Here is a 72,089-nt window from a genome sequence, read left to right on the forward strand (position 1 = left end):
AAACCAATCTACTAAGGTCAAATATCCACTGATCCTACTTTATGTTAAAATTTTTAAATTAAATATATCAAATGACCCTTCTGCTGTGAATTGCTAAATAGGGTTCTTTGGTTCACTATACTATTTGTTTGGATCGTTTCGTTTCCAGCTCAGACTGACCAAATCACTCCTCTCTAAGTATAGGAAAATATTAAAAGGTGATGGACTAGAGCGGAGATTTTTTATTAATGTAAAAAAAAATTTTTTTTTTGTTTAAATTTATGCCATGTATATGGACCATACAATTATATAATAAATATGACACAATGGACTGTGGAATAATTAAGCTCTTGCTGTGCTGACATATGAGTCTATGTTCCTCTAGCAATGCTTTCATCTCATTTTGCCTTTAACACAATGGAACATCTGTTTTCCTTTCCAATTAATTTTAAGCTATTCTATATATACTCAACTGCTTTACATTTGTTTGTTTAGTAGTTTCTTTTTTCATGTATTAAACCAAGTATGTTACGTGTGAGGCAAGACCATAATGTCGTACTGAGGAGACTATTTCAGAAATCGTTTTTACATTTAGAAGTATAATACCAAGTGATCAGCAGTGAGGAGTTAATGGTTTTGTTAATTTTTGCAAATGGAAGTCTATGAATTGCACAGAAACGGGGTGGGGAGCTTGAGCCTACTTGATCTATACGTGTTACAAAGAATTATTCAACTTGGCTGCTATGCTCAGAGAAAGTCTATAATTAAACTGTTTTTCTATTTATCCAACATTTTTTCAAGTATTTTCAAGTATTCTTTTTTAAAAGGGAAATTGCACAGGTCAGTTCTATTCTAGTTAGAAGTTTGTGTTTTGAAATTGTTTCATAAATTTATATATATATATATATATATATATATATATATATACATACATATACATTATATTTCCAAAAGTAGTGGGACGCCTACCTTTACACGCACATGAACTTTAACTGCCTCCTGTCCGCCTTCTGGGAGCATGTCATATGACTTCTCCCACTCTAGCTGTGCATGCACACTCACAGGGGCATGCAAAACGATGTTCAGCGATGTGCTGTGTCCCTTGGACACAGCGCATCACCGATCGCAGTAAAGAGCCGATGACACAGGCTCTATCATGTGATCAATTGTGTCCAATCATAGCTGGTCACATGTAAATAGGTTTTCAGCAGTCCTCTCCTCACGCTGACAGCCCCTGAGGAAAGGAGAGCCAGTAAGCGGCATTCCTCAGAGGGGACATCTACACTGATCATCAGGGCACTGATTATCAGTGTAGCCCCAACATTGCCACCTGTCAGTGCACATCAATGCCACCTGTCAGTGCACATCAATGCCACATATCAGTGCCCATCAGAGCTTCCTTTCAGAGCCAACTATCAGAGCCAGTCAGTGCCCACCAGTGATGCCTGTCAATGCCCATTAGTGCTGCCTGTCAGTACCCATCACTGTAGCCTCATTAGCACACATCAGTGAAAGAGAAAAATTACTTATTTACAAAATATTATAAAAGAAACTAAGAAAAAAATTTTTCTTTTCAAGATTTTCAGGCTTTTTTTGTTTGTTTAGCAAAAAAAATAATAAACCCAGAGGTGATTAAATACCACCAAAAGAAAGCTCTATCTGTCTAAAAAAAATGCTAAAAATGTTGTTTGGGTACAGCGTTGCATGACTGTGTAATTGTCATTCAAACAGCACTGAAAGCTGAAAATCGGCCTGGGCAGGAAGGGGATAAACGTGCCCAGTAGGAAAGTGGTTAATGGCATCCCAGTCTTAGTCTGTAGGGTTCAATATTGAGTTGGCCAACCCTTTGCAGCTATAACAGCTTCAACTCTTCTGGGAAGGTTTAGGGATGTGTCTATGGGAATGTTTGACCATTCTTCCAGAAGCGCGTTTGTGAGGTCAGGCACTGATGTTGAATGAGAGGGCCTGGCCTAATTCATCCCAAAGGTGTTCTGTCGGGTTGAGGTCAGGACTCTGTGCAGGCCAGCCAAGTTCCTCCACCCCAAACTTACTCATCCATGTCTTTATGGACCTTGCTTTGTTCACTGGTACGCGGTCATGTTGGAAGAGCAAGGGGCCATCTGCAAACTGTTCTCACAAAGTTGGGAACATGAAATTGTCCAAAATGTCTTGGTATGCTGACACCTTAAGAGTTCCCTTCACTGGAACTAAGGGGCCAAGCCCAACCCCTGAAAAACAACCCCACACCATAATCCTCCCTCCACCAAACTTTACACTTGGCACAATGCAGTCAGGAAACTACCATTCTCCTGGCAACCGCCAAACCCAGATATGTCCATTGGATTGCCAGACAGAGAAGTGTGATTTATCACTCCAGAGAACACGTCTCCACTGCTCTAGAGTCCAGTGACAGCATGCTTTACACCACTGCATCTGACTCTTTGCATTGCACTTGGTGATGTAAGGCTTGGATACAGCTGCTCAGCCACGGAAACCAATTCCATGAAGCTCTCTATGCACTGCTGTGTTGTGCTAATCTGAAGACCACACGAAGATTGGAGGTCTTTAGCTATTGACTCTGCAGACAGTTGGTGACTTCTGTACACTGTGCGCTTCAGTATGCGCTGACGCCATTTTACGTGGCCTACCACTTCGTAGCTGAGTTGTTGTTCCCAGTTGTTTCCACTTTATTATAATACCACTAACAGTTGACCGTGGAATGTTTAGTAGCAAGGAAACTTCATGGATGGACTTATTGCACAGGTGACAACTAGAGATGAGCGAATCGAACCAGGCGAAGTGGAATTCGATTCGAATTTCAGGAAAAATTCGATTCGCGTCGAATCCGAATATTAGCCTACTTCGGGTGCGCGAATCGATTTTTCCCGATCAGCCGGCAAAAGTGTCCCTGCAGAGAGCTCCGCTATTTCTGACAGTTCTCTGACAGTTCCTTCACATGTACAGCGGTTGAAACATTGTATCTATTTGTTTCCATTTAGGATACAGATGTTTTTATTCGGAAACAGATACAATGTTTCAACCGCTGTAAATGTGAAAGTCAGAGAACTGTCAGAAATAGAGGAGCTCTGCAGATACACTTTTTGCCGGTTTGGAATTATTCTTATTTTCATCCTACTTCTCCTTCTTCTTCTTCTTCATCCTCATCCTCAGAAGAAGAAGAAGAGGATGAGGATGAAGAAGAAGAAGAAGAAGTAGGATGAAAATAAGAAGAATTCCAAGCCGGCAAAAAGTGTATCTGCAGAGCTCCTCTAAGTGTATCTGCAGAATAGAGGAGCTCTGCAGATACACTTTTTGCCGGCTTGGAATTCTTCTTATTTTCATCCTACTTCTTCTTCTTCTTCCTCTTCATCCTCATCCTCTTCTTCTTCTTCTGAGGATGAGGATGAAGAAGAAGAAGAAGAAGAAGAAGAAGAAGTAGGATGAAAATAAGAATAATTCCAAGCCGGCAAAAAGTGTATCTGCAGAGCTCCTCTAAGTGTATCTGCAGAATAGAGGAGCTCTGCAGATACACTTTTTGCCGGCTTGGAATTCTTCTTATTTTCATCCTTCTTCTTCTTCTTCTTCCTCTTCATCCTCATCCTCTTCTTCTTCTTCTGAGGATGAGGATGAAGAAGAAGAAGAAGAAGAAGTAGGATGAAAATAAGAAGAATTCCAAGCCGGCAAAAAGTGTATCTGCAGAGCTCCTCTAAGTGTATCTGCAGAATAGAGGAGCTCTGCAGATACACTTTTTGCCGGCTTGGAATTCTTCTTATTTTCATCCTACTTCTTCTTCTTCTTCTTCTTCTTCCTCTTCATCCTCATCCTCATCTTCTTCTTCTTCTGAGGATGAAGAAGAAGAAGAAGAAGAAGAAGAAGAAGTAGGATGAAAATAAGAAGAATTCCAAGCCGGCAAAAAGTGTATCTGCAGAGCTCCTCTATTCTGCAGATACACTTAGAGGAGCTCTGCAGATACACTTTTTGCCGGCTTGGAATTCTTCTTATTTTCATCCTACTTCTTCTTCTTCTTCCTCTTCATCCTCATCCTCTTCTTCTTCTTCTGAGGATGAGGATGAAGAAGAAGAAGAAGTAGGATGAAAATAAGAAGAATTCCAAGCCGGCAAAAAGTGTATCTGCAGAGCTCCTCTATTCTGCAGATACACTTAGAGGAGCTCTGCAGATACACTTTTTGCCGGCTTGGAATTCTTCTTATTTTCATCCTACTACTTCTTCTTCTTCTTCATCCTCATCCTCAGAAGAAGAAGAAGAGGATGAGGATGAAGAAGAAGAAGAAGTAGGATGAAAATAAGAAGAATTCCAAACCGGCAAAAAGTGTATCTGCAGAGCTCCGCTAAGTGTATCTGCAGAGCTCCGCTATTTCTGACAGTTCTGTGACATTCCCTCCATACAGAGGTTGAAACATTGTATCTATTTGTTTCCATTTATGGAAACAAATAGATACAATGTTTCAACCACTGTATGGAGGGAATGTCACAGAACTGTCAGAAATAGCCTATTTCTGACAGTTCTGTGACATTCACTCCATACAGCGGTTTCAACCGAAATAGGCTATTTCTGACAGGCGGTTTCAACCGAAATAGGCGGTTTCAACCGAAATAGGCTATTTCTGACAGTTCTGTGACATTCCCTCCATACAGCGGTTGAAACATTGTATCTATTTGTTTCCATAAATGGAAACAAATAGATACAATGTTTCAACCGCTGTATGGAGGGAATGTCACAGAACTGTCAGAAATAGCGGAGCTCTGCAGATACACTTAGCGGAGCTCTGCAGATAGATACAGCGGTTGAAACATAGGCTATGTTTCAACCGCTGTATGGAGTGAATGTCAGAGAACTGTCAGAAATAGCCTATTTCTGACAGTTCTCTGACATTCACTCCATACAGCGGTTGAAACATAGCCTATGTTTCAACCGCTGTATCTATCTGCAGAGCTCCGCTATTTCTGACAGTTCTGTGACATTCCCTCCATACAGCGGTTGAAACATTGTATCTATTTGTTTCCTTCTCCTTCTTCTCATCCTTCTCCTTCTTCTCATCCTTCTCCTTCTCCTTCTTCTCATCCTTCTTCTCATCCTTCTCCTTCTTCTCATCCTTCTCCTTCTCCTTCTTCTCATCCTTCTCCTTCTTCTCATCCTTCTCCTTCTCCTTCTTCTCATCCTTCTCCTTCTCCTTCTTCTCATCCTTCTCCTTCTCCTTCTTCTCATCCTTCTCCATCTTCTCATCCTTCTCCTTCTCCTTCTTCTCATCCTTCTCCTTCTCCTTCTTCTCATCCTTCTCCTTCTCCTTCTTCTCATCCTTCTCCATCTTCTCATCCTTCTCCTTCTCCTTCTTCTCATCCTTCTCCTTCTCCTTCTTCTCATCCTTCTCCTTCTTCTCATCCTTCTCCTTCTTCTCATCCTTCTCCTTCTCCTTCTTCTCATCCTTCTCCTTCTCCTTCTTCTCATCCTTCTCCTTCTCCATCTTCTCATCCTTCTCCTTCTCCATCTTCTCATCCTTCTCCTTCTCCTTCTTCTCATCCTTCTCCTTCTTCTCATCCTTCTCCTTCTCCTTCTTCTCATCCTTCTCCTTCTCCTTCTCATCCTTCTCCTTCTCCTTGTCCTTCCTCATCTCCAAGGGCATTTAAATTAAAGGTACAGTGTTCTGCACTAATTTAAAGGCTCTCTGAAGCCTAGAAACCCTTTTAATAAGTTAAATTCGTAGCGAATTAATTCGCATCGAATCGAATTTCTTCCTCAAATTCGGCGAATCAGCCGAATCGAATTTTTGAATAATTCGCTCATCTCTAGTGACAACCTATCACGTTGCCACGCTTGAATTCACTGAGCTCACTGAGAGAGATTCATCCTTTGATAAATGTTTGTAGAAGCAGTCTGCATGCCTAGGTACTTGATTTTATACACCTGTGGCCATGGAGGTGATTGGAACACCTGAATCTAATGACTTGGAGGGGTGTCCCAATACTTTTGGCAATACAGTTTATCTACATCTCATACAGAATAAAGATTGTTTTAGCAACGTGGCTTCTTTCTATTACATACAAATTTAGACGCTTCCAGCTTTTTAATTTAAATTTTGGAGTTTTTAGGAAATAGCGTTTGATTCAACAACTTAGAATGTAAACGTTATTGTAGGCAAAGCTTGGATCTTCAATGGTTTAGCTAAATAAAGTCCTTCCAGATTAAAGTATAACCCTGATGATGATAACATCTATCTTCCCTTCTTTTATTCTTAAGTTGGTAAAGAGTGAATATAAATGTATTTTATATTTACTTTTATAAACTAATTTCAATACTGTGGATTTAGTATGCCTTTTATCATTTGTTAACCAAGAATACCCACAGAACATCTGCCTATGTGACACATTCATAAAGCTGTTTTGTTTTAAAGATGCCTTACAAAATGTTGGCTTTGCTTTGTTTGCTCTCTGTCATATGTATGTCATAGGAATTAGAACACAGACACACAGCTGCACTAATGGGACTTGTGACTCCTGAAAAAAAGAAAAGCCTCAGTAATAATATATGTGAATTTCAGTCCGTGACCACCTGCATGCGTCATGGAGACGGGAAGAAGCCCTTAAATGTTTAATAAACTTGTTCTTTGTCTCCCTTTTGTATGGGATGCTATTAATAACTAAACTGGCAGGACCGTATCGCTTCCTCGTTACTATAGCATCAACTAGTGTAGCATCTCTCCCAATATCAGGGACACATGACAACCAAATGGGATCATTGTCACTTCTCAGAATTCTAGGGCACTGACTGGGCACGTGTACAATATTAGATGGGTCTTTTCTTCTTTCAGTTTCCCTAGAAAATCATTTGTAAACAGTGTACCTTTGTTTTATTTTAGAAATGGGAAGTTTAGCACAGTCAGTCCTATAGTGTTGCTGCATAAGACTTAGTCGTTTTGAGCTTCACATGTGAAAATAGGTTGCTTGGGTTTACTGCTATCCTGCACAGCTGTCAGCTTCCCCTCCAGATAGAAGATCACTGATGTGAGATCCACTGCTCCATCTACTACTGGGATAATTACACTTGTCATAACCTGTGCTCTATTCAAACATCTCATTTGAAAGTCACAGAGAAGTCACTTTTTAATTCAATAAGTGGAAGCTTGGAAGTGTTGGGGACGTAGATCTGGCTTTTGTTGACATGAGCTGGTGAAACTTTGAACCATTTTTCCAACGGAACGGGCAAAGCTGGTTCTGGATGAGAGAAAGTAAGGATGAGTGGTCTGCAGTAGAGTTGACGCCATAACCATATACAATGCCTTTCCAAGCACTCAGTTCATTCAAGGAAAAAATCCTGAATCCTGGAAAGGAGGAGGCAAAGAATAACATCAGTGACTCACTGGGGCACCTGCAAAGGTAAGGAAAACTTTTTTACATCTTTTATTTTCTCTCTATTTTCCAGATTGGTGCTTCTCAGCCCTAGTCCTTGATGGTTTCCATCAGGTTCTGCTTTCCTGGTCTCCTTATAGGTTTCCAATCTAAATATTGGGGAAGGTTCTTTAAAAAGCTATTAATTCATTTAGCTGGGTAACTACCTGAAAGCTTAGATCCCAGGACTTACTGGTGTCCACTGAGAAGTTAAATGGAGAAACACTTTTCTGGAAAAGCAGTGCATTCCAGCCTGATGCAGATCCTGTTGTCCAGACATACAGGTATAAGAACAATTGTATTCATTAGAATGATTATTTAGGTATATACTGAATTTAATATTTGATTACCTTTATGTCAAACTGTATTATACATGAATCTTTTGCACATTATTTTTATTATAGGTAGTTATGAATTCAGTGGTTATTTTCTAAATTAATTATTGAATGAATGCCCAAATGAAATAATGGATACCCCAAATGCCTTTTGTATAAGTGAATGTGTATACACAAGTACACACAGCAGTTATACTGAAAACAATAATAAAAAAGCAGGAAAAAGACAAGAAAAAAATTAGTAATAATTTTGTTTTAAGGATTAGAATTTCAGCAGTTTGTCAAATGAAAGGGTCAGTCCATCCAAAAGTGACTTTTCAATACAAAGAGAATAGTGGCCTCTCACCCGGTAGCTATTTGGGACTTTGGTAGTAAGATCTCTCTACCATAGTCCTCATTTCTTTTCCTGCCCACTTTGGACTCTCACTGTTCCTGCTGAACCATGGGTATTCCTAGTATTTCTGTTGCTTTTCTTCTTAATACAAAACATACCCAACAGAAAGAGCTGGACCACCTTAAAATGGGATCAGATTTAGAAACTCAATAATAAGGATTTTACCTCTGGGGTCCATGAACCCTGAGACATAAGAAACCACTAGATGTGTTAATTCATCCCAGCATCTACCTAAAACTGAAATATCAATTATGGATAGACTGCCCCATTAACGGTTTATGGTTTATTTCATCTTGCATATTAAAAGCCTGTATCAGTGTACTTCTTAAACAGGTTTATTGAAGAGTTTTAATTCTTCTCACATGTTCTATTTTTTCCATTTTATATTAAATAGAGTAAGCATTTTATATACACATTCACTAACAGGTTATTGTTTTACATTATAAAAGAGCAGTACAATTACTACATTTACCCTTTCTATGGAGGGAAAGAAAAGAACATATGTTTATTGTGTTTCAAACAAAAACACATAAAATAATATTTTTCAGCACCAAGCAAATAATACTGTTAGCTTCAACATGGGATTTAATACTGTCAGTTAAATGTCCAAGTATATTAAAAACAAAAAGATTCACAAACAATTGTTTTAGGTTACTTTGATCACAAAGGAGCCTTTTTTTTTAATTAAAACTTTATGGTTTATTGTGTATTAAACTATAAGTTTTACCCTGTGTGTACTTCTTTTTTTTGAGAGTTCTAGTAATAAAGATTTTGTTGTGTGTTATACAGACCATTTGATCAGTGAAGACCCATACACAAGGAATATATACTCACTGTATACACCATGCTTTTGACTGTGTTTATTGTCACATCCACATTACTTGCATGATAAGAGCTGAAACATATTTAAGATATAACAAAATTTGATATGCGACTCTGTTTTTAACATTTGTGTGCTATATGCTGTAAAAACATTAGTATGTCTCCATTAACAACTCGATTAAAAATAAATGACTCTTTTTTTTGGATCTGTATGACAGCTGAGATATGTGAATACTGTGTGCTGTAAGTGGGGAAATATTGTACACTATTGTATTGCTTTTTAGTTCTTTATTGTACATCCAGCATTTATATACGTAGTGCACTGGGTGTACGTTATATGACACAGCATAGAGTAACTTCTCTAAAATACAAGATATAAAGGTATTGTCAATGGCAGGGATCCTCAAATGTTCAGTATGAGGGGCACATTGTATGTTTTGCAAATAATTGCAGGCTTAAAAAAATCAATTATGTAAATGAATGAATAAAATTTAAATAAATAAATACATTTTATTTGAAGCTTTTTTCCACATGATATTCAGAGCAACAGAGAAAGAATTTTAGTAAAACAAAGCAACAAAATTCCAAATTAACTTGAGCCATTAATAAAGGTTGATGTATATATTTTGAATTATAAAAATATAAATTTAGTCTGCTCCTTACTCATCAGACTCCCTTTAAATCAGGGTCTCTGTCAGATTTCCCCCTCACGATCAGGGGCGGACTGACCATTTGGAAACTCGGGCACTGCCCGAGGGCCCGGGGTCAGTAGGGGGCCCCATGAGATGCCCCTGGTACCTTTTTCATAGGCTTTTTTGAGTTTGGCCAAGGACACAGGGGCCCCATGATCCCCTATTGCCCGGGGCCCCATGAGTTGTCAGTCCGCCCCTGCTCACGATAAATCCCTATAACTGCCCCCTCTACATCAAGGTCCCCATCAGAGTCTTACATTGCTTCAGAGTATGTCTTACTTCAGAGTTCCCCTTTCATCAAAGCCCCCTTATATTGATGTTCAGATCTCAGTTCTCCCTTGCGTCAGGCTCCCCAGCAGAGTCCCCATTTTAAATCATGGTCCCCATTAGATTCCCTCTTTACATCACAGTTTTTCTAACATCAGAGTTACCCTTTCATCAGAGTCTCCCTTTACATCAGGGTCCCCTTCAGAGTCCTACTTACACCAGGGTCACCATGAGAGTCCCCCTTACATCAGTGTCCCCATCAGAGCCCCTCATACATTAGTGTCCCCATCAGAGTTCCCCCTTACATCAGTATGTCCATCAGAGTCCCCCTTATCTCTGTTTACAAAGCAGTGTAGCAGCAGGGTGGGAGCCAGAAGGTGGAGCAAGTGTGAACAGAGGAAATTCTGTCCTCCCGTGAATGCTGGGGCAAGCACATCATTGGTTTCTAAGATGCTGGTGGTCCTTGGACCGACACAGTGCAGAGGGTAGAGGTAACCCGTGCTCTTGCACTAGACACTTAGTGGGGGTCCATGGTGCTGTTGGGGGGGGGAGTAGAGACTGTAAACATTAGCTAATGGGGTGGGAGGGGGGCTGTGCACAATAGCTACAGGCTGGATAAAATCTTGGAGCGGGTAAAAAAAAAATATTGGATGGAGCCGTAGTTTGGAGACCCCTGGTCTATGGCATATCACCTTAGATTTATTGAAATACATGCAAACTCTTTTAAAGTGGTATTAAACCCCAAATACAAAATTTAATATATTGCACCTTACCAAGTAGTAGATGTTGTGGCTGCGTTTGGTTTCTTTTTTAAGCTTTTTTCCCTTCCATTTTCACCTGGTGATCTGGCTAGTAACACATTTCCTGTATTATCAGGATGAATGAGCATGGGGGCAACATTATCAGTCTGGGAGCAGGGTTATGTTAAATGTATTAGCAGATTTCAATACACTAACAAACTGAAGACAAACTCCTGCTAATACTTTATAATCAGTTATAGGAAACAGATTTTTTCTTTTTGGGGTAAAAAGAGGAAGAGAGCTTGTTCTTTTTAAAAACAACAGACTTACTGGCCAGGCCACCAAGTGAAAATAGAAGAAAGCAAGCCTAAAAAAGGAAAATTAATGCAGCCATCACATCTATGAATTGGTAAACTGCAATATATTAAATGTTGACTTTCGTGTTTAATACTGCTTTAAAGGATCCTTTTATCAATGTTTTCACTCAAGATTCACACAACTTTTATTCAAGAGCCACACATATTTCTAGTTAAATTCTATGAGATTTGAATTAAAAGTGTGAATGAACCTTGGTTAAAAACGTTGATAACTAGACAGTGTAGAGCACGCATCTATATTTGGTAGTACAGACTACTCTACATATACCTTAAAGTGGTTGAAAAGGCTCAGCATTTTTTTTTCTTAAAGTATAAACATGGTATACTTATCTGCTCTGTATAATGGTTTTGCAAAGAGCAACTCTGAACCTCCTCTTCTGGGGACCCCCACTGGTGCTCTTGGCTCCTCCTCCTCTGTGTCTACCACCATAGCAAGCCACTTTCTATGGGGGCAGACATGCGGGCTCGCTTCTGAGCTTTGTGTGGCTCAGCCCCACCTCCCACTCCCGCCTCATAGGAGTTGATTGACAGCAGCAGGAGCCAATAGCTTCCTCTTCTGCCTCTGTGCTTGTGAGGAGACAGAGAGAAAGCAGCGATGATGTTCTTGGGCACAGCACTGGATTGAAAGAGGAGCCAAGTAAGTATTTAGGATGGGGGGGGGAAGCCGAAACTGGAATGTTTTTACCTTAATGCATAACCCATATGCCTATAGAACCACTTTAAAGTGCATCTATTGCCAAAACCTTGACAGCGATTCTAGTTCTTTCCAACTCTATTCAAAACTTAAAAGAAAAAAACCACAAAAACATTTTGGCTATACATAGAGCAGTCACTAAAATGATTATATGACTTTTCATTCTGATTCTCATGTGTATCTGTTGTCTTCAGCTCATTTGAACTGAGTAATAATAATAGTAGGATTTAATACTGGGCTTATAATATGTATTAATGTCTAGATTCATCACATGATGTATACATTTTAATAATATTTTTAATAATTTAAATATTTTTTAATGTAATAATAAACACTTTGGAACGATACTAAAATTATAAAAAGGGAAAGTGCACCGTCCCCATGTACCAGCTGCAGGGGCGTGCTCTTTTCTCAAGCTTGCCATACACTCACACTCACTGCATTTTCAGCTAATTTACAATAAAGTGTTTTACAGTCTACACTCAGTGGCGCCTACTCTACCTTTCTCTCACTTTAATGTCACCCCACCATCTGCTCACGTGTACCTTCCATTTATCCCCCTCTCCACTTCATTTACCCTAAAAAAAGGTTGCCTGTTCAAGTTCTATGTTGCACCTTGAACTCACACGTGATACTTTCCCTGCCTGAGTGGCGCCTTCTCTACCTCTCTCTCTACATGTCAATTTGGAGGTCTGCTTCTGCTCCACTCTGTAAGGCCAGCCTTGAAGTGTGCACTGTTCTGGAGCCCCTGAGGATCCTCTGCCAGACTCAGCAGTGGGTTTCTCCTCTAGCCACCTCACCCTTCTCTCTTTCCCCTCAGGTGGGACTATGGACTAACCAGAGGACATTCTTTTGTGCCAACAAAATTCCATGTATGACATTAAAGTGAACCTGTGCTTTACCCTGCATGGTATTAGAATAGTAGTTCTGACAATCATGATTCCCATTCCTCAGTGTTCAAAATTGCCATTCTTTTAATTTCACTGGTAAAATTAATGACAATATACTGTTTAAATCACAAGTGTCCAACCTACGGCCCAAGACGGCTATGAATGCGGCCCAACACAAAATCGTAAACATACTTTAAAATGTTGATTTTTTTGGATAATCTTTTTTGTAAAAATTCATTTACACTTTGCAAACACATGCAGCTGAAGAAAAACTTGTCAGTGTTTCTTTACTAGAATTTTATAAGTTTTATCTTCCCAAAGAAAAATATCTCACTATTCACAATCACGCATTACTCATGTCATCAGTTTTTGGCAGCACTGATATTTATGAGAAACTATTTTCAAGGATGAAGCACACAAAGAGCAAAATTAGAACCAAAATATCTGATGAGCACCTTGAGAATTCATTGGGAATTGCTACTTCATACATTAAACTAAATATTGATGAGTTAGTTTATCAAAAACAGTGTCAAATATTGCACTAGTTTTATGTTGCCCTCTTTTGCTTTTATAAAACAAAATACAAAAAAAATACATTTTAATACTCAGGTACATTATCTCTATATCAATGATTGTTAAATTGTGATCTGCCAGACTTTTTCTACTCATCAGCTATCCTTATTGTTAGTATATTTTATGTGTGGCCCAAGAAAATTCCTCTTCTTCCAATGTGGCCCAGGAAAGTCAAAAGGTTGGACACCCCTGGTTTAAAATCTGACCTATTCAATGTAAAATGTATCCTGTTGACTGATGCAGATTAAAACAGTTTGGACAAATGATTGTAGCTTATTTTAACCACTTTTTTTTTTCTTAAGGAAAATTGATGGGAGAAATTTTGAGGAAGATAATATAGAACTGAATGAAGATGGACAGCCTGTCCAAGCCCCTACTTATACACTCCCAAGATTTGACTGTCATTGCTGTGGTTTGCCCAAGCGTTATATAATTGCCGTTATGACTGGCTTGGGTTTCTGTATCTCCTTTGGAATTAGGTGTAATCTTGGTGTAGCTATTGTCGAAATGGTAAATAACAATACTGTTTATGTTGATGGAAAGCCAGAAATTCAGGTAAGTGACAATTTCATCATTTTAAGGGACAAAATCCTTTTTTAAAATATCCATCTTGCCTAAACTCCCTGATCGAAACTGCTCAAATCTCTCCTTCCTTGCTTACCTGAGTAATCTTCCTCACCACCAGTTGCATCTGCTCAGTGGGTCCTCATAGACTTCTATGGGGCCTTCTTCTGAGACTGGAGACCAGGTAGAGAGATGTACATTCTCTGAAAGTGTACGTCACTTAAGTTATATCTGTTGCTTTAAATATGAGCTGGGCAGGCTGTAGGAATAACATGGGTTGAGGAATTAATTTGATTATGAGGATGGAAGAATTGCAGTAACTGCCAGCCACCACGACAGGTTCCCCACATTTTTGACATTCTGGTACTCATGGATTGACTTTTCTACTTCATTCAAAATTCAAACCTTTTTATGACAAGCCATAGAACATCAGCTGTGCTGGCAGCTCTGGCCATCTCCAGTCAGGAGTCTCCCTTCTTTCCTATCTTCTTCAGTCTCCTCTCCATTTGCTCTGTTCAATGCACTGGTCTCAAGCGCACTTAGGTCTTAGCACCATTAGTAAATCGACTTGACCAATTGTGATGTTATATCTTGTGCCCATTAATCTATGATGCAAGAACTGTCATTGCAAGCTCTCACTTGCTCATGGTGTGCTACAGTAATTATGCTGTACATGACTCACTCTGTGGATTTATTTTTATATACCAAAGTGTCTTCTTTTTCTGGTATTTCTTGTTGACTTTTGAGCTGTGTCTGTATTTGTGCAAAATCTAATAAAACTTTATTCTTTAAAAAAATGTGGAGACCCAGAGCTGCTAGCACATACCTTCAGATGTCTCAGTGAGAGCCCCAATTACCACATATCCCACTATGTTCTAACACACAAAGGCCTTCTCCTTACATTTCCCCCACTTGGTCTGTTCTTTCTCTGTCCAGCATCACTGGCTAGTAAGGAGGTGACAGTAGGAGTAGGGTCAGCATCCATTGTTACCATGTTGCGTCATCCCTTTTTAAATCCTGCAAAAAAACACTGAAGAACAGAAGCAGTAACTGTAATTTAGTTAGAACTTTTCCAGCCCATAAGAAAAGCTATTTTCATGGCCCAATAGAAATGTCAGTTTTAAGGGTATTGGCGATATTTTTTTCTTCTTACACTATTTAGCGGATGGAACACTTTTTGCAGTGTGCAGATGAATGGCCTTAATTAGCTGGTCTTAACACTCACATGTGCCCATACACATTATAAACTGGTCTGGAGATCCAGCAGCTGAATTATCATTCCTTATGCACAGTTAAATCTTCACTCCAACTTTTTTATGGGATTAAAAAAAGGATAAAATGGGAAAAGATTAGGAACTCTTTTAGGTTTCAAATGCTGTCAATGTCCTTGTTGAGGATTTTTTTTGTCTTTGACACTTTAAATGCTGTCTACTGTATGTCCCTATAGGGAAGATTGTACTTGTTGTTCTGTACTTTCTGGCATGTTTCAGCTGGATAGCAAGTGAGCTGACAAAGACAGAATAGCATCTCAACAGACGTTCTAAACCTCCCTCATTTTCATAGAAAATACTGATGCTTGTGTCACTATTGGGGTGGAGTTTTCATGTAAGGAACTCTAAATTGTAATACCAGTTTATCTCTGCACTGAGACAATAGCACAGGATATGAAGGAATTGAATGCTAAAGTTTTCCAATACTATAAATTGTGAAAAAGTGGAATTTAAGCCTAACACTAACTCATCTTGCAAATGCCCCCCCCCCCTTCCTCCTACCTCTCCTGCCTACCCTATGTAAACTGTGTACTTACCTTTTTAGTTTCATTCTAGTCTGGTCATGTGACCCTGCAGTTCTGGTTTCCCTGTGCCTTGGAGCACTCAGCAACAGCTGGAAATTGCGGGAGCCATGACGTCACCACGCCATTGTTAATGCTTCCTCTTCTCCCTAGCTGCTGCTCTCTGCCACAGAGCCAACTAATAAAGTATACAGATCTTTTTTTCACAGGGTGGGCAGGATGGGTAGGAGGAGGGGAGAGGGAATAGGAATAGTTAGTGTTGGGCTTCAATTACACTTCAATTGTTGTTCAGACCTATTGACATCACATTTTGCAGATTACCTTCACCTAAGTATTTTACAAATGTTACTTGTGAAACTCTGAGCCATTCACACCGGCCCTGTCCATTGTGCCGCACGTTAAAAAAAGCCCATTCATTTGTTTGGGCTGCTTAAGGCCCCACAATGGACTAAAAATTGTGTATGCACCATTTTATGAACAGATCCTTCAGATAAATTCCATACTTTTTTGACAGAAAGCTCAGTTCAGCTGGGATCCAGAAACTGTTGGCCTGATCCATGGATCATTTTTCTGGGGATACATTGTGACCCAGATTCCTGGAGGATTCATAGCAAATAAGCTTGCTGCCAATAGGTAACTATATTCAAAAACGTATTAAGACCCTTTATAGCACTTTTGTATTATAGTTGTTTTGTTAAAGCATAACATACCTATCAGTGACATAGCAAAGTTTTTTTTATGAAGCCTTGTGCCCCTTACCTTTTCAGATAAGTAATTAAAATATATAATTAAGACTGTCTTACATTTTTTCTTCTATTGGTGTGGTGTGCCAATGAAATGCGCTGAATACCTTTTTTTTGATTCTTATAGGGTATTTGGTGCTGCTATTTTTTTAACCTCAGTCCTAAATATGCTAATTCCATCAGCAGCAAACGTACATTTTGGGTGCGTTATATCAGTTCGTATTCTCCAAGGTCTAGTTGAGGTAGGTATGCTAACATATTGAGATTCTAACCCTTATCTCTCTTTTTTATGTCTACAAAATCTCTGTTTAATGTGTATTATGTCGGGTACTGTATATGTTTTCTACTATGAAAATATGATGTCCTTACCAGCATTTTAGAATTACTAACTCCTCTTATTTATTCCATTTTGGTCTTTTAAATATACTGTTACAAGAGTTTTGATATATCAGTTCAACAAGTACATTATATAAATATTGGCATCCAATAACTTCCTGTGTTCTCTGCCTATGCTGCGCGATTGTCCGTTACATTATTCCCGGCTATCTCTGTGGACTACAAAATACTTTCTCACTATGTTATGGATGTGACAAGAGGAAGAGGTGTTCTGCAACCCTAGAACACTTCCTATCCTAGGATGACAACTCTGCTCCTCCATAGATAAAATACCATGAGCAAGTTTTTTAATCCTAGGACAGAAGGTGTGTTGCTGGCAAGATCAGCAGGTAAAAAGCCTGAGAAATAAGGAAACAAATGCAGCCCCAACATCTGCAGTCTGGTAAGCTGCCATATGTTACTTTTTTCACTTTAGATCAGGGATAGGCAACCTAAGGCACATATGCCAGGGTGGGCATGCAATGAGCCAACTGGAAGACCTGAGGATCCTTGGGTCCCTGCTTGTGGCAAATACAGACCCATTGCTGTAGGTTGTAATTGGCAGCTCACTAGGCTGTCAATTGCAAACCTTGGCCTGCTGTGCTGCACCCGTGGCCCACCTACCTCCACAATATTTCAGAGAGGATAGTCTGATGTCACTGGCGATCAGGTGTCTGCCATATTTCCAATACCAGCCTGCGGCTACTTATGTCATTATGTGAAGAAGCCCACCCACCTACCCTATTCCTCCTCATAGTGAAGTGAGGTCTATGGTACACTATTGTTCACTGGCATGCCAGTTGTCTAAAACTTGTACACTTGGAAATGTTGCTGATTCCCTTTAAACCTATATGCAGTCATCTCACAGAGAGAAGTGTAATTCTTGCCATAATTAAAGTGCTTCTAAAGTTAGAAGTTAAAAAACACTAAGGTAAAAAAAACCCACCTTACTCCTTCTCCGATCCAGCGCTGTCCCAGCTGTAGCAGTGCTGCTTTTTCTTCCTGCTTCCACAGGACACACTGAGAGCGCTTCTGCTGCTGTCATTCAAATCCTGTGAAGGAAGAGCGGAGACACACAGAACAGCGCTGTGTGTGTCTATGGATGGGTGTCCCCACAGCACACTTTGAGGGGGCACTCAGAGGAGAGGAGGAGTGGACAGCGCTGGTAGGGAACTGAAGATGAAAAGGTAAACCACCACCCTGCAATATCTTTGCAAACAGCAGGTAAATATTACATCTTTTCATTTTAATTAAAAAAATGAAAGGTTCGTATCACTTTAAACTTTGAGGAGTTATTATATCAGGATCTTTTTCCTGCAGAAAAATTCATATGGTTTCACTGTATGAGCACTGGAGCTCAGCATAGAAAACAAATAGATCTGAAGTGCTACAATTCTGATGGACAGAACTCTCACATTGTGTCACCATTGACGTGGGCAGTCCTTAGACCTGCTGTGCTGCACTCAAGCTGCCCTATCAATATCTGGACATTGAGAAGATTTAAAAGAATATCCAGACATGCTGCAACTTCTTCTAAAACTCAGTTGGCTCCTCATTGGCCCCTGCAAGACTTGGATACTCAGCTATAGTAATAAATGTACAGTTTCCACCAATTTAGATATATACACGCATGACTAAATGTGTTAAAGTTAGTTGAAATGGATTGATGGATTTATTTTAATTACTGAGCAGTAAATTATGCTCTTGTATACTTCAATCTTCCCTGCTACTTACATTACAAGTATAATGATAGGTGGGGTTTGGGCTCAGGCTACTGTAGACAATAAATATATATATATATACACACACACACATATACACCCAATACATCCACATACTCATTTGCTTCAAAATGTGGCATTTGGCACACTTTTTTAAGGCACTCTGAATGGCAATCAGAGCACCTCTCACTTAATAAAATGGTTGCCTTACAGTCCTGTTCACACTGTTGTCTTTGCTTAAAAAAGATATCCCATGATACTTTCTTGGTGCTTCAAAGCATCTTCAAAACCTACATAGAAGTCTTTCAAACTGCTTGCTAACAGCACCTGCAGCATTTGAGGAGCATTTATTCAGAGTTAGCTTCACTTGTTTTTGGAGATATAGGAGGTATGAGATATCTCAGGATGCACTGGAAAACCAAAAATGTAACTGTAAAGACATCATCAGAAGTCACTTCAGGTTCATGTATATATTCAGAGAGTGTCTGGTGCAGAGATCACATCTGATGTGCAGCGTGGTGTAGCAGGAAGATGAGCAGAGCCTGGACCAGAGCAAAGCAACTAGCAGATGGCACACGTGGTGCACAATGTGGGAATGCTATAGTGGAAGGTGAGAGAGGATTAAAGAAAGAGGACTGAGGATCAGCAGGGCTGGGACTCCAAAGTTGGAGAAACTAGCAGGTGTCCCAGGTGGTGCAGAGGAGGATCAGCAATTGAGAGGATCAGCAGAGCTGAAGTTTGCTAGTGAGTGGGGGATCAGCAGAGCTGGGGGTACTACTGAGTGGGGCATCAGTTGAACTGCGGTGACTACTGAGTGGGGAATCTGTTGAACAAAGGATGGAAGGAAAAGAATCATGCCACCAGCAAGTGAGAAGGGGGGAGCATGAGTCCAAGCGATTCCAGTGTCAGCCAATATAAGTGAAGGGAAGGACCCTGCTCAACCAAACCCAGGAATCCAATGCTGAGGAATGGCCTCAGCCATCATACTGGCCATGTCCTAAGATGCAATTTGCCCCACCCACTGGGGCTTGGTCACACAATCAAAGCAAGTGTAAAGGAGCCCTAAATGTGTTTAAATGCCTCTTGATATTCCTCTTGATATCAGGGGCGGACTGACAACTCATGGGGCCCCCGGGCAATAGGGGATCATGGGGCCCCTGTGCCCTTGCCCAAACTCAAAAAAGCCTATGAAAAAGGTACCAGGGGCATCTCATGGGCCTCCTACTGATCCCGGGCCCTCGAATTTCCAAATGGTCAGTCTGCCCCTGCTTGATATCAACCTCCTTTTATTCTCTGTAACAGAAGAAGAGCCAATATTAGGAACCTGCCAAGTTTTGCTGCATTGCAAGCAGTGAACATGCTGACAGTAGGAAAGAACAGAATGATGACTTATTGTGCTGCTGCTCCTGCACTTTGTAAACAGCAGCCTAGGGTTGTGTTCTTGACCAGGTGGTGTTGCTACAATGTAAGTTGAAGACCTGACTATAAAGTCTTGCTGGAATGCCTAAAAGACTGTTAGACAAAACCACTTAGACATATATTTGAGTTGACCTTTTCTTGTTTGCCTGAAGTTTGTTAAATATATGACCTGGGAGATTAACATAAATTTATGTTTAAAATGTTTTCAGGGAGTGACGTACCCAGCATGCCATGGTTTGTGGAGTAAGTGGGCGCCCCCACTGGAGAGAAGCAGACTAGCAACTACTTCTTTCTGTGGTAGTACAAATTCTTCCTATAAATCACATCTTATTGAATGATTGTGTTTGTTAAAACTGGCTTTTGGCTGCACTTTGCACTGTGTAGCAAACAATAACCAAGTTCTAGATTCTCTTTTAGTGGATGTTCTTGATTTTTTAGATGTGCATTCTGGGAATGGGCTAGGGAAATATTTTCCCCTATTAATACTCAGTTTCAGAGATTTTCCAGCAAGGGTTTTTGTGACCGACCCCCCCTATACTGAGTGCTGGAATTGGGTAGTTTATTGCAATCATTTGTTGTAAATACTAATTCTCCCCTGTTTACATTGCAGGATCCTATGCTGGTGCAGTTATCGCGATGCCACTAGCAGGGATACTTGTACAGTATATTGGCTGGTCATCTGTTTTTTATATTTATGGTACGTTTTTCTTGGGCAGTTTAAACAGTAGCTCATTATATTGCTGCTAGGTGCCATTTTAGTTTGCTATAAAGAAAATCTGGACTTTAGCCATGCAGGGCAAATCCACAGGTTTATTTTAATCCCTCCTCTTCCTGCACAAAGTTGAGTAGCACTACTGGCCTGAGAATACCTGAGAACAAGTAATTGGCTGAATTGCCAGCCAGGGATTAACTGGGACTAAATCATTAGTAAAACCTCATCTGGAATATGCAGTTCAGTTTTGGGCACCAATTCACAAAAAGAACATTGGGGAACTGGAGAAAGTACAGAGAAGGGCAAACAAACTGATAAGAGGTATGGAGGAGCTCAGCTATGAGGAAAGATTAGAGGAACTGAATTTATTCTCTCTTGAGAAGAGGAGATTAAGGGGAGATATGATCAACATGTATAAATACATCAGTGGTTCATATAGTGAACTCGGTGTAGAGCTATTCACACTGAGGTCATCACAGAGGACAAGGAGGCACTCTTTACATCTGGAGAAAAAGAGATTTAATCTCCAAACACGGAAAGGTTTCTTAACAGTAAAGCTGTGAAAATGTGGAATAGACTCCCTCAAGAGTTGGTTCTGGCCAGCTCAGTGGATTGCTTTAAAAAGTCCTGGATTCTTTCTTGGATACACAGAATATACAGTCAGGTCCATAAATATTGGGACATCGACACAATTCTAACATTTTTGGCTCTATACACCACCACAATGGATTTGAAATGAAACGAACAAAATGTGCTTTAACTGCAGACTGTCAGCTTTAATTTGAGGGTATTTACATCCAAAGCAGGTGAACGGTGTAGGATTTACAACAGTTTGCATATGTGCCTCCCACTTGTTAAGGGACCAAAAGTAATGGGACAGAATAATAATCATAAATCAAACTTTCACTTTTTAATACTTGGTTGCAAATTCTTTGCAGTCAATTACAGCATAAAGTCTGGAACGCATAGACATCACCAGACGCTGGGTTTCATCCCTGGTGATGCTCTGTCAGGCCTCTACTGCAACTGTCTTCAGTTCCTGCTTGTTCTTGGGGCATTTTCCCTTCAGTTTTGTCTTCAGCAAGTGAAATGCATGCTCAATCGGATTCAGGTCAGGTGATTGACTCGGCCATTGCATAACATTCCACTGCTTTCCCTTAAAAAACTCTTTGGTTGCTTTTGCAGTATGCTTTGGGTCATTGTCCATCTGCACTGTGAAGCGGCATCCAATGAGTTGTGAAGCATTTGGCTGAATATGAGCAGATAATATTGCCCGAAACACTTCAGAATTCATCCTGCTGCTTTTGTCAGCAGTCACATCATCAATAAATACAAGAGAACCAGTTCCATTGGCAGCCATACATGCCCACGCCATGACACTACCACCACCATGCTTCACTGATGAGGTGGTATGCTTAGGATCATGAGCAGTTCCTTTCCTTCTCCATACTCTTCTCTTCCCATCACTCTGGTACAAGTTGATCTTGGTCTCATCTGTCCATAGGATGTTGTTCCAGAACTGTGAAGGCATTTTTAGATGTCGTTTGGCAAACTCTAATCTGGCCTTCCTGTTTTTGAGGCTCACCAATGGTTTACATCTTGTGGTGAACCCTCTGTATTCACTCTGGTGAAGTCTTCTCTTGATTGTTGACTTTGAACACATACACCTACCTCCTGGAGAGTGTTCTTGATCTGGCCAACTGTTGTGAAGGGTGTTTTCTTCACCAGGGAAAGAATTCTTCGGTCATCCACCACAGTTGTTTTCCGTGGTCTTCCAGATCTTTTGGTGTTGCTGAGCTCACTGGTGCTTTCCTTCTTTTTAAGAATGTTCCAAACAGTTGTTTTGGCCACGCCTAATGTTTTTGCTATCTCTCTGATGGGTTTGTTTTGTTTTGTTTGTTTTGTAATTGGGATAATGAGGGAATAACACACACCTGGCCATGGAACAGCTGAGAAGCCAATTGTCCCATTACTTTTGGTCCCTTAACAAATGGGAGGCACATATGCAAACTGTTGTAATTCCTACACCGTTTACCTGCTTTGGATGTAAATACCCTCAAATTAAAGCTTACAGTCTGCAGTTAAAGCACATCTTGTTCGTTTCATTTCAAATCCATTGTGGTGGTGTATAGAGCCAAAAATGTTAGAATTGTGTCGATGTCCCAGTATTTATGGACCTGACTGTAACTGGATACTAACATTTATAGGTAAAGTTGATCCAGGGGAAATATCCGATTGTCTCTCAGGGAATCAGGAAGGAATTTTTTCCCCTGCAGGAGCAAATTGGATCATGCTTGGCTGGGCTTTTTTGTTTTACCTTCCTCTAGATCAACTGTGGGTGTAGGATTATAACTTTTTTTTTATATGGTTGAACTGGATGGACTTTTGTCTTTTTTCAGCCAGACTAACTATGAGTCATCTAACTTGAAATTTACTAAACGGGTGCAAAGTTAGAAGCTATACTGCAAAACAGGTTCAAGATGACATAGCTTGAATTCACTGCAGAATAACCCAAAGCAGACATTAAAAGCTTATTTATAATGCATGAGTAATATCAAAAATGAACAATTAAACATCAATGTAAAATTAATAAACGATAGTTCGTATTGGTGACTATTCGTGCCCGTCTAATACTGATAGTTGTGGTCTGTGCTTGTGCTCTCAAAAACAGAAGAAATGCGCACTCACCGGACGCGCAGTAATTATGCGCGTTGTATATTAAATCCTGGTGTCATCAGAGGGGATCATCTGGGCCAGGTTAGGTGTAGGAATGGCTCCCTCTCAGGGTAGGGTAGATCATGGGGCTTTTTAAGGATGATTCAAGGGTGTCCAGAGTTCCCCTTAAGGGATGGATGGGTGCAGCTCACAAAGGTTTAACAGGAGGTTCCCTCTCTGGAGGCTTGGGGCTGGCACTGGGTGTCTAGGAAATTAATACTCCCCAAAGGAGTCAGGATAAAAGATGCCCATAGTGTAATATGTTTATATTATCAATTTATTCATTAAATAGATGCATCCGAGTAAAAGTAGACAATATGAACAATATGACAGAAACTGGACTAACCGTCCACGAGTAAAGATGTCTGCTGGAGCTCCACGATTCTCCGACGGCGTGATGTCATGGCGTAATTGGCTCTTCCTTACGCGTTTCATGCACCAGCACGTCTTCTCTTTATTTAATAAAACCTTTTATTAAAACAGGGCAACATGTGCATATCTTTCTAGTTCCACTTAAAAAAACATAACATTATCTATATCCCTGGTGCCTAACCTGTGACCTGGGGGCCACATGTGGCCCTTTATGTGTGGCCCTCAGGGCCTCTGCAGACACTAATCTGTGTTTCTCTATTGCCCTGCTATAGCAGTGATTTCTAGTAGTCCCATGTAATATGTCTCCAGTCAATTCCTCCTGAAGCATTTCCCCAGTCTCCAACAAAACCCATAGCATGCTTACAACTTCTGAAAGTCTCCTGCAGCATGTCTGCAGTTTCTGACCATCTCCCATAAAATATCCACAGTCCCTGACCATCTTTTGTATCATATCTGCAGTCTCTGACAGTTTGTTGTACCATGCCTACAGTTTATGGCGATCTCCTGTAAAATGTCCACATTCTCTGGCCATCTCTTGTATCATATCTGCAGTCTCTGACAATCTCTTGTATCATGTCTGAAGTTTCTGACCATCTCCTGTAAAATGTCCACATTCTCTGGCCATCTCTTGTATCATATCTGCGGTCTCTGAACATCTCTTTTATCATGTCTGCAATCTCTTGTATTATGTCCATGTTTTTGTATTATATCCTGTTGTGTTTCTGCTGTTTTGGAGACTGAATATTCACTGAATTATATGTTTGGCCTTTTGGTGATGTTGAGAGGCACACTCAAAGCCCCCCCATGTCAACAAACGTTGACCACCACTGATCTATATTACCTATTCCATTGGATGTGTCTCTTTTTTACCGAAGAATGACTATTAATATTGGAAAACCAGTGTACATTTTTACTATTACATATTTTGTGTGGCTTTATCATTTAGGGATGTTTGGCATTATCTGGTACGTGTTCTGGCTTCTGCATGCTACAGAGAGCCCAGCTGAACATCATTTCATCAGCCCTGAGGAAAGATCATACATTGAATCAAGTATAGGAGAAGGCAGCAGTTTAATTACAACCAGCGTAAGTTTTGACCTGACTATGTGTGAATATTTATATGTGATTCTGGTCATTTCTTGTGGAATGATTGGTAAAAATATCTGTGAAGGTTTTCAGATGTCCACGTCATGGGATACTGGGTATTTAGTAGCAGTAAGTCAAAAGTAAGCCAGTATAATCTTGCTGTGTATTAATGAAAATATTTTTGCAGTCATCTGATCATCATCAAAAAGAAGGACATCTAGTTCACAATAAAACAACCATCCCTGTACTGGGAGAGGGGACTTAGATACTACTTATACCCCATGTGCACTACTGTACTAACGTTTCCCCCTGTGGATTCAAAATTCACACCTTCAGTCATGACATCATAGTGACTGGTTTATAGTGTCTGGATTATGTTGAATGGATGACCAATAAAAAATGCTTGTCCTTTTTTATTTTTCTCTCTGTAGAAATTCAAAACCCCTTGGAAGAAGTTCTTTACTTCAATGCCAGTCTATGCAATCATTGTAGCTAATTTTTGCCGAAGTTGGACATTTTACTTATTGCTCATCAGCCAGCCTGCTTACTTTGAAGAAGTCTTTGGGTTCCCAATAAGCAAGGTACATCATTTGAAAACTGTAACTAGAGGTTTCTCCAGTACCAAAATGTATTATCTATGTTTCATATACCTCATGTTATTTGAATGAAATGTGTCACCTGATAACTCAATAATTATCCATTCAGGTTGGTCTACTGTCGGCAGTACCACACATGGTGATGACAATAATTGTACCCATTGGAGGACAGCTGGCTGATTTTCTAAGAAGCAGGCAGATTTTGAGCACCACGACTGTAAGGAAAATCATGAACTGTGGAGGTAATAAAATGGTTGTGTTTCTGAACGTTACTCTTACTACCGTTGTTTTACCTATTTAGGTTTTTTTGGTGAATAGAACACGTCTGTAGTGTGATACATAATGAATGTTCCATATGATGGGATTGTGACAATAGTAACCATTTCATCAAAATTATATGCTTAGGTTTTGGAATGGAGGCCACGCTACTGCTGGTAGTTGGATATTCTCATACTAAGGTCATTGCGATTTCTTTCCTTGTTCTTGCTGTTGGATTCAGTGGCTTTGCTATATCAGGTAAGACTATAGTAAAAAAAACAAAAAGACATTATTTAACATATACTGTATAATCTGTTTGCTGTGTTATTTTTATTTACCATACAGGGTTAGTTCACTCACAGGTTACACTTTAGTTACAATGAAGACTGGAGGGCTTTCTTTATTGATGTCCCTGTTGGGCGGATTAATTCCTCCCTATTTGTCCATTTGACGGAATATCCTGAACTTTGAACAGGAATAGAACAGGAATCTTCCAATAGCAATATATTTTTCAGTGATAACTCTCTAAGATAGAATTTCCTTCACTCTGGAGAGTTTTCCTCTCACTTCCTATCTACATGACAGGAAGTGAAGGAAACTCTCCCAAATGGGAAGAGACGGCAAAGAAAACCTGATTGGTTGATGGGTTTTAACCCTTTTCTACTTCATATGAGACAAACAAAAAAACTCTTCCTACCAGCTGTCTGTCAAAAGATGCAGATGATTTGTGCTAGGAGAGAAAATTTGGTGTGGCAATTTCAGTTAGGAAAGATGATTGGGATGGAGGGGGGAATTTGTGCAAGGTGGGGAGATTTGGAGGGGGGGGGGGAGGTGTAGTGCTAGGATGGGGGTGGGGGTGACTTCTGCAGCATTTCTGCAAGACGAAAGGACAGGGAGTGGGATTTGTGCTGGAAGAGGGGATTAAGGTATTTTTGCTGGGGGGGGGGGGGCGGTATTGGTGGGGTCAAGAGAATTGTATTAGAAGAGAGGGCTTGGAGGGTGGTTTATGCCAGGAGGGGAGATGGTGTGGGGGATTTGTACTGCTATGAGGGATTGGGTGGTGGAGGATTTGTGCTACAATGGGAAATTTGGGGGATATTTATACTAGGAAGAGGGATTGGGGGAATATTGTGCTAGGAAAGGTGATTTTGGGGGGAATCTGTGCTATGAGGGGGGATTGGGGAGATTTGTGCTAGGGGTTGAATGGGGGGGGGGGGAATTTGTGCTAGGAGAGGGGAATGGGGGAGGGGATAATTAGGGCTAGGAGTGGAAATTTGGGAGGAGAATCTGTGCTAAGTGAGGAATTTGGGGTAGGGGATATGTGCTAGGAAGGGGGATTTGAGGGGATGGAAATTTATGCTATGAGGGGGCATTTGGGGGAAGGATCTCTGCTAGAAGGGGGAATTGAATGAGGATTTGTGCTGGGAGAAGGGATTAGGGAGGGGGAGAGGATTTATGCTATGAGTAGAAATTTGTGTGTGTGTTTGCCTTGGGTGCTGTTCTGGCACTGTTTGGATATATTTCTTTTTTTTTTTTGGTTTTAATTATTACAATAAAGCATTCACATATCAAACCAAATCAGTGACATTGGTATAAGTTAATGTGTATCCCCTGGAAGTGATGACTTGAGGAGGAAGAAGTACAGTGAGTAGACATCCTTGATGGCAACTTATCCCAGGTGAAATGGATAGCAACCCAATAAAGTCCAATCAGTCCTTCCCAAAGAATGTTTGGCCAAGAGATATCTGCTGAGATCAGGGAGTGTGCACTGGCATGACATTTGGTACACTTTAAGACAAAGGTCTTCAGTTGTTAAGTTAAGCAATATGGTGTAAAGGGAATCCAAAGTCCACTGAGAGTCCTCAGCACTTTTGCCACGTGCAAGTATGGATAGTATCGCCCCCCACCTCCTGGGATATATAATCATCCCAGCACTCTGCACTGCTACTAACCCAGTCTTCCTTTCTGCTTCTGAGCTCAGAGTCTTCAGCCATCTTGATTGACTGGTCCAAGATGATTTTACTCCCACACCTGTGCATGGGTGTTAATTCATCCTAGTAACTAAGGCATGCCAAGAATGTACATTGATCTGCATATGCATAGCTCAGAGCACATTCAGATGGAACATTGCTGGCAGGCAGAACAGGAACCTTTATTGCAGAGAATCAAACCAAAGAATTGATTTACTAAATGCATTTATACTGTTCACTTTGCAGGGGAAGTCGCAGTTTGCACAGGAATTGTCCTCAGAGCTTAGTGAATGAGATAAATCTCTGCCGATTTCCCTCATCCAATCAGGTGCAACCAGAAATGCCTTTTTTTCATTTCCTTGCACGTGATTGGGAATTCTTTGCAATTTGAATTTTCACCACATTCAGTAGGCTCTGGGGAAAATTCTCAGTCAAAGTGCAACTTCCCTTGCAAAGTGTCTATTTGCCTTTATTAAATCAACCCCCGAGTCTATTCTGCAATAAAAGCCTACCTGTCAGAAATGTTTCCTTTATACAGTGAAGGAAATAGGTATTTGATCTCCTGCTGATTTTGAATGTTTGCCCACTCACAAAAAATGATCAGTCTAAAAATTGAATGGTAGGTGTATTGTGACACTGAGAGACAGAATAGCAACAAAAAATTCAAAGAAATGCGTGTCTAACAAATTATACACTGATTTGCATGTTCATGAGGGAAATAAGTATTTGATCCCCTATCATTCAGCAGGATTTCTGGCTACCAGGCGTCTTTCATACAGGTAACAAGCTGAGATTAGAAGCAGTCTCTTAAAGGGAGTGCTGTTAATCTAATTTTGTTATCTTTATAAAAGACACCTGTCCACAGGAGCAATCAAACAATCAGATTCCAAACTCTCCACCATGGCAAAGACCAAAGAGCTGTCCAAGGATGTCAGGGACAAGACTGTAGGCCTAGACAAGGCTGGACTGGGCTACCAAACTATCGCCAAGCAGCTTGGTGAGAAGGTGACAACAGTTGGTGCAATCATTCACAAATGGAAGAAACACAAAACAACTGTCAGTATCCCTAGGTCTGGTGCACCATGCAAGATCTCACCTCATGGAGTGTCAATGATCATGAGAACAGTGAGGAGTCATCCCAGAACTACACATCAGGATCTTGTCAATGATCTCCAGGCAACTGGGACCACAGTCAACAAGAAAACAATTGGTAACACACTACACCAACAAGGATTGAAATCCTGCAGTGCCCGCAAGGTCCCTCTGCTCAAGAAAGCACATGTGCAGGCCTGTCTGAAGTTTGCCACTGAACATCTGAATGATGAAGAGGAGGACTGGTTGAAAGTGTTCTGGTCAGATGAGACCAAATTGAGCTCTTTGGCATCAACTCAACTTGCCGTGTTTGGAGGAGGAATGCTGCCTATGACCCCAAGAACACCATCCCAACTGTCAAACATGGTGGTGGAAATATTCTGCTTTGGGGGTGTTTTTCTGCTAAGGGGACAGGACAACTGCACAGCATCAAAGGGACAATGGACGGGGCAATGTACCATCAAATCTTGGGTGAGAACCTTCTTCCCTCAGCCAGGGCATTGAAAATGGGTCGTGGATGGGTGTTCCAGCATGACAATGACCCAAAACATACAGCCAAGGCAACAAAGGAGTGGCTCAAGAAGAAGCACATTAAGGTCCTGGAGTGGAATAGCCAGTCTCCAGACCTTAAGCCGATTGAAAATCTGTGGAGGGAGCTGAAAGTTCAAGTTGCCAAACGACAGCCACCAAACCTTAATGACTTGGAGAGGATCTGCCAAGAGGAGTGGGCCAAAATCCCTCCTGAGATGTGTGCAAACCTGGTGGCCAACTACAGGAAAAGTCTGACCTCTGTGATTGCCAACAAGGGATTTGCCACCAAGTACTAAGTCATGTTTTGTGAAGGGGATCAAATACTTCTTTCCCTCAGGAACATGCAAATCAGTGCATAATTTGTTAGACATGCAGTTCTTTTGAAATTTTGTTGCTACTCTGTCTCTCAGTGTTACAATACACCTACCATTAAATTTTTAGACTCATGATTTCTTTGTGAGTGGGTAAATGTTCAAAATCAGCAGGGGATCAAATACTTATTTCCTTCATGGTAGACTTTAATCCAATTTTAATAGCTAGTAGTGTAGCTATTGATCAATCATACGTCAAATCAATTTGTTCCCTCTGAAGTAAGTTACAAAAAAGTAGAATACACAAGCAGGTAATAGCAATTATTTGAACATAATATATCAATATTGTACCGCGCTCCAATCTATACAACTATAAGTGCTCTAATAAATTATAAATGACTGAAGTGTATCACCAATAATTCAATAATATTCTAAATCCATAATACTTGAATCCAAAATTGATATAAATCCATAATACTTGAATCCATAATTAATATAAATATATAAATAAATTAAATTAATATTTTTAAATAAGTGCATAAAAAACTAAGTGCATTAAAAAACTAAAAAAGTGAAAATATATAAATGAAAAAGTAAAAATAAAAAATGAAATAAAACTGAAAAAATGGAATGACAGTTCAGTTCATACGAATTGAGAAGGTAATGTAGTTCAATCTAGTCTGCGTAGTAAGTCAGTGTTCATGGCATGAACCTCTCTCTCCTTCCTCCTCTCCTTTCTCCTCAATACAGCTTTTCTCAATAAGAACTTTCTCCTCTAGCTGCTTGACTTATTCCTCCATAGCCGATACATACAGAGAAGGGAAAAAGAAAAAAGAAACATAGTGTCTTATCCTGGGTAACAAATGTTTATTGAGCTTCTGATCTCCCACTCACATGGTATCAGTAAAAGTAACGCTTTGTATACAATGTATCCAAAATCTTCCTGCAAACAGCCCTGCAGGTGTGTGTGTGTTCACTCGATATACTCGCCGTTCCTCTGTGGATGCGTGATGACGTCACCGCCCCTCCCCTACGCGTTACGCTACAGGGACTCGTAGCTTCCTCTGGGGGATGTAGTTTTACATGTCATCCTGCACTGAGGTTATATATATCCTACCGACGCCATTTTTTCTGTGATTTATACGTTCTTAATACCCCCTCCATATTTTAGGAGTCCAAATTATGTCTTAATGTTAACACTATTATATATATACGTAGTGCGCCTCATCATCCTCCGGCTGCATATTGAATGCTTCCACACACACCCTTTACAATTAGGATTGATGTCTCATACTTTTTGTACTATTACATCGCCATAAAGATAATCATAATCATTTCTATATTATCCACAATTTACATACTGTATCTCCATATTAAACATTTAAATTACTTTATATACATTTTTAATAAAAGATAAAAATAAAAATATAAGTTTAGCATTAACTAATTTATTTAAAATTGCTAAAAAATAATGAAAATAAAGATAAAAATAAAAATAAAAGATAATAAATAAATAAATAAATAAAAAAATATATAAAAATAAAAATAAAAGAAATAAAAATACAAATAAAAATACAAATAAAAATACTAAATAAAAATAAAAATAAAAAATAAAATATAAAAAATAAAAAATAAAGAAATAATAAATAAAAAAAAATAAAAATAAGGATAAAAATAAAATAAAATTAAAATTAAAATAAAAATCCAAATAAAAATAAAAATAAAAATAAAAATAAAAAATAAATAAATAAAAATAAATAAATATGAAAATAAAAATAGAAATAAAAATAAAGTAAAAATAAAAATAAAAAATAAGAAATAAACAATAAGAATAAAAATAAAAATAAAAATAAATAACCTATTACTTAAATGTTTAAAAATTCAAACATTCAAATATTGAATGTTGTATTATAAGTGCTTGTAGCACCAACACTATCTTAAAATAATTTTTATATGCTAATCTTTAATTAACGTCTTTAACATTAATACATCTGTATTACCCCTAATAATATTCTACTCTATATTTTTATTTTTTATTTTTATTTTTATTTTTATTTGGATTTTTATTTTAATTTTATTTTATTTTTATCCTTATTTTTATTTTTTTTATTTATTATTTCTTTATTTTTTATTTTTTATATTTTATTTTTTATTTTTATTTTTATTTAGTATTTTTATTTGTATTTTTATTTGTATTTTTATTTCTTTTATTTTTATATATATTTTTTTTTTTATTTATTATCTTTTATTTTTATTTTTATCTTTATTTTCATTATTTTTTAGCAATTTTAAATAAATTAGTTAATGCTAAACTTATATTTTTATTTTTATCTTTTATTAAAAATGTATATAAAGTAATTTAAATGTTTAATATGGAGATACAGTATGTAAATTGTGGATAATATAGAAATGATTATGATTATCTTTATGGCGATGTAATAGTACAAAAAGTATGAGACTACAATCCTAATTGTGAAGGGTGTGTGTGGAAGCATTCAATATGCAGCCGGAGGATGATGAGGCGCACTACGTATATATATAATAGTGTTAACATTAAGACATAATTTGGACTCCTAAAATATGGAGGTGGTATTAAGAACGTATAAATCACAGCAAAAATGGCGTCGGTAGGATATATATAACCTCAGTGCAGGATGACATGTAAAACTACATCCCCCAGAGGAAGCTACGAGTCCCTGTAGCGTAACGCGTAGGGGAGGGGCGGTGACGTCATCACGCATCCACAGAGGAACGGCGAGTATATTGAGTGAACACACACACACCTGCAGGGCTGTTTGCAGGAAGATTTTGGATACATTGTATACAAAGCGTTACTTTTACTGATACCATGTGAGTGGGAGATCAGAAGCTCAATAAACATTTGTTACCCAGGATAAGACACTATGTTTCTTTTTCCTTTTTCCCTTCTCTGTATGTATCGGCTATGGAGGAATAAGTCAAGCAGCTAGAGGAGAAAGTTCTTATTGAGAAAAGCTGTATTGAGGAGAAAGGAGAGGAGGAAGGAGAGAGAGGTTCATGCCATGAACACTGACTTACTACGCAGACTAGATTGAACTACATTACCTTCTCAATTCGTATGAACTGAACTGTCATTCCATTTTTTCAGTTTTATTTCATTTTTTATTTTTACTTTTTCATTTATATATTTTCACTTTTTTAGTTTTTTAATGCACTTAGTTTTTTATGCACTTATTTAAAAATATTAATTTAATTTATTTATATATTTATATTAATTATGGATTCAAGTATTATGGATTTATATCAATTTTGGATTCAAGTATTATGGATTTAGAATATTATTGAATTATTAGTGATACACTTCAGTCATTTATAATTTATCAGAGCACTTATAGTTGTATAGATTGGAGCGCGGTACAATATTGATATATAAAGTTAACATCTATACACCTGGAGAGGGTGTAATAAGTACCTGGCGATCTAATATCTAATTAAGCACGTAATTAATTTATTAGCGGTTCACTTTATTCATCATTTATAATTATTTTCATACACGGAATTAATTGCTCTATAAGTAAGAAAACTTCTAGTGGCTCACAAGTATTTAACCAATTTGCATTTTTAAATTATTTGAACATAACCACAACATAGTACACAAAAAATAATTGCTACTACATGCTACTTGTGTTGCAGGAGAGATATCATAGGGGGTCATTAATTCCACCTGTAATCAGTTGCTAGCAATTATTAACTAGCAACCTTTAATAGGAGTGATTTGTTGTGTAAAATCTACTGTGCAACTATAGCCTATACAGTACAGCTTACTTTCTGCTACATACCAAATAGTTCTATCAACAGCAGGGGTTTTCTAGAGCAGACATTCTTAACCAGGGTGCCCAGAGGTCTCCTCAGGGGTTCCTTGGCAAAATGTCTAAAAATTGCCCAAAACTTGTATACAAGCCAGCGGGTGGAACAAGCCTGCCTTTTAGTTACACAAAGCCACAGGTTTTCATTGTACACCATTACGACCTTCTAGACACCAGCATCCTGACAACCAATTACATTATCAGTTGATAAGGAGGATGTCAGCTGCCTGCACAGCATCCTAGATTGACCCTCCCCAGCCCCTCTCCATCAGTGCTGGGGTCACATTAGCTCAGTGATGGAGAAAAACTGAGAGAGAAAAGAAACACTGGAATACTACTCAGTACCAGTGTGCAAAAGTGTATTTGCTTTGGAAGAATAAATCACCTCTAATGTTGGTTGTCCTACATGTGTGGATGTTGCTGCGTTATATAAAACTATTAGAATAGTTTTTCACATTTTAGAATGCCTCAAGACTGTCCATAATTTTAAAGGGTGCCTTGGGACTGTCCATAATTTTAAAGGGTGCCTTGACTGAAAAAAGGTTGAGGAACACTGTTCTAGAGTCCTAAAAGACCCAAGTGACCCAGGACATGTAAGCTAAAAATGTTGTGGGAATAAAAAAAATTATTATAAAGATACCGAGGGTGTTACTTGTTCCCAGTATTTCTCACTTCTCTCTTCTCCTGACATTAAGCATCTTTCGTGCATCCTTGCATCTCAACTGCTTTTTTATGTATGCCACATATCCAGTTTGGACGTAAGCCTCATGAAATAGGGGTAATATTTCCTAACGTTATCACTTCTTCTGTTTTTATCATTCTTTGCCGCAACTGCTGTTGACAGATACTTTAATATGGTCAGTGCTTAATTAAACATCTTCCATTGCTTCCTCTTGTTTTAATTTCTTCAAACAATGGCGCTAATGCTTGAGTGTTCCTTTAATTAATGTTGAGACTGTGGCCTGATAACATCTGGGTAATCTGTTATGTATGCCAGATGGAGGATTTGTTAATTTAGAATGCAAATGATCATTTTGTTTTCTCTAGTTTGTTTTATTAACACACTGCAATCTTCCAACACTGATTAGCAAATCACTCAGCAAGGATGCTGGAGGCTGCTGTTATGCGTGAATAATCATACTGAATCTAATTAGAAAAAGAAAATGACACCATATACATGTTTATGAATTAAGAGAGTTCTCCACTAATGTAGAGAACTCTTATAATGTATAAACATTATTATGTATTGAGACTCAAATCCAACTGTCTGGCAAGTTTGACATTAAAAGGCATGGGAACAAAATAATCACATTATTAAATTCATGACTTTAGCTAAATTAGAAAAGAAGGTTTTCACATGTCTCATTCCACCACACATCCCCAAAACAAGAGGAACATTTGACATTGCAGGAGAGTGGGGGGGAGCCATGCAGATAATTCCTTTATGCCCCAATAGCCAGAATCACCCACAGATCCACTGGTGTATAGTGTAAATATAGCAGTTTTAGAAACCAGTTTTACTTGCCTTAACCCTCGCACCCACATTCTTCCCCTTTTTCAAGCGGCTGTTAGCACTCTGACATCATCACATACAATGCAGGTCCAGTAATCCTGCATTGAATTTGAGGACACCAGGGGCCTGCTTATAAATCAAAGTGTTGGAGAAAAGAGGAAAGCACCAGCTGTTGGGGAGCAATGGATAAGTAAAAACATTTTATGATGGTACCCTAGACAAAAATGAACATTTATTATTTTACCCCACTGCAAGGTTAGTTTTTAATTTTCCCCGGAGTTCAGCTGGCTTGGAATTCTATGTAAAAAGTGTTAACCGTGGGGTAGTTATTTTTTCATTATACCCCATGCCCGAGTAACTCTCTGGCTTAATGCCAAGGAGACTGGGATCTTAAATCGGAGTTCCACCCAAAAGGGGAAGTTCCGCATTAAGCCTTTGTCCCCTGCTCTCCATTAAGGATTGGCACCTTTGAAGAGCGGGTACCCGAATTTGACAGGTACCCACTCCCACTTTTGCTGCTATCGCCTAGGTGATTGAAAGCGGAAGTTGTCCCCCCCCCCCGTAGTCTTCTGGGACACGTGACAGATCCCAGAAGACTACGGGGCCATTCACAAAGCGCAGTGCTTCCTGCGTATGCACAGTGGGCACCCGACTGTGAAGCCACAAACTGTCACAGCCAGATGCCCACATATCCATTATGCTCAATCCGCAGATCCGATCCATTCTGCGGGGATCGTCGAAGGGGGTGTCACCAAGTGTTACCGCACCGGGTGACACCAACCCTAGGGATGCCTCTGTAGTAAATATACTGTGACCGAGCAGCAAGTGGTTAAGTAATGATAAAGTTATCACCAAATAAACTGATCCATAGCAGAAATGTAGACATTGCTCTGGTTCATAGGGGGGTGAACAGGTGTGAGAGGTAAAGTGGTTAATCATAGTTCTAATCTAATAAATGTTAATTTGTAATGAAGATGGATTTATGCCTTTTATTTGATTTTAATAATTGAATTGATATTTAAAATTATTTTATTTATTTTTTTGCAAGTTTCTTGTATTTGATTTTAATAATTAATTTGATATTTGAAATGGTTATTTTATTTTTTATACAAGTTCATGAAACTAGCTTATTTTTCTAGGTTTTAATGTGAACCACTTAGATATTGCCCCCCGTTATGCCAGCATTCTCATGGGGATCTCAAATGGAGTTGGAACCTTATCTGGAATGGTGTGTCCACTCATTGTCGGCGCTATGACAAAGCACAAGGTATACCATGTGTACACTATTATTGGGCTTCTCATCACTGGATTAAATTGCTCTAAATTATGTTGAAAAGACGAGCTCAGTCAAAACAGAAATTACAGGAATGCATGGAACATCTACTATGTTATAAAATATCACATTCCTGATAAGACAGGATTCAGTATATGGTCAGTTTTTTAAAAAAAATCTTATCTAAAGCTGCACCCCTGGAAGAAATAAAATTCACAATTTTATCAATTACTTTATTTATACATAGTTACATAGTTAGTCTGGCTGAAAAAAGACAAAAGTCCATCCAGTTCAATCATAAAAAAAAAAAAAATTATAATCCTACACCCACAGTTGATCCAGAGGAAGGCAAAAAACCCAGCAAAGCATGATCCAATTTGCTCCTGCAGGGGAAAAAAATTCCTCTCTGATCCCCCAAAAGGTAATCGTATATTCCCTGGATCAACTTGACCTATAAATGTTAGTAACCAGTTATATTCTGTGTATCCAAGAAAGAATCCAGGCCTTTTATAAAGAAATCCACTGAGTTGGCCAGAACCAACTCTTGAGGGAGTCTATTCCACATTTTCACAGCTCTCACTGTGAAGAAACCTTTCCGTGTTTGGAGATTATATTTCTTTTCCTCCAGACGTAAAGAGTGCCCCCTTGTCCTCTGTGATGAGCTCAGGGTGAATAGCTCTATATCGAGTTCACTATATGAACCACTGATGTATTTATACATGTTGATCATATCCCCCCTTAATCTCCTCTTCTCAAGAGAGAATAAATTCAGTTCCTCTAATCATTCCTCATAGCTGAGCTCCTCCATGCCTCTTATCAGTTTGGTTGTCCTTCTCTGTACTTTCTCCAGTTCCCCAATGTTCTTTTTGTGAAGTGGTGCCCAAAACTGAACTGCATATTCCAGATGAGGTGTTACTAATGATTTGTATCGGGGTAATATGATAGCTCTCTCTCTGGAGTCTATACCTCTTTTAATACAAGAGAGGATTTTCCTCGCTTTAGAAACCGCAGCTTGGCATTACCTGCCATTATTAAGCTTGTGATCTACCAGAACCCCCAGATCCTTCTCCACCATTGATTCCCCCAGTTGTACCCCCACTAGTATGTATGATGCATGCATATTCTTAGCCCCCAAGTGCATAACCTTACATTTATCAGCATTAAACCTCATTTTCCACTTAGTTGCCCAATTAAACAGTGCATTGAGGTCGGCTTGTAAATTGGAGACATCCTGTAAGGACGTTATTCCACTGCACAGCTTGGTGTCATCTGCAAAGACTGAAATGGGATTTTTAATCTCAGACCCTATATTGTTTATAAATATATTAAAAAGTAAGGGTCCCAACACTGAACCTTGGGGTACACCATTGATGACCCAGACCATTCAGAGTATGAATCAGTGACCACTACTCTCTGAATACAATCTTTTAGCCGGTTTTCTAGCCATTTACATACAGATTTTTCCAAGCCCGTAGACGTTACCTTACACATTAGCTGTGTGTGGGGAACTGTGTCAAAGACTTTTGCAAAATCCAAGTATGCCACGTCCACCGCCACCCCTCTGTCCAAGTATACCACGTCCACCGCCAACCCCTTTGTCCAAATATACCACGTCCACCGCCACCCCTCTGTCCAAGTATACCACGTCCACCGCCACCCCTTTGTCCAAGGTTTTGCTTTTGACCATTTACAGGTTGGTCGGGACCTTGACCAGGCTGTATTACTGAACTGCAGTGTGGGTCTCAGGAACTGTAATTTAAAGTACATATATTCTACCGCTAGGGAGTGAAGAAAGGTAGTTAAGGTTCAGGGTGGAGGTGGCTTCCTGTGAAGGTACAATGTATCTGGTATGCAATGAATTGGTTTTCACTAAATCAGCTTTGTTTTCATACTTTCCTTCTAGACACGTGAAGAATGGCAGAATGTATTTCTAATAGCAGCGATAGTCCATTATAGTGGTGTTCTATTTTATGGCATCTTCGCTTCAGGTGAGAAGCAAGACTGGGCGGATCCAGAAAGCCTTAGTGAAGATAAGTGCGGAATTATTGAGAATGATGAGCTGGCGGAGGAAACTGAACTGAACAATGAATCATTTAGCAGTCCAACAAAAAAAATGAGTTATGGCGCCACCATCCAGAGTAACGAAGTACGCAGGGCAGGATGGAAGAAACAGAAGGGAATGACACAGGACATTGATGAACAAAATTCCTATCAATATGAAAATGGGAATTTTCAGGACTCCTAAGAACAATGCACATGTGTTTACCTGAGCTTAATGTCTGTGTCATCAGATTACTGTTCAACTTGAGAGTGCAAGAGATAAAAAGAAACTACTTAAGTATTGCTGCAAAGTGGATGATAATGATCATTACTTCATGTAAATGAGCCAGAAGAAAGGTCACATTTAGATTAGCCACTGAACATATAGATTTCCTATACCAGAACATGGTACAGATCACACTGAATTAGTAGTCCCATTTCTCATGCTATGCAACTTTAACATGCATGTGTCATTGATAACTTGTTGACGGGTCTCTTTTGATTAATACAATTCTTAATGATAATTTATTTTAAAATCTTACATCCAGTATTGTTTCCGTTAGGGATAATAAATTGCTGTTCTGTAATACCCCAGTTGTTAAAGTGTTGATGTTTTCTATTCATTCTTAAAGAAGAACTCCAAGCAAAAAAAAAAGGGCCCGTTCTATTTCGTTAAGAATATAAACACTGTAGTACTCCTATAATCAGCTCTTCCAAAAGAACCCTTTTCTAATTCTATTTCCGAAATATGCATCCTAAACAGAATAAACAGCACTTTTATTAGTATGCAAATGATGACATTTTGTCCAGAGTCAGAGGTTAGACTCTTCTTTGCATCTCAGACCACTCCCCTTGGCTCTTGGTGTATGCAGACTAGTGACATGTGACTGTCACAGGAAGGGCAGAGGTGTCTATGAAGTGTGGGCTGTGATTGACAGCTTGTTTTCATTTTCTTTTTATGGCGTCAGAATCAGGATGGTTTTGCCCCCCCCAAAAAAAGAATAACTGGGTCTTAGTGGACAGACTGGGCCAGAGTTTTTGTTCACTGATCATACACAGGTGATTTATAGGTGGAATAGTTCACATTTGTCAGTAGTTTCTGTAAACACTGGAAAATGAAAAGGTTGCTTTAAGCCCACATGATCTAAAAAAAAAAAAGTTGAATTAAAGTGTTCCTAAGCTCACAACAGTAAAATCAGTCTGTATGTGCAGTAAAACATGCGTGTTATACTCACGGTGGAACCTAAGGGGTTAATCCTCTGCATTGTGTAAAAAGGCCGTTTGATCCTGTTTTCTCTGCCCCTCCTCTTGTTCAAATGTCCACCTGATAAGACAGACTGAACCGGTAGCCACATGCACATGCTCAGTTTAGTGTGTATTGTTAGAGAGGTTTTTCTTTTCTTGGGAGAGTGCATGTGCATCAGCACAGGGCCAATCAGCATTGTCCAGACAGAGGTCAGGGGTTTTGCATCCTCCTAGAGCAGAAAGAAAACAAGCTTTAACCAGTGCTCGGCTGGACACTGATAGAAGTCACAAGACTGCTCTAACTGCTGATGAGAAAAGGTATTTAGCAGTTTATATTTACTTAAATAATGGCATTTCCATGTTCTGTGTACTGTGGGAGATTAGATATAGTGAATGCAGGGTCCTGGGTTTAGTAACACTTCAATGTTTTTATTGTGTTATTATAAATTACCTACAAACCATTGTCAGGTTATTCAATCATCCTCTACATGCTGAAAGAGAAAATATTAAAAGGTAGAGGAGTGAGCCGTTTAATCTCCACCCCTGAGGCTGAATTTCACCATCTATGAGGCATCTGGGGAGTGGTAAAAACCTTTATTAAGTTTAAAAAAGTGTAAAAAAATCTAATTTAAATAACAAACAACTAAATTTAGTTTTAAAAGCAACTGGCTACCTGAAGACACAGCACTGTCCCTATAAAAAGGAAAAGACAGAACCTGGTTCCAGTTCTAAATCTTCTACAGGCCCAATTGGTCTTGTACAGTTCAGATAAAAGGAGATGTGTAGACAGCATCTTGTTTTAAGGAAAAGTTCACTCACCAGGCATGAACTACAAAAATCACCAAAAACTGGCATAACACAAAAAAACGTTACACGTGGCCTTATAACTGCTTGAAAATCAATTTTTTTAATCTTTGATTGGAGTTCCTCTTTAAAGGAGATATCACCACAGTTCTTCATATGTTGTGGACATCCATTGTCTATTGGGACAGTGTTTTTGTCTTTATATCTTTAGGACATGTTCTGGTTGAGTATATAAGTGTTTCAAACTCCTGTTTTTATACACTGTATAAAATGGGCATTCTATGTGGCAATTACTAATAAACACTATTTGTGTTTCATTTCATGGGTATGGAATAATGTATCATCAATACAATTGTGTTGTCTGCTCTCTTCAAGTTGTACGGTAAATGGTTCAATTGAATTTTACTGAAGAACATGAGTCTGTTGTACTCCTCAAGGTTATCTACCTACAGGCTACGCCATGCTATAAATATCAAATTGTTTGAGCCGGATGCAGAACTAAGTCCAGGGGAAGCCCCGGTTCAAGTTGCAAGACAAGTCAAAACACATTCATTTCAATGGGAGCCGTCTTAATCAATGCGACTCAAGTCGTAGTGACACTAAAGAGGTTCCTGGCACTACTTTTCTGCTTGGTGCAATTTGAGTGCCATAGACTGCAATCTTAAATCACAAAAGGCACAAGCAAGTCGCAAGGAAGTCACAAGCGAGTTGCACGACTTTGAAGTCGCAGCAGTGTGAACTGAAAGGAAGATGACAGTGTTGGATATATACATTACGATTCTGTCACACTATACCAGAAATGCAGCTTTAAACTTAGTTCACCTTTACAGATAGAAATGTAAATGTGAGCTAACACTGTACACCCTCCCCACTGCCCTGGTCTCCACTGTGCTTACCTCCGGGGGTGCTGTGCTATCAGTGCCCATGCAGCTGGTAAAGTGGTCCGGGAACAGGGGTGGACTGACCATTTGGAAACTTGGGCACTGCCCAAGGGCCCGGGGTCAGTAGGGGGCCCCATGAGATGCCCCAGTACCTTTTTCATAGGCTTTTTTGAGTTTGAACAAGGACACAGGGGCCCCATGATCCCCTATTGCCCAGGGGCCCCATGAGTTGTCAGTCTGCCCCTGTCCAGGAATATGAAAATTGCAGCTCTTCTCACTCTTCTCTGTGCAGCGCTTATGGGACTGACCAAAGCAGTTCACCGTGCAGGTGGTGACCAATCAGAATAGCTCTGGTCTGTCCCGGAATCGCTGAGGGAGAAGAGCAGGGATCCAAAATCCCTGGGCAGCTTGACCGGCTGCATGGCCACTGACAGCTCAGCATCCCTGGAGGTAAGTATAGCAGGGACTAGTGTGTGTGTGTGTTTGGGGAGGGTGTACAGTGTTCACTTTTACATTGAAAAAAAAAATCCTGATCCCTTGCTCAGAGTGTTATTATGGTAACATTGTATTGCTTTGGGCACAGTGTGTTAAAAAAAAAAAGGAAAGAAAAGAAAAAAAACAATGTAATAAAAAAGAAAAAAATAGAAAAATTAAAAAGAAAATTTTAATTTAATTATTATTATTATTTTTTTTACATACCTGTCACCAGTCAGTTTCTCTGATCACCGCCACACCAGTTATATAATAACGCTGTACTGGACTGGTGATAATATGTAAAAAAAAAAAAAAAGTGATTTTGTTTTTTTTTAATCTCTACATTTTCCAAAAAATTGTAACAAAAAATTACAACCTCCTAAAAACTCACCATGCCTCTTACTAAATACCTTGAATTGTCTATTTTCCAAAAATGGGTAATTTGTGGGGTATTTGTACTATCCTGGTGTTTTCAGGCCTCAAGAAATGAGATGGGCAGTCAGTACATTGATTGATCGATTATCAGATATATATACCATGGTTTGTGGACTTTATAACTTTCCTACAGACTAAATAATATACACATTGGGGTATTTTCACCAAAGAAATGTAGCAGAATACATTTTGATCTAAGTTTATGAAGAAATATTATTTATTTGCTAAATTTTATAACAGAAACAAGAAAAATGCATTCTTTTAAGGTTTAAGGTTTTTTTTTGTTTTATTTAGCAAAAAATAAAAAACTCTGTGGTGATTAAATACCACTAAAAGAAAGCGCTATTTGTGTTAAAAAATGATTAAACATTTTTATGGGTACAGTGTTGCATGACTGCACAATTGTAATTCAAAGTGCAACAACAATGAAAGCTGAAAATTGGCCTGGGCAGGAAGAGGGTAAAAGTGCCCTTTATTGAAGTGGTTAAAGTAATCCTGTGATTTGCCAATGCAAAGCAACAGAAAAGGCTTACTTTAAAGTGTTACTAAACCCACAACAGTAAAATCAGTCTGTACTGTATGTCTAGGAAAGCATGCTTGATATACTCAATGTGGAACCTAAGGGGTTAATCCTCTGCATTGTGTAAAAAGGCCATTTGATCCTGTCTTCTCTGCTCCCCCTCTTGTTCAAATGTCCACGTCTTATCTCCTGATAAGGCAGACTGAACCCGTAGCCACATGCACATGCTCAGTTTAGTGTGTATTGCTAGAAGAGTGCATGTCATCAGCACAGGGCCAATCAGCACTGTCCAGATAGAGGTCAGGGGTTTTGCATCCTCCTGAAGCAGAAATAAAACTCCTCCTACAAGCTTTAACCAGTGCTCAGCTGGGCACTGATAGAAGTCACAAGACTGCTCTAACTTCTGATGAGAAAAGGTATTTAGCAGTTTATGTTTACTAAAAAAAATTGCACTTCCATGTTCTGTGTACTGTGGGAGACCAGATATAGTGAATGCAGGGTGCTGGCTCAGCACTGTGACACAAGGACCAGCAGACAGTCCTCATTGTAAGCTCCAGCTAGAGAGATTTGAGTTTACAGAGGGCTTCCTTTTACCATTCCTAGTAGCTAAAGGAAATGACAAGGGAGTAAGAAGAATGGGTAAGTGCTGTTGGGGAGGGTGGCATTTTAGAATATTTAAACACAAGGAAAACATGTAAAATATAACTTACCAGTCCTTAGACATGGTGACTGCATTAGTTTTCATATTTAAAGCTATGAACATGTTCAGCGAGTACAGAAAATATCTGTTGATCATACCTGTAATCCAGACCTCTTCTCTGTGAATTGAACTGATATAGTAAATAAAGGTATTTTCATTCCAACCTCTCTCCTGTAAAATACTAATTCCCCTGCCCCCATGTAATGGAAATAAAAGGAAATGTGTTTGTAGCCCTGTCCTGGGGTGACAAAACTTACTTCCTCCATAAATACAGTGGAAAAGTGAATGTAGGTACACAGGGACAGAAAGTGTGTTGTTCACAGAATTACCAGATTACAAAGGAAAAAAGCCTACAAGAAGAAAACTAATGCAAATGTAGCTACCACATCTAGGCACTGCTATGTTACAATATATTACATTTTGATTTTGGGTTTAAAAAAAAGGTATTAAACCCAAAAAACAAACATTTATTATATTGCAGCTTACCAATTCTTAGATGTGGTGGCTGTATTAGATTTCCTTTTTTAGTTTTTTCTTATTTTCACCTGGTGATCCTGCCAGTAAGTATGTTGAAAAGGTAAGTCTATTGTTTTTTCAACAGACCAAGCTGTCCTGGAGATGTATCAGTTAGAGGGTTGAGACGAACCATTTAATACTGACAGGTATGCTTACACTGATCAGCTTTTATTCATTGTATGTAAAACCTTTCTTCCAAAAGGAAAGATACTGTTTCTGTAACTGCTTATAAAGTGTGAGCTAGAGTTTGGCTTCAAATTGTACCTAAATCTTCTAGTACACCTAACACTCTCCTCCCTTCAGACTGTCAATACTGCTGTCCAAATGAGACTCTGCTGCTCCTTCATCCAGAGTGTAGGCACTCTAATACAGGAGATTTGTTAATAGCCAGATCACCAGGTGAAAACAAAGGAAAAAATCCAAAACAGCAAGGATCAGTAAGATGCCATATATTACATTTATGATTTAGATTTAATACTGCTTTGAGCTCACCACATACACTATATTGCCAAAAGTATTGGGGTGTCTGCCTTTACACACACATGAACTTTAATGGCATCGCAGTCTCAGTCCGTAGGGTTCAATATTGAGTTGGTCCACCCTTTGCAGCTATAACAGCTTCAACTCTTCTGGGAAGACTGTCCACAAGGTTTAGGAGTGTGTCTATGGGAATGTTTGACCATTCTTCCAGAAGCGCATTTGTGAGGTCAGGCACTGATGTTGGATGAGAAGCCCTGGCTCCCAGTCTTCGCTCTAATTCATCCCAAAGGTGTTCTATCAGGTTGCGGTCAGGACTCTGTGCAAGCCAGTCAAATTCCCCCACCCCACACTTGCTCATCCATGTCTTTATGGACCTTGCTTTGTGCACTGGTGTGCAGTCATTTTGGAACAGGAAGGGGCCATCCCTAAACTGTTCCCACAAAGTTGGGAACATGAAATTGTCCAATATGTCTTGGTATGCTGACGCCTTAAGAGTTCCCTTCACTGGAATGAAAGGGGCCAAGCCCAACCCCTGACCATACCAAACCCATACCATAATCCCCCTCCACCGAACTTTACACTTGGCACAATGCAGTCAGGCAAGTACCCTTCTCCTGCCAACCGCCAAACCCAGACACGTCCATCAGATTGCCAGACAGAGAAGCGTGATTCATCACTCCAGAGAACACATCTCCACTGCTCTAGAGTCCAGTGACGGTGTGCTTTCCACCACTGCATCCAACGCTTTGCATTGGTGATGTAAGGCTTGAATGCAGCTGCTCGGCCATGGAACCCATTCCATTAAGCTCTCTACACACTATTGTTGTACTAATCTGAAGGCTACATGAAGTTTGTAGGTTTTTAGCTATTGACTCTGCAGACAATTGGTGACTTCTGCGCACTGTGAGCTTCAGCATGTGCTGACCCCGCTCTGTCATTTTTACGTGGCCTACCACTTCATGGCTGAGTTGCTGTTGTTCCCAGTTGCTTCCACTTTGTTAGAACACCACTAACAGCTGACCATGGAATATTTAGTAGCAAGGAAATTTCACGGATGGATTTATTGTTTTACCATCAACAAAGAAACACCCAAGAGAGCCACGGCAAAGTTTTTGCTCAGACAAATGGACTCTGATAAACTAATGACTTTGCAAGTATTCTTCCTTCTTAACTTTTTATTTCTCTGTTGCTTTATTGTTTTCTTTATTTCTTTGTAACATCCCTTTCTGTAAATAATTTAATTGCACCATTTGATCTTTTCATTAATAAACCCTATTTTGAAACGCGTTAAAACTATCTCCAAGGCTTTTAATGCAAACTAAAGAATACCTGTCTCTTGAAGAGTGCTACTGTATATAATAATCCTCTGAATACACCTGTCTGTGGTGACAGTGTGTATTACAGGTGTTTATTGTTCACATCTGTTCTTGCTAACATTGGGAAGGGTTGATAGTCCCAAAACTATCTGGTGGCAGTTTGGAGTTTGAAGGGTTAATTGTGTAATTAACCTAACCCAGTGACAGGCTGATGGCACCTAGATTGTGGTCCTCAGTGTTAGGATATAAACTATCAAGTGAAACCAACTAGAATTCACCCCGATTAAGTCAGACCAGTACATCATGGTTTCTGATTAGTTGCTATAAATTGTGGCATGTAAGAATTAGCACACTTTGAATAATGTCCATACAGTATATCAAGCTCAGTTACATTTTTAAATGTACAAATATTGTATCTTTCTTTCTTTTGGAGAAAGCATCTGGTTATGTTATCATTTCTGATAGTAAATGCTTTGTACCTGGAGGAACATGAAAAAGGTTATTAATCCTTGCTTTTTTTCCAGGATGATGTGCCCAAAATATCTATTATTTTGTACTTGTAATTATCATGATACATCCAATATATTTCTTTCATTTATTTAGGAAAGTTATACCTTTAGGAGAGTAACCAAGTCTAATTCAGGAAAATCAAATTGAAAGAAAGAAAAAAAGGGGTTTTATGATGTCTGAAGTAACTCACCCCCCAAATTTGCAAAAGCGCCAATGTGGTGGTGAGTAATTCAGTTTGGACATCCCACTTTTGCATCCTCTTTACTAATGCCTTATTGCATATTTGTTATTGAGAAAGAAGGAACAGTTTTTCTCTGGTCCCTCTTGTGGAAATATGGAATTGTATCCTGTATCCTCAATCCTCTTCTTTTATAGAGCCAGCTAGCCCAAGAGGTTACCTGATTTTACCCCTGGCATTGATGTCGGTGACTGCAATAATACCACAGCAGCAGTGGTCAGGGGCAGTGCTATTTAAATTTTACTTCAATGGCAGTTAGAGACAAAGCTGTTAACCCCCTTCAACCCTTTTCCTGCATTGATGTTCAGTGGAAAGTGTTATTTTAAAGAAAAAGCAATTGGTGACCAGTGCAAGTGCTGTTAACCACCCAACACACACACATTGGGGGGGTCAGTGGCAGTGTTATTTAACCCCTCCCACCTGTATTGATATTAACTCTCCCCAGTCTCTACTTAGGCACCATTCACATGGGTGTTTTGCCATGTTGCTAATCCAGGTAGATTCCTGCTACTGGGATTTGCAGCATGACAAAATGTCTGTGTGAATGGTGCCTTACCTGTTCACCCACTGCTATGGAGCTCTCTCTACCTGTAGGCATTGGGACTGGGACTGTATTTCCACTGTTGGGTGGAGATCACTTTGCCTGACAGTATCTGCTACAGTTCAGTACTGGTTACAGGAATGCAGAGAGTGTCCCGCTGCCCCTATGCACGGTATTCAACAGGTGGCAGACCCAGCCTAGGATGTGGCAGGCCCACAGGCCACTTGTTGGGCACCAGAACTTTAAGATATCTATTTAGATACCTGAAGCAGATACTGGCAAAAGGTTTTATTGGCCCTGGATAATTAGCTGTTGTACAAAAAGCTCTATCCTGGCCACAAATTAAGCAATAACTGGTAAATGAATAAACTTTAAAGAGTCGTAGAGTATGACACATGACTATAGCTTGTAATAAACAAAACAATAAAACATCTAAGTGACATTACCAGTGGGCAGTGAGCTGTCCATCACTATATCACCATGTTGATCGGTGATTTTCCTCAAGACTTGGTAATGAGCGTCAGTGGTACACGTTTCTCAATGGAAAAATAAATAGTTATTACCTGTTGAAAAAACTTTCATAGGTCTCTGTGATGAAACAACAACTGCTTTCAGGGACAGGACACACTCGCAAATGCACCTTATGAAGACCCTACATGGCTTGATTCCCATGTGACACAATGAGACCTTACATTTTAGTTGTACAATACCATCTCACTATCTCTGGTGGTTCTAACATATGATAAAGGAGATGCCACGGTTTCTTAAGGAAGGTTATGTCCTATAAACTTAGTGGTCATACAATTAACAAATAAACCCGATTTATACTTAAATTACTAAAAGAATATGCTGGCCTTCTGAATCACATCTGTGTGTAACAATAATGTGTCGCAAAGTGTATGATTTACTGCAACACAGGGTACTGATATATGGTACAATATGTACATGCCATTCATGTGTGTTTCACATCACTGTGAAAAAACAAATCCATCTCAATACCCTGCCCCTTTTGCTGATATGTATTAAAGTACTTGGCTTGTAGTGGTACCTTTGTAAATCAAGAAAAATAATGACCAGAAAAAATAGTGCATAGTAATGAGCTCTTTTAATTGAAGCAGAACTCATGCTAAAAATAAAAAGATAAAATGAATAGCCAGTAAAAAAGATACAATAACAAAATCAGTTTTTGTTGCAATATCCAACTTTAATTTAGAGATGCCCTGCACAGCTCTTTTTTTTGCAGTTGGATATTCTCAATATGATGGCTAGTATCATTTAACCACTTCCTCTAAACCCTGATCATCCTGGGCCTAGCCCAGCTTGTGATTGGGCATTGAAAAGGCAGCACAGCAATGGAATCTCCGTGTCTTTGCTTTCTCTTGCTATTGCCATGCTTTTTGTTGGCACATGAACTGATAGGCTCCTTGTGCTGCTACTTCCTCTTATACTCCTGCCATGCTGTATAGGGGCTTCAAGAGACTGATGCAGGGACTTATACTGCTTACATTTAAAAAACACATATGTATAGCATACAGTACTTCCTGATTTGTCACTTTCTAAACTCAGACAAACACAGAAACCTCTTGAACTGATCACTCACCCAGTTCCTGAGAAGGACCTCTCGTCTTCCCATTCTTGTGAAACCAGCCTAGGTTTATAATTTTCTGCAGAAAATTGGGAACACAAAAAAAAATCTCATACGTAAAAACTCATTTAGTGTAAATATCCAAGAAACAAAGTACAATATATGTGTGAGATGGTACTATACTCTGGTAATACTCTATCACATTTCCCTAGATCTGCTTGACACATGCTGGAGGTGTAAACAGGCTCAATACATATTCCTGCATATATGGTGGTAATGCCTACAAATTCAACCTTTCTGAATGGATGTACACTAATTAAAAGCCCTCATTATTTTTTGCACCCTGGACCTACAAGTGCCATTTCTTTTTCACTACTTCAGCCTCCCAGTGAAAAAAAAAATCTGAAAGCTCTCTCCTCCTACACCTATTAAACATAATCCCAAAACAATGGAAATCACTCTGCCCTGCAGTCCTCTAGGAGGGGATTTTGTTGTATTAACAGCATAGGGGGCATGAAATAACTAATTTACATAAGCCAAGACAATTTGATTCACTATCAACACACCTGCACCTCATGGCTCCTATTTAAATACAACCTCACTTAAAAAACTTCCCGACAGACACCTAACTTCTTTGATAAACAGCAATAACTTAAATTTTGGATCTCCTTTTCCCAGTAGCAACCTGGATTTCCTATAAGGGAGATGTATCAGGGGCTCCATGGGGCCAGCACAAATTCTTCTCTACCTACTTTTCCTACCTTACCTTCTATCTCCTCTAATAACCCAATGTCCGTATCACCACTTTTCATCCGTTCTCTGACTTAACTCCCCATTACCCAATCCTGCTTATGAAGTTTAAAAAGCCTGCCTAGTCCCAGACTATTCTGTTTATTTAGATACCAAGATACTAGAAACAGGAAAAGAACTATACAGTTGTCTAACATTGCTGTTCTGTGGTTATGGATTCCTACTATAGTATCATCATCATGGCTTGATTACAGAAGACCAACCTTCTGACTTGCATTGGAACACAATTATGAGACTTTAACCCTCTCTTCTAACTTCCCCCCTCATCCGCTCACCTTCTTCACCCCACACTTTGGCCCCCCTCAAAAAAAAAAAATTATTTGTATCACCATTGGAATCTTGGAATCTAAAAAAAATCTTCTTGTGCAGACCACTCTGCTTCTCCTCTATTCTTGTATTGAAAAATCTTCTATATGTGTTATAAAAATAAGTTCAATGATGTATTAGTGATTACAGCACTGCAATATTTGGTGTTATTTATATCTGCGTAGAGTTCAGCTTTGAAATAAATGACTGTACAGATAAGCCAACAATTCTTGTTACTTTGAGAAAATTAACCTGTACATCCCTGAAACATCTTGTTACATTTCAATATGGTTATTATCTTTAAATAAAAGTTGTTAGTTTTCTGTATGGCTATTTTCTTAAATTGCTAAGTAACATTGCGATGCTGGCCATCTGTTTTTCCATTTTCAGTAAACTACAACACGCATATATGGATCATCTTGCCAAAGGCGACCCAGACAACAATGAAAACCTGACAGAAGTGTTTATCCTTACCCTGCTGGAAAACTTTTGGCTGAAGTTTCACTTTCATTTAATTTGATTAGACCTATCACTTATGTATAAAAAAAGTCAGTTAATGCACAAAATATATAAAGAATAAACTGAGAGCTTGGATATATTTTATTTACAGTATCTACCATAGCAGTGAAATATTAGTTTTGAGTGGACTAAGCCTTTAGCATAAAAATGTTGCAATAGTGTTGCAATATATACTATTTTGAGCTAATTGTGTCAGTTCTTGATACTGGCTTTACAAGAAAAATTTCAAAAGGCATAATCAGAGAAACTAGAAATAATAAATGTGTTTCCCACATCAAACATATTCCAGTGTAATATCAGTAAAAAAAAAATAGAAAATTAGAGATTGAAGCCTTATTAGCCGATAGGGGAATCCATTTACTTTTTAAAGGTTTCTAGGACATTAAAAATCCACTCTTGTAGTTAGAATTGACTAGGGCCAGACTGAGAATTGTTTACAGAGTACATCCTTTAGCTTTTTAAATCTGATTTGCATTTGGGCTTACTAACAGGGGCGGACTGACCATTTGGAAACTCGGGCACTGCCCAAGGGCCCGGGGTCAGTAGGGGACCCCATGAGATGCCCCTGGTACCTTTTTCATAGGCTTTTTTGAGTTTGGGCAAGGACACAGGGGCCCCATGATCCCCTATTGCCCGGGGGCCCCATGAGTTGTCAGTCCGCCCCTGTTTACTAAGTTTGACTTCTAATGTGAAACTGTTTGCACACCCAAACAGTTTATTATTAAACAGAAAACACAATGAAAAGAAAAAAAAAGACTAATTTTACAATTATATTTGATTGTTTTAAACTGTCAGGCATTCTAAAATCAAGATTCACATTCTGCAATTGCTATCAACCTGGTACAAAATGTAATGTCTTCCCTTGCTACGGTCCTCCACTGGTCAACATTTAATAGATTGCTATTTATTTTTAGAATTTATAAGCTTTTATATACATTTTGATATTCTATATGTATACTGTATATGTTTATATAGAAGAATTGAAATCCAGAATTGCTGCCCTCTAAATTTATTAAAAAATAAAAGCAAACATAATACATAAAATATCTTCCATTTCAGCAACAGTTTCGGGCACAAAACAGAACGTCCTTGATCAGGCAGGAACACAAATGATAATTCAACAAATTCACTACTTATATCATATTTAATATGTAGAGAACCAATTATACAATTAATCCATATTAATTTCACATTATTATAGAAAAATCATATAGCATAAATTTCGGGTGGATGATTAACAACTTGTGGTCATTCTTGACACTAAATGTATTAACAAATCCCAAATTCATCCTATTACAAAAATAAATATCAGTTAGAAACAGAGTAAAAAAAATGCACCTCTGATTTGCAGATAACGATGTACTTTACATAAGAAAAAGAGAACCAATTATAAAATTAATCCAAATTAAGTTCACATTATTATAGAAAAATCATATAGCATAAATTTCGGGTGTACTTTAAATAAGAAAACGTTCTCTTCTAGTACTATTCTCGAAAGTTAATCTGTACCTTTGTACACAACCCAAAACATTTAAAGCAGAATTCTGGTCAAAAACTTTCCATGTCCTTGTTGCTGATTTCCTACCTTCACTGAATATGTCATCCATCTTCTGGTTCACTCAGTAGTTGCTCTGACGTAGCCTATTCATTTTCAAATCAAACCGTTAATTCCCAGGGATTTCCTGTTTGTAAGACCAGTGGCTGCTATGCCTCCTATTTCCCCATCCACTAGTCTTGGCACATCCCTTCTGTAGTTCTTTCTCCAGGAAGCAGCGATGTAATTCAGCCCCAATAGCAGTGGTGGTCGGACTGAAACTCTCAGACACATTCCACATATACAGGCCTAGTGTACCTGCCCACATTCACTACAATTCCCTGTGATTGATGGGGACTGTAGTTTCCTTTTACTGCAGAGGGAGAGGAGAGGATATGATGTAATCCCTGCTGTTACACCTCTCCCTTGGCAAAGCAGATGCTGTTATCTTTTGAATTACAGAGATAAAGTCATGAAAATTTATTTAGACTTTTCTCCTAAATGTTAAAGATTTTCAAAATGTTATTAACTGTTTAGTGTTTTGTGTAGGTGGGGTGAACTAATGGCTGATTGTTTTGCCTATCCTGGAGTTTTACTTTAAATGTCTGGCGGCATGCTGTTTTTTTTTTTTTTCTTTAAATGAGATTGGAGATTCACTTATCCCTTCTGATGCCGTTTTGGTTGCCTGGGATTTATCCAATTTATATACCTCCATCCCACATTGAATTGGGTTTAGTCAACCATACAAAAAAATGTTTGCATCAAAACACAGTTCCTATTTAATCTCCAGATCAGCAAGAAAAGTATTCATCATATTGTTTTTAGTGCCAGCATTGTTATGTTATTGCTCTACCCATTATTTGCCAAGAAGAATATATATACTTTTATCATATACTGTAGCTATTAGTACATTTCTTGTACATGGTATTTACAATGTGTGTTTGGGGTAGCAATAAAGAAGACTCAACATGTTTTACAGATCAGCCGTCTGCTTCTTATTTTGCAAGTAGTAGTGTGTACGATAGGATAATGTGTTGTTAAAGCATATTGACTATTACAGTTAGAAATAAAGGCGTACAATCTGAAATGAGTCTCTGGTTATTAGTGATACCAGTGGCATTAGCAGCACATAAGATATAGTGGATAGTGGGCCATTTTCACTTCTTGCTAGATCGGTCTAACTGCTAGGAGCCTGCTAGTACTAGTCAAAGGCAAAATCTCTCTCCAATGTACAGTTAAAATTAAAGAACAGCATTTTGAATAAAGGCCAATTATATCATCAATATTCCAATGCTTATCTAAAACAGATAACCACCTAATCTCGGCTGATAAGATTGTGGTTTTGAAATCAGATTATATGTATCTCTCTATCTCACATAACAGCACTTGCAATCATTTATTTGGACTCTGATCATTTCTTGTTTTATAGGTATGATGCAATAAATCCACTGCAATTTTTTTTCTTACCCAAAGCAATCTTTGGTATTTATGGGGTATTTTAGACCCTATTTATACTGTCATACTATTCTGTTATAAATGGAATTTTTCTTGACATTGAAGGATTTAAGCTGGAACAGTGTACAAATGTACATTTGCAATTAAACCATGGCAACATCTAATGTTTGTGTAGTATTATGTTCAGCAGACTGTGTTCTTCTATTGTTGTGACTTAGGTGACATTCAGAGCACATTTTATGCCCAATTAATGCAAAACTCCACGTAATCCCAAGGGGTTCACATACTTTTTCTTGCAACTGTATGTCAACAAAGTGAGAAAACATTGAAGCAGCACTTCCAGTTACATGCATGTAGCATTTTTGGAGGTTGGTCACACTCCCCCCCACATGGTTGTCTAACAGATGGACAAATCCCCTGTATTTCTTTATGCTGAGTTGATGCTGCTATGAGCCATGGAACAGTAGCAGTTGGACACATTATTGCACATAGATAACAGCCTCTGCTCTTTTGTTACAGTTTAATATTGGTGCGTACTACACACTTCAAGGAACAGGACCATAGTATTCTCTAAGCTTCATAGCACAATGTTCCTCACCGACTTAATTTTAAAATAATTTCCTAAATTACTTAACTGAGACTGGAATGTTGGGTCAACTGTTAAAAACACTACATCTTTTTTAATAATCTTGCAACTTTTTTTAAGAAAAAGTATAGAGGAAAGCAAAACTCAGGAAGTATAAAAAAAATAAACTTTATTTCAGTTATGTATTCATTAGAAAAGTATTAAATATGTTCTTACATAGACCTTTTGTAATTGCCTACATAGTAGAATTAGATTTTTGGAGGGAAGGAGTGCACTCTAGTTAATCAGGAGTGAACAGAGAGATAAACCAAGTCAATGTGCTTTATTGTCCAGTCAGGGGCTAGGCTGTGTCCTAGACCAGGGCATATTGTTTAACTGCAGTCTAGCAGGCATTGACGTTGATTAACTTGTTGTGATCTCCTGAAGAAATGATTGAATTCAAAAATTGGTTACATAGAATTCCAAATCATCTAGTAGGTATTAACTTTAATACTTTGTTATATTTAAACAGTGTATTAAGCTGTTTGCCTGATGTTCAAGTTTATTGTTCACTAAAAATAATATGTTACGGTCTAGGTTAAAGAAGTCTATTGTGGAATACTGCTCAGCCGCACAAACAGAGAACTGCTATGGATGTACTTATAAAAATAAAATCCTTCTAGGTCTCTGCAAACATACGACCATTTTATTTGAGTACTCAATCTTTCAGTGTTATCAGAGAAGTAGTGGCCAGAGTAATACATGTCTGATAAGGCTGCATGGTATGTGTAATAAATTTGAAGATTATACAGCAGAAGTCAATATTGCAGAGGCCACTTAAAGATGATAGAAACATAGAAAAGTGACAGCAGAAAAAGACTGAGTGGTCCACTGAGTCTGCCCATTTTTTTTTTTTTGGGGGGGGGGGTGTTTTGTTAACTTTTTTGTCTGACTATAGATCTATGCTTGTCCCACACATGTTTGAAGCTATTTACTGTTGACTGGCTCACTACCTCTGCTGGAAGTTTATTCCAAGCATCAACTAATCTTTCAGTAAAATAGTACTTTCTGAGATTAGTTTTGAACTGTCCTCCAGTTAGTGTAAGGTCATGTCCCCATGTTCTTGATTTTAGTTTCATGTTGAAAATACTGCCCTGAACTTTATTTACCCACATGATGTATTTAAAGGTTTTAATCATGTTTTCTCTTTCCTGTCTTTCCTCCGGACTGTACATGTAAAGTTCCTGAAGTCACTCTTGATATGTTTTATCCCCCAGACCTTTCACCATTTCTGTTACTCGTCTCTGGACTCGTTCTATCCTATTAATATCTTTTTGTAAGTGAGGTCTCCAGAACTTGACACAGTATTCTAAATGAGGTCTAACTAAAGATCTATATAGGGCAGGGGTGGGCAACTGTGGCCCTCCAGCTGTTGTAGAACTACAAGTCCCATGAGGCATTGCAAAACTGACAGTTACAAGCATGACTCCCAAAGGCAGAGGCATGATGGGACTTGTAGTTCACCAACAGCTGGAGGGCCACAGTTGCCCACCCCTGATATAGGGGAATCAGGACCTCTGCTGGTGACCCCTCTAATGATGCATCATAGAATTCTATTTGCTTTCCCCACTGCCTAGCCACACTTGTTTGCTCATTTTGCAATCATCTGAAATAGGTACCCTCAAGTCCTTTTCCTCTAAAGTGATGGCCAACAATGTACCCCCAATATTGTACTCTCTTAAGGGATTATTTTTCCCTAGGTGCATTATTTTACATTTAGAAACACTGAACTGCAATTTCCACTTTTTTGACCAATCTTCCAGCAATGCCAAATCATGTTCCATGTTACAGACACCTCCAAGGATATCAATTCTATTGCACACATTTGTGTTTTGTGTTGTACACATTTTGTGTTGCACACATTTGCACACGTTTGTGCAAAAAGACATACCTTACCCAACAAACCTTTAGTTATATCACTTACATACAGAGTGAACCCATTTACAACCACACTTTGGTATCTATCCTTTAGCCAACTGCATATCCACTGAACCACCCAAGGGCTAAGTCCCAGCTTGTACAACTTTTGTATTAGATCATTATGTGGAACTGTATCAAATGTCTTGCTGAAATCAAGATATGCTATGTCCACAGTGCAACCCTGGTCCAAAACTTTAGCAATATAATAAAAAAATCCAATCAGATTAGTCTGACATGATCTGCCCTCAGTAAAGTCATACTGCTTTGGATCCACCAAGTTGTATGTTTTTTAGTGATCAGTGATCCTTTTCAGGAGTGATTCCATTAACTTGACTACAACTGATGTTAAACTCACTGGCCTGTAATTGTCAGCTTCTACCTTGCTACCCTTCTTATGGCTAGGTACAATATTAGCTGTCCGCCAGTCATGGGGAACTTCTCCTGTTAGAAGAGATTGATTAAAAAAATCAGTTAATGGTCCAACAATTATACCTCAAAGTTCTCTTAGAATTCTGGGATGAATACCATCAGGGCCCATTGCTTTATTAATCTTTAACCAAGCCAGTTCCTCTGCTGCCTCTGTCTCCGGAAATCCTAACAATGGTCCAACATTACTAGAACCAGTATGATTTCCCAACTTATTATTGTTAGTATAATTCCCCTTCAGAGAAGACTGAGCAAAAGTAATTGTTCAAGTGGTTTGCTACATCCTGGTCTCCCTTAACATAAGTGTGCCCAGTTTTCATTTTAGTGATCCCATCGTATTTGTTCTATTACTAATGTACCTAAAAAAAGGTATTATCTCCTTTAGCAATTTCCTCTTCATTCTGTGCTTTGGCAGTGCTGATAATGTGCTTGGCCTCCTTTTGTCTATTCTTATACTCTTCTCTGTCATCTACACCCCCTGTTTCCTTGAATTTCCCATATGCTAATTTTTCTTACTTATCTCTTTAGTGAACCATATTGGTTTTTCCTTCTGTTTATTCTTACTTACTTGCCTGACATATAATCTATAGACATGTGCAAAACAAAAAAATTGGTTTTGTTTAGTTTTGTTTTGATTCGTAATCTAACATATTTTGTGTAGTTGGATTTGGTAAATTCATTCAATTCATTTTTGGGTTTCGTTAATTCGTATTCAAATTCAATTCGAAAACATCTCGACCAAATTCGAAAAGTCATTCACTTTCGAAATTGGTTCAACCAAATTCGAAATTGATTCAACAAAATTTGAAAAGTCATTCGAAATTGAAAAGATTTCAACCAAATTTGAAAACATTTGACTGAATTCAAAAAGATAAGCTGGCCATACACATGTAGATTTGAAAATAAAAAAAAAATAAAAGTTAGCAACTACAAGAACTGTAGCTACTGACTTTTAAATAATAGATACTTACCTGTCCCTCGATCTTGCCACCCTGTGTTCCTGGTGCCGACATCTTCAGTGTGGGCACCCGGCTGTGACAGCCTGCGTCTTCACTGCTCACTGCCCATGCGTGAGTAGCGCTGGGCTTTGTGAATGGTCCCATAGTCTTCTGGGACCTGTCCCAGAAGACTGTGGGGGGGGAGGAGGGAGGACAACTTCTGCTTCCAATCACCTAGGTGATCACAGAGGAAATGGGAGCGGGTACCTGTCAATTTCAGGTACCTGCTCCCCCCCACTCCCCAATGGGGTGCGGGGGACCAGTCCTTAGAGCAGAACTTCCCCTTTTGGGTGGAGCTCCGCTTTAAATTGGTTTTAGAATGCTTCGATTTTGTTTTTGAATTCAAATTTGTTTTCAAATCGAATTTTGAACAAATTTCGTTTCGTTATTTCGGATTTGTTTAAATTCGTTATTTTTGTAATTTGGAATTCTGATACATCCAAGTCTTTGAATAATGAAAAAATTTGTCCAAAATTTGATTTGGAACAAAACTAACAGCACATGTCTAATAATCTAGTTGCCTCCAGGATGGTAGACTTTAACAGTGCCCACTGATTACTTACTCTTGTCTTTTTACTCCAACCTATAATTAATTTTTTAGAAATTCACCCATTTCAGCAAAATTCATCTTTTTGAAATCTAAAACTTTTGTTTTTGTAAATGTTTTTTCAGTTTTTATTTTAATATCAAACCAAAGACATTGGTGATCACTAGAACCCAAATTTTCTCCCACCTCAACATTAGACAGTCGATACCCATTTGTCAGTACTAGGTCTACAAAAATGATCATCTTGGGTTGGACTTTTTACTAACTGTTTTAGAGAAAGCCCATTCAGTGCTTCCATTACATTCCTGCTCCTGCTTGTAATAGCAGTTTGAGAATTACAGTTAATGTCAGGCATATTGAAGTCACCCATAATTAAAACCTCCCCCTTCATTGCCATTTGAATTGTCCCGTCAATCAAGAAGTTATCATACTCTTCAGTCTGTCCTGGGGGTCTGTATATTACACCAATTCTAAGGGAAGATCCCTCTCTGGTTTGAAGGCAGACCCAGAGGGTTTTGAGTTTTCCATTTGTTTTCTGAATTAATGTTAGCCTTATGTAATTTTTGACATATGTCTTTCCTGTATAGTGTATAGCCTGGTATAACTATTTCCCAGTCATTTGAATCCTTGAAACACATCTCTGTAATTGCAACAAGGTCCAAGTTACCCCTAGACATAAGAGCTGTCAGCTTACAAAGCTTGCTGCCTAAACTGCAAGAATTAGTGCACATGACAAACACTGCTATCTACTCAGGGGCAGACTGACCATTTGGAAACTCGGGCACTGCCCGAGGGCCCAGGGTCAGTAGGGGGCCCCATGAGATGCCCCTGGTACCTTTTTCATAGGCTTTTTGAGTTTGGGCAAGGACACAGTTGCCCCATGATCCCCTATTGCCCGGGGGCCCCATGAGTTGTCAGTCCGCCCCTGTATCTACTGTTTTATTATTACCACCAGAAACTTTAACTGAAGTGCCCACCCCATCAGCCCAGTCATTAGCAACACAAACCCTCACATTTGTTTAAACCTGCTTGGTACTAAAATGCTCCTTAACAATTACATCTCTGCCCCCATTTCTCAGTTTTAAATGCATGTCCAAAAAACTCCTAAATTCTATACTAAGAAGCTCAGCACCCTTGTTTGAGGAATGCAGACCATCTCTTGTACAGCTCAATGTCAGACCACAGGATAGCATTATGACTAACATAAACAGAACTTTCAGCTTTGCACTAATTCTTTAACCAAACATTGAACTCTGCTATACGAAGTACTTTCTCTTGTCCATTATGCACAGGTAAGACCTCCAAAAATGTAACAGTACACTCTAACTGTTGATGATCTATAGATAATCTTGATAATAAATATATTTTGGGTGAGCTAGAAGCTACATTCAAGTCAGGTAAATCATAAGAATACACCAAACAAAATTACAAAAAAGAGCATGTTCTGGAGTACAAGAAAGTATTGCAAATGTAATGGTGCACCATGAAAACCTGTGATTTTGTGTAACTAATAGGCAGGCTTGATCCTCCCACTGGCTTATATACAATTTTTGGGCATTTTGCCAAGGCACCCCTGAAAAAACTTGAAGGCACCCTGGTTGAAAAAGGCTTTGATAAAATGGGGGGTGGAGTTAAAGTAGAACTTCCCTTTGTAGGTGAAATTACTCATTAAGGAAGAGTTAGTTCCCTAGTACAGTCCCTCCCTTTTTCTATATGATAGCCCTCTCCTCTTCTGGGAGTGTCTAATTACTCTCTGCACTGGCCTTGCTCCTTCACCCCTCCCTTCACCTCCCTACAATAATAATTTTTGTAGTTGCCATGGTAGATGTGAAGGGGAATATTATAGAGTGTCACAGCTAGTCTGTCTGCTGGCATTGCTGATATCATATCCATATGGCTTGTGTGCAGCAGTAATCTCAGGGCTTTTGGATGTCTACACAAGGAAGAGTTTTCCACGTAAATAACATGCATACTATAAAGTACACTAAATGTACATTTCCAACGTATCAGGACATTTTCTGGAAAAGAATGGTCTGGAAACAAGAAACTCTGGACATAATTTTTAGGTCTCAGGGAACACCTGCTAAAACCAGTTTATTGGGGATCAAAGCCTAAAAATGTCCCTTACATTGGTGGTCAGTGGGAATACCATCTTTTTAGACAGCTAAAAATATCAAAAGTGTCATGCAGCTGGCTCTGCAAAGTGGTGCTGGTTCTGAAACTGTACAGGCATCATCAAATTGAATGTCAGCTAGCCGCAGCTCAAGCAACTCCTAGCAACCTCTAGAGGATTCCTAGGGTTCCACAGAACCCTTGTTGAGACCTCTCTGCTTTGAGTAATCAATCACAGGGTGGGAATTGGATGGTGGAAATTTCTTCTTGAAGCACCTGCCCAGTGCTTGTGGGCCGGGGATCACGGCACTCCAGAAGTAACGTCACTGCAACCAGGAAGGAAGTGGAAGTAGGGCACTGAACATGAATCAAGCACTGTGCAAACTGTTGGTGCTACATAAATTCTGTATAATAATAATAATTATAATATTATCTTAAAGTGTTACTAAACACACAACAGTAAAATCAGTCTGTAAATGCAGGAATGCATGCTTGTTATACTCACTGTGGAACCTAAGCGGTTAATTCTCCACATTCTGTAAAAAGGCTGTTTGATCTAGTCTTCTCTGATCTTCCCTATTCTTCCACAGTCCCCAATCCATGTGCCATTTTATAAAGCCCTAGGAGACACTTTGCACATGTTCAGTTTGGTGTGTATTTCTAGAGAATTATTTTTTTTTGTGGAGGGTGCATGTAATCGGAACTGGGCCAATCAGCACTGTCCAGACAGAGGGTCAGGGGTTATGCAGTCTTATAGGACAGTCAGAGCAGAATGAAAACTCCTCCTATAAAATTAACCAATGCGTGGCTGGACACATAGAAGTCACAAGACTGCTATACACTGCTGATGAGAAAAGACATTTAGCAATTTATATGTACTAAAATAAATGTATTCCCATGTTATGTGTAATGTGGAAGACAAGATATAGTGAATGCAGGGTCCTAGGTTTAGTAACACTTTAAATCGGAACTAAGGGCAGCAATACTTATCTCTGTTCCAACAGTGCTCATAAGGTCCCTTGCTGGCATATTCTACTTGGCTCCTACTGGGTGCCAACCCTCAAACAGGGAAACATTGTTGTTGCTCTACAACATCAGAGTTTAATGGTACATCATGAGATCTATCAGCTTCCCATAAAATCACATATTTTATCACAAATATTTAAAATACACATGAGAACCCTCACAGATCCAGCTACATACTGTATGTGCATTAAAATCATACATAAAACACCTATACAAGAATGTTTTTAAATTTGGGCCAGGCATACGTGGGATTCATTGATCCTGACATGCTGGCACCAGTCTAAATCCAAATTTATTGTCATATATATATATATATATATATATATATACACACACACACACAAACACATTCATACATATATATATATATACACATATATACAGTATATTGCCAAAAGTATTGGGACGCCCGTCCTTTACACACACATGAACTTTAATGGCGTCCCAGTCTTAGTCCATAGGGCTCAGTATTGAGTTGGCCCACCCTTTGCAGCTATAACAGCTTCAACTCTTCCACAAGTCCACAAGGTTTAGGAATGTGTATAGTGGAATGTTTGACCATTCTTCCAGAAGCTCATTTGTGAGGTCAGGCATTGATGATCAACAAGAAGGCCTGGTTCGCAGTTTCCACTCTAATCCATCCCAAAGGTGTTCTATTGGGCTGAGGTCCGGACTTTGTGCAGGTTAGTCAAGTTCCTCCACCCCAAACTCGCTCACCCACGTATTATGAACCTTGCTTTGTGCACTGGTGCGCAGTCATGTTGGAACAGGAAGGGTCCATCCCCAAATTGTTCCCACAAAGTTGGGAGCATTAAATTGTCCAAAATGTCTTGGTATGCTGACACCTTAAGAGTTTCCTTCACTTGAACTAAGAGGTCAAGTCCAACCCCTGAAAAACAACACACCATAATCCCCCCTCCACCAAACTTTATATTTAGCATAATGCAGTCAGGCAAGTACCATGTTCCTAAAATAAATTGAATAACTCAAGCGCTAACTATGGTGAAATAAGAACAAAAAAAAAATTTAAATTAAACGTAATACTGTAGCCGTTAGTGCACACAACCCATGTCTCAGTGGGGCAAATTATACAATCATATTGTGAAGTGAAAAAATGCTGTGCTTCATGAAACAATGGCACAATCCTTATATAACAAAAACAAAATGAAAAAAATAAAATTGTTATTTTACAATGAACAGCGTTTGTTTTTTGGCATTTTTTCTGTTTCTCTTTTGGTCTTCAATAAAATGGCACCGATCGGCTTTACCACCATGTGCTAGCAAAATGGCGCTGGTTTACTATATAAATTGAATGATTCTCGGACGGTCCAATTATATCCCATTGATAAAGTCATGTGAGTAGTGACGAAACGTGTCGGTGAGGAGTGTGTGGATGACGTCACGACGTTACCACTCATCGGAACAGCAGTTGTAGTACTGTGTAAACGTCTCTTGGAATGACATTATAGCAGGCAATAGCATTCACTTAGTGGGCCCGTGCTTTGCCTTGCATTACAACACATATGGTGTCTGTTTTGAGTATGTACAGGACTCTGCTGCTGAAATACTGCCATCTTGTGTCTAATCAGTACATCACTGGATGTTCATCATACCTGGTGCAAAATACACCTCCGGAACGTTACTGTATTTATTATTATTATTATATAGTATTTATAAAGTGCCAACACTTAGCTCAGTGCTGATAATTGCAAAGGGAGACAATACATGAGACAGTACAATAACAATACAATGCGATACACGAGGGGTTTGAGGGCCCTGCTCCTTGGAGCTTACAATCTAGGAGGGAGGGGAATATTTCTTATGTTTAATTGATGAATAAAAGTTTAAAAAGGATAAATCACTATGTTGAGTTCTTTTTAATGAGGAATACGGCTGATACAAAGACGCTTATCAGGAGTGCGCTTACTTTGGAGTCTTCATTCAGCAAGCTGATCTTCTGAGTCCACATGGGACCAAAAGTGCAGTTAGACCGTAACATTGTATAATTGTCAAGGTCCTACCTTTTCCCTGAGGTTATGTTACTCCATGTGCTGGCGTCCATCTTGGATTCTGCTGTGCATGATGGGTATCCTTTTTATGTCTTTAGGTCTCTGAGGTCCACCCCCCAGAGGGGCGTGGCTGATGACATATAAGCCCGTGGCCCGCACATGCTCTTTGCACTTGTGTCTTGTGTCTTTGTGTTACTATTACTCTGTTCTGACTCTCGTGACTCTCCTGGTATTCTGATTCGGCTTGTGACTTGACTATTCTCTGTATTCTCCTTTGATCTGACCCTCTGTTGCTGAACCCGGCTTGTGACCTGTGATTCTCGTCTGCTGTCCTGTACTGTTTTGTCCTGTTGTTGTTGACCCCGGCTTGTCTAACTACTCTTTTGTTTCTTCCACCAGCTACACGCCATTGGCGGCGGCCATTACCGCAGCTGAGGTGTCTCGGGGGCCGCGACCTGGTTCCTGGCTGCGTCAAGTCCATCCCCACCATCAGGGGCCCTGGTGAAGGGCAGCCTGGGACTTAGACTCCGCGCCCTGGGGGACTTCGGTCTGTGGGTGGTGGTTGTCGTCAGCCAGTGCGTTACATTGTTAGGCCTGCCTGTCCGTTCCTCAGCTCCTGCCCTGACAATAATGTGAGGTCACACTGCGTGAGGTGAGCAGATATATGGCGGAGAATGTCTTTGCATGGGAATTTATGACAGATGATCCATTCGATATCCAAAGGAGGGTTCACTGAAGAACACTTTATTGATTGACTTTTGTTTGATTCATACTTAAAAATTATTATTTTTAATTTTTTGTTTGGTTTTTGTTTTTTATATATATATTGGTTTTTTGGTTTTATATATATATATATATATATATATATTTTATTTTTTTTTATTTCAATATTAATAATGTATTTTTTCAACTATTTTATCTTCTATATATATTTTATTTTTTCACTTTGTTTTTTGTTATGTAAGGATTATGCCATTGTTTCATGTAGCGCAGCATTTTTTCACTTAAGTACCATTCTCCTAGCAAACCCAAACACATCCATTGGATTGTCAGAGAAGTGTGATTTGTTACTCCAGAGAACACGTTTCCACTGCTCTAGGGTCTAGTGGCATTGTTCTTTACACCATTGCATCTGACACTTTGCATTGCACTTGGTGATGTAAGACCTGGATGCAGCTGCTTGGCCATGGAAACCCATTCCATGAAGCTCTCTATGCACTGTTGTGCTAATCTGAAGCCCACACAAAGTTAGAGGTCTTTAGCTCTTGACTCTGCAGACAGTTGGCAAATTCTGAGCACTGTGCACTTCAGCATGTGCTGACCCCGCTCTGTCATTTTACGTGGCCTACCACTTTGTGGCTGAGTTGCTGTTGCTGGTTATAATACCACTAACAGTTGACCATGTAGTATTTAGTAGCAAGGAAATTTCACGGATGGACCTATTGCACAGGTGACAACCTATCATGGCACCATTCTTGAATTCACTGAGCTCCTGCAAGTGACCCATTCTTTCACAAATGTTTATAAGAGCAGTCTGCATGCCTAGGTGCTTGATTTTATACATCTGTGGCCATGAAGGTGATTGGAACACCTGAATCCAATGATTTGGAGGGGTGTCCCAATTTTTTTAGTTTACTTCTTGTTATGTTGCAGAAGTATGTAAGCTGATTTAATCAGGAAGAGAAGCTGTCCATTCTGTTAGTGTTAAAACACAAATGTTGGTGATAAAACGTTTAAAAGAGTAAGCGGCAGAACTGGTAAATATACAGCCTTCATTTTGGCATCTAGCCCAGTACCGTATTCTTTCAGAGAATTCCAAATCTGTTTATACAAAGTAGACACCAGTTAATGAGTAATCTGTGGATCTGCTGGATGCATAGAGCTGTATGTGGCTTTCTGAGAAACAGCAATCTCATTTCTACACGTAGAATCTCGACCACACACGTACCTTCACTGTATTTATGACAGCATGGAACACATTGGCTTGTGCTGAAAAGCCACTTAAGGTAAGCAATAGCATATATTCCATCACCTACATATAGTTTTTATTTTTTATTACGCATTTTAGGAAAATGTGTCTTGGCAAACCTTTAATGTGTTTTTCCAAAGGAAAATAATTTAAAAAAAAATGTTTATTGTTTGTTTTGTTGTTTTGTTGAGGCTGGTGATTAATAGGTATATCTTGTAGATAATAATGAAGTCTGTCCATCCTCAAACTGATTATGCCCTGGTGGGAACCCAAAATGACAAATGTTCCCAGATCCTGTGACTTTCTGTTCACCCCATGTGAATTTATATCATCATTCCCTTTTCTGAGTATGACTGAAGACACAGCATGCTGTGAAATGTCTTCAACAGACATAGGAACATAAATATGTTTCTGCTTTTTTATTGTTGGATTGGTTGCTACAAAAATCAGTTTGTGCAGTGCGATTTGATCAGTAGTTTAATAACTTAACTAGTTACTGCCATGCCTATCAGAATCCCATAAACTGTATACCATAATGCTCTTTTAAAAGAATGACCTCCTCAGAGACCTACCTTGGGTGATCCCACCTCCATGCAGTTTCTGCTATGGAGGGCAAAAGTAAAGCTGATTGAACTTGGTTTTTGTCCACCGCTGATTAATGAGAAACAGTAACACAAATGTAAAAAAGTAAGTGATTTCCACATTGTCAGGCATCATTTTGCCTAACTTTCTTGCCTATCACTGTGAGGTTTTACCATGTTTACCTAGTTTTATTGTACTCCAGTTTCCTTCTACAACCCAAAAACATGCTGGCAGGTAAATCAGCTTCTAAAAGTCAAGCCATTACTTATTTTTAAGTTTTAGGTCTGTAGTAGGGACATTACTGATGGCGATGTGGACTGATGTAAACCGTTTATATTCTCTGTCTTTGTTAGTGCTATGGAAATAAATAAAAGTAATTGTGGCTCAAACTGTTATCTGTCAACAATACTATGATATAATGTGACAAAATTGCATAATTTGATTGTATTTATTGGATAAAAATGTAACAACAAAGAACAACAGATAGGCCCTTTTCAGACACAGCCCGCTATCTTCTAAGAGGTGGTCTGTTTTCATGCGACTGTCATCTGATTGGATCTGTTGGACGGATGGGGAACGGATCCCTATCCATCTGTTTTTGGAATACAGGATCTGATCGGATGTCGGTTGGTGTCAGAAGATACTTGTCCACTGACATTCGCTGGACAATAGAGTTTTATGGATGGTCCGATTGGGTCTGCCTGAAAAACTGACAGGTGGACCTGATCGGACTGTGTGAAAAGGGACCTTAGTAAAATACTGTATCTTTTTTCTAAAAAAAAAAAAAGTTATTAAAATGGCAACTTTATTTTATGTGAATTTGTTTTTACTTATAGTGTATATTTTTTTTATCCACACATTTACAAACTGATCTTACTTTAAAGATAAATATCTTACTTTCGAGTAAAGATGACTTTACTGTAAAGTTTTTTTATCTTACAAATAATATCTTATCACAGGACGACTCAGTGAAATTTACTTTTCTGAGCATACTGGGCTTTCTGATTAGAAAGTCCAGCATTGTCTGGTCATATTTTGACTATTTATGACCTAAAAAGAGGAATAGGACTATTACCCTACACTTATTCAGCTACAGTATGTCTGTTTTGTGAATAGACAATGAATAGTAGGAGACCAAATTACCTAGGCAGTTCAGGCTGTTAAAATTGAAAAAAAAAAGAAAGTTGAAAAATTCATGTGAAAAAATTCTAATTTACCTTACTAAAAACAATGTAAATTCCATTTAAAATACCTTTGTAACTATGTCAATCTACCTCTGAAGAAACTCCAATGTGGACCTACCATTATCTCTTACATCTGCATGAATAAATGCCTGCTGTGCAACATAATACACAAATAGTAGAACTTTTCAAAAAATCTTCACTTTTTGTTATTAAAAAAGCATTCTCTCTCTTAAAAAGCCCAATTTTCCTGGCTATACATATCTCAAATTTCAGCTGATGCCTACTAGCTTTTCGGCACCACCTGGCTTGATAAAGGCTGATTAATTCCTTGGCGCCAACGGTACGCAAATATGCGCCCTTTTGGCTTCAAAGCAAACCCAGTCCAATGTAAACAAACATGTGCCCAAAGCACACGCCCTGCGCGCTCCCGGCACATTTACCGGCACCTCATGGAAAAAGCTTTACGATCATGTGACCGCTGTGACAGCCAATCATGGCGGTCACTTAACCCTAAACCCAACTCTGCCTCCTGGCATCACAAACCCCTTAAAGGGTCGGGAGGTACAGTTGCAAAGGGGTTAAAAAATTTGACCCAACCAAGTGGAAAAGTCTCATTCAAACAGTGTCTGTATCCAATCAGATGCAGTCACTGGTCAGGTATTTAGTCAGTCATGGGTGCAGGGGCTGCTTATACAAAGATTACATAGAATAAATGTCCTTAACAAAAAATAAATCTAAGGCTAGGCAATAAACTGTGAAATTCATAAAGACTGTTTTAGAAACTCATTAGAAATATGTCTCTTTATAGAGTGTGACAAATGGCACAGATTCATATATGTTTTGGTTTAAACAATGTTTTGGTTTATACAAATTTGTCTCAGGATTGGCTCAAAGGTGTGACACACTACTTGCATGTGTGAAACAATAGATGAGGTCATATTTATTTCAGTTTCCTTATTGCCAATATGGCACTATTTCTTCAGTTGTCTGGCCAAAAAGTGTCACAAATAAGAAATAATTGTTACACATGTTCGTTCCAACAATGAATTTTTAGCATGAGTTTCATGGATTGGGCACAAGGCCTAAAACTATAATCAACACCACTGGAATAGTCTTCTTGAACCACCCCAAAAGAGTCTAAAGAAAGTTTGTAAACTGTATGCTTGTATGGCCTATCATTGGATTACAAGGATGAGATATTATTATATTATCATAATGTACTGAGTGCTAATAATCGCAGTAGAAGTTCAGAGGTCTGGATTGAACATAAAATGATGGGGGTGCTTGGCAAAATTCTTTATTGCATTCTGTGAATTCAGCACAAGATTATGCTGGCAATGCACTGATTGACATTTATCTGGTTCATCAGTTTGTGGGCTCCCCTACCCTGCATAAGTTATTTATTTAATTGGCTTCTGTTAAAAGTACATGATGGAAATTTTTGTCAATCAGTAGCGGCAGCCAGTGATCAGTGTATTCTGCAGGTACCGCTGTCAGAATACAAAGTCCTGACAGGGAAGATTCTTCCACCCACAACATGTGTATGGCCAGCTTTAACCACTTGAGTACCAAACTGTAATACCCCTTCATTACCAGGCTATTTTTCAGTTTTCAGGGCTCCGATAGTTTGACTGACAATTACTCTATTATGTAACACTGTACTCAAAATGAGTTTTGTATTTTTTTTTTTTTGAAAGACAGCTTTCATTATAAAAAAGAAAAAAAGACCAAAAAGTTTGAAAAAAATTGTGTCCCTTACATTCTGTTAAAATAAAAATGCCAGAATAGTACAAAAGCACCCAAAATGACCTTTTTTTGGAAAGTTGACATCCCAAGGTGATTTAATTTTTGTCACTTTTCTTGGAAATGAAGAAACATGCTGGTACTGAGATGGTTACAAGTGGACCTTGGGAATAATGCTCAAGATACATTAATAACCTGGTCATACACAAATGAAGGGGTTAATGTACAGGTCACAAACAGTGGCAGGATGGAAGTGAAGATGTGCAGGATAAGGGAGGTGAATGGGTTATTATACAAGTCACATACAGACAGCATGTAGTTAGCCTGTGTAGCAAAGGAGGGGGACATAAAATATAGTTACAGAGTTTCATAGTTCGTCTGGTTTAAAAAAGACACAAGCCCATCCAGTTCAACCCAAAGAGAAAAAAAGGGTTAATAAAAATTATCCATGTGTCACTGAAACATAATTAATGAATCTGCAGCTGCTGATCCATTCATTCTGTACCCATTCACAAGTACTTAATCTCTCGTCTTCTCCTGCTGTAAGGGGAAAGGTTAGCACTGTAACCAGTACTTTGTGATCGTTGTGATGGTCAATCACAGCAATCACAGGGTATTCATCCCCTCGGATCCTATGGGTGCAATGTTTCTGTGTACCTAGCTGTCTAATGACAGTTGGCTACACAGTGAATCCTGGGCAGATCAGCTGCCCAGCAGCTATTTATCTAGGTGCGTATTTACCGTGAGGCAAACAAGGCATTTGCCTAGGGTGGCATTTTTCAAAGGGGCGGTGCTGCCCCCTGGCAAAAGTGACACAGGACATGGCAGTGCACACAGGAGCCATTATCTGCAGGACACACAGCCAGGTCAGAGCTGATTGAGAGGAGGAGCTTAGTGGCCAGACGTGGAAGGACTGTTTGTGCAGTGGTGTTGCTATGGGGAGGTGGACTGAAGCAGGGTCCATTGGAAGGGGCACCTGAGCTGACACCGCACCAGGAACACTGATCCACAACTCTCTCCCCGGCTGGCTCCCAGTAGAGTGCACCAAAGCCGCCTCCCTCTCCTCCACTGTCTACATGTAAACAGGAGGAGGAGGAGAGATACCGCTGTTCATGTCTGTGCTGATCTGAGGTCTGTACCAAGTTTCTTATATTGTTCCTGGGCAGAGGAGGGGGGCAGAATGACCAGGAAGGGAGGGAAAGTTAAAACAATGTGTGATTGGGGAGGTTAAGAGGATATGTGTTGGAGGGAGCACCTTGGGAGGGGAGAGGATCTATGCTAGAACTGGTTTTGGATCTGAAATCTTACCCCACACAAGAGCACATGCCCTCTCCCCTCCCAAAGCGCCCTGCAGTACATATCTGAGCCCTCCACCTCCGTACTAGCACAAGTGAAGGGGGGGTCTGTACTGAGAGAGGGGGGTCTATAATGATGGAGAAGGGTCTGTACTTAGTGGCAGGGGGTTCTATACTGAAGGAGGGGGGATCTATACTTAGTGGGGAATGAGGTCTGTACTGAGGGAAGGGGGGGGTCTCTACTGAGGGGGAATGTTGGGGAGGGGGTCTATACTTGGTGTAGGGGATGTCTGTACTGGAGGGACTATACTTGGTGTATAGGGGGTCAGTATGGGGGGGGGGTTTATACTTGATGGAGAACAGTAGCGTATTTACAGCGAGGCGGAATTTTTGGAGGGGAGGCGGTACCACTGGGGCAGGGAAGTGGGGAGGGTGGTGGTCGATTTTTGTGTTGCCTAGGGCAGCACAAAACCTAAATACACCACTGTATTTATCTAGTGGTGATCATAATCAGCACTTGGTAAATAAAGGGCTGCCCATCCGGCCGTTGAAAAATGTCCCATGGTACAACAGTAGTAAACGTGTATGTCAAGCCAAAAGCATTTTTTCTAATTTTGGATTACATCAGAAAGGATTAAAACCCAGGGCTCTGACGTTTTCACTACACAGGAAGTGATAGAAAATCTGCAACAGGGTCACAGAAAATATTAAAAATCTCCTGTCATTTATACTGCTCCCTCTCTACTAAAAAATATCACTTTTAATTCTGTGTGAGTTGCTATTGAAAGTTTGCCTCACTTCCTGTCTGGTAAAACATCAGCAGGATGGAAAGTGAGGGGAAATCTCTCCTCCGGAGCCCTGGATATCAATAACAGTCTGACAGGGGTTCTAACCCTTCCCCACTCTATGCAAAACTAAGGAAAAAACTTTCACCTTGACATACGCTTTAATATATGGAGTATTTCCTCTATGGGACAGCTAAAAATGACGGCAGCACAAAGTACTCCATACACTTAACTCTACTGCTGGCAACAGGATGAAAGTTATGTTCTCAGCTGACCTTCAACTCTCTCTTACATTTTATTGCTAGTGTTCTGCCTTCGTAAAGGGCTCGGTCACAAGACAGGAATCCCAGCTTGTATTGGAAAATAATGTTTTCTAATAAGACCTATACAGAAATTAAAAAGCTCTATTGCTGAAACTATTACCATCCTCATCCATACACTAGATATTGCTGATTTGTTAAAGCGGAACTCCAGTGCCCATAACAATTTTTTTAAAAAGCTCTCCCGATATTATTTCATCTTTCCCATTACTAATTCAATAAAGGTATATATGTGATATCCTGCTCTTTAGTTGATAAAAAGTAATATTTTATCTCGATCTCGGAAGAAGGTAGGCGCCATGAAGACCGTGGGCATCTGACGCCTGCAGGTCTATATTTCTGGGATTAGGTGCTGCCGGCTATCCCAGCATGCACCTCCTGATCTCGCGCCTGTGTAGTAATGACACTGTGTGGAGCACTTCATTCCTTACTAGGATTTGCAAGGAAGACCCAATATCCCAGGAGACCTTGCGAATCGCCTTATTACATCGCCTAGGCAGCAGGGACCTGCGCCTTTACCCACTATTTAAAGGTATTTACAAACTTAAAAAAAAAAAAATATATATATATATATATATATACAAATCCAACAGTACAATAAAAGGGCATTCCTAATAGAGGGGAAAAAAATGGGTGGAACTCCACTTTAACAATAGGACAGCCAGACCAACTAATGATTGTTCTATGTAGACTATTTTTTATTTGAACTGACTGAACATTGCTGGATTAAAACTGGCTCTGTATACAGGACTCGTGTGATGACGCTTTTTGCTGCACAACATAATTATTATCCAAACACCTTTTGGCCCTGTCCACCCACTATCTGATCATTGCTGCAGAAATTATAACTAGTGAAATGTGAATAGAACCAGTTTTGGGGTTTTTTTTGCACAAAATGAGAAACGTGAAAATTATTTAATGTTGAAGTTGAATCTGAATATATTTTGCCTTTGCTAGTTCTTCCCTTCCCCCTTCATACACATGCTAGAAGGTTTTTTTAGTAAATCTTTCCATCTTCATTAGATACCTTATTTTAGAAAATCATCTCTGGGTCTCTGCGCTTCCCTGTGCAACTCAGGCAGACCATGACTGATGAGACGGACAGGTTGGGTGTTGTACATACTGTAGCTCCTGAGACCAGCACAACACTTTGCCTTAGTTCTTCTCTCAAGAGTCCTTGTGCAAGTAGTTCTTGGGGGGAGTCATGCAGATATAAAAATCGGTGGGTGAATGTCAGTTTAGGGGGTGGGCATTTCTATAGAGAGGAGACAATGAGGCCCCTTTCAGACAGGGCGGACTCATCCTAATCAGCAGGAGATCCCCTGCTGATTGGAGTAGAGCAGGTGGATGACAGGTCCATGTCCACTCAGCTTCTGCAGAGCGGACACAGAGAGAGCCCGCTCTGGTCTATGGGTGACTGGGAATAAATGGATTCTGCTATCCGTTTACACCCAACTGCCCAATGTTCCAATTTGCCAAGACAAAAGAGGACAAATCCCCTTCCTTTTTTCTTCTTAGCAGACATGATCAGACAGAGGTAGGTGGATGTGAACAGACAAAAGTCCGTTTACACCCGCCTGTTCAT

At 39.2% G+C, this 72,089-nt stretch overlaps 2 protein-coding genes across 2 annotated transcripts in view; both read left to right on the top strand.

Moving 5' to 3' along the window:
* Positions 1-6,730: 6,730 nt before the first annotated feature.
* On the top strand, positions 6,731-40,460 carry SLC17A8 (solute carrier family 17 member 8). Its single transcript, XM_089694200.1, has 12 exons — positions 6,731-7,370; positions 13,469-13,721; positions 16,037-16,155; positions 16,393-16,507; positions 19,990-20,077; positions 20,391-20,477; positions 24,526-24,665; positions 25,097-25,246; positions 25,371-25,503; positions 25,667-25,777; positions 35,921-36,048; positions 37,958-40,460. The coding sequence occupies exons 1-12, from the start codon at positions 7,270-7,272 to the stop codon at positions 38,297-38,299; spliced, it is 1,767 nt and encodes a 588-aa protein (XP_089550326.1). The 5' UTR covers positions 6,731-7,269; the 3' UTR covers positions 38,300-40,460.
* Positions 40,461-64,501: 24,041 nt separating this feature from the next.
* NR1H4 (nuclear receptor subfamily 1 group H member 4) overlaps positions 64,502-72,089 on the top strand; it is a 143,416-nt gene continuing 135,828 nt past the window's right edge. Inside the window, exon 1 of the mRNA XM_089694203.1 lies at positions 64,502-64,632. The gene's annotated coding sequence lies outside the window, so the exon portion shown is untranslated. The remainder of the gene's footprint in view (positions 64,633-72,089) is intronic.

This window comes from Staurois parvus, unplaced genomic scaffold (genome assembly GCF_062004578.1).
Source record: "Staurois parvus isolate SC_StPar_1 unplaced genomic scaffold, SC_StPar_1.0 ptg000025l, whole genome shotgun sequence".
Taxonomy (NCBI): Eukaryota; Metazoa; Chordata; class Amphibia; order Anura; family Ranidae; genus Staurois; species Staurois parvus.

What these genes read in the sequence shown, in the direction of transcription:
- SLC17A8 (XM_089694200.1), top strand. Translation starts at nt 7,270, where the DNA reads ATGCCTTTCCAAGCACTCAGTTCATTCAAGGAAAAAATCCTGAATCCT. An exon ending in AATAAGCTTGCTGCCAATAG is followed by an intron (nt 16,156 to 16,392) that starts GTAACTATATTC and finishes TGATTCTTATAG; the next exon opens with GGTATTTGGTGCTGCTATTT. An exon ending in CAGTGGCTTTGCTATATCAG is followed by an intron (nt 25,778 to 35,920) that starts GTAAGACTATAG and finishes TTATTTTTCTAG; the next exon opens with GTTTTAATGTGAACCACTTA.